This window comes from Meles meles, chromosome 5, assembly GCF_922984935.1.
Source record: "Meles meles chromosome 5, mMelMel3.1 paternal haplotype, whole genome shotgun sequence".
NCBI classification, from domain to species: Eukaryota; Metazoa; Chordata; class Mammalia; order Carnivora; family Mustelidae; genus Meles; species Meles meles.
The window spans coordinates 155,057,958-155,118,071 of NC_060070.1; the positions used below are offsets into that span (position 1 = coordinate 155,057,958).

At 53.4% G+C, this 60,114-nt stretch overlaps 2 protein-coding genes across 3 annotated transcripts; one reads left to right on the forward strand and one right to left on the reverse strand.

Moving 5' to 3' along the window:
* The first annotated feature begins 9,136 nt into the window (after positions 1-9,136).
* On the forward strand, positions 9,137-34,665 carry GABBR1 (gamma-aminobutyric acid type B receptor subunit 1). 2 transcript variants are annotated; one of them, XM_046004394.1, is made up of 23 exons: positions 9,137-9,401; positions 9,805-9,895; positions 10,527-10,730; positions 11,504-11,689; positions 13,042-13,062; positions 14,392-14,552; positions 17,557-17,691; positions 17,956-18,126; positions 19,265-19,366; positions 19,800-19,865; positions 20,275-20,466; positions 25,726-25,968; positions 26,544-26,607; positions 27,827-27,904; positions 29,287-29,437; positions 29,817-29,949; positions 30,983-31,099; positions 31,189-31,296; positions 31,632-31,725; positions 32,257-32,384; positions 32,889-33,017; positions 33,171-33,314; positions 33,600-34,665. In XM_046004394.1, exons 2-23 carry the CDS (start codon positions 9,805-9,807, stop codon positions 33,771-33,773), a joined length of 2,892 nt encoding a protein of 963 aa, XP_045860350.1. In that variant the 5' UTR covers positions 9,137-9,401; the 3' UTR covers positions 33,774-34,665. The 2 variants fall into 2 exon arrangements, with proteins under 2 accessions (XP_045860350.1, XP_045860351.1); XM_046004395.1 differs by lacking the exon at positions 11,504-11,689.
* A 6,726-nt stretch (positions 34,666-41,391) lies between these two features.
* On the reverse strand, positions 41,392-42,517 carry LOC123942519 (olfactory receptor 2H1-like). Its single transcript, XM_046006495.1, is given in 3 exon segments — positions 41,392-41,679; positions 41,681-41,773; positions 41,775-42,517. Coding segments are annotated over 3 exon segments (915 nt in total). The 3' UTR covers positions 41,392-41,600.
* Positions 42,518-60,114: the final 17,597 nt, after the last annotated feature.

Here is a 60,114-nt window from a genome sequence, read left to right on the forward strand (position 1 = left end):
GCTGACTCAGACATCAGTGGTTCTGAACTCTCGATCCAGGGCTCGTGTGCTGACGAGGCCCTTCAGGGTCCAGGCTGGCCTGGTGGGGGTGGGGGTGGGGATGGCTGTCCTGAATGGGCAGGGAGTGGCTTTGCTGCTTTTCAGGGCCAGACACAAAGGTAGATCACTGGAGCCAGTGTCCCCCTCCCTCCCCTCGCTGTTCCCTTCTCTCCCTGTTACTAGCTGGACTCACAGATCCAGGAAAAGTGTCAGTCCTGTGCGCCATCCTCCCCCCTGCTCCCCGGAGACAGGTCTCTGCCTCTAGGCCAGGGTGTAGGTGGGGACAGTGAACAAGCCTGGGGACCACTCGGGGATCCTTCGAGTGCAAATTAGGAAGCTGAAGTCCACATTTTAAAACCTGAACCAAGCCAGGGCCACCTCTGACTCTTCATTTCAGTTCAGGTCCTGGTCTCAGGGTCCTAACTTCAGTCCAGTGTTGGGCTCTGCCCTGAGTGGGGATTTGTCCCGAGAGTCTCTCTTTCTCTCTTTCTCCCTCTGCTCCTCCCCACTCCTTCTCTCTCAAATAAAGGAGTACATCTTTAAAAAAATAAAAATAAAAACTTGAGCCAAATCAAATTGAACTAAACTGAGTCCTTTTGTTGAACCTTCTTTTGAACATAGTAATAACTTTATTTTCAAAGAAATGTAGAGTGTTTAGTTTCTAAACCTGGGGCGCCTGGGTGGCTCAGTGGGTTAAGCCTCTGCCTTCAGCTCAGGTCTTGGTCTCAGGGTCCTGGGATCGAGGCCCACATCCGGCTCTCTGCTCCGCAGGGGAGCCTGCTTCCCCCTCTCCCTCTGCCTGCCTCTCTGCCTACTTGTGATCTCTCTCTCTGTCAAATAAATAAATACAATCTTTTAAAAAAAATCTAAACCTGAAAAATGTTTGTTTTTGTGTATTTATTTTCCTTTTTCCCCATTTAAAAGTGTAAATTCAGTTAATTAACATACAATGTATTATTGGTTTGAATGAACCTTTTGACAGCCATTTTGACCCACCCGGGACTAGGTTCCCATTTGCGGTTGAGTCTCAACCTTTTTAGGTATTTGGTAATACCTTTTTAAAATGGTCTGTAATTTTTTTTTTAAGTTACGAAACAAACCAGCAGTACCTGCTTCTTAGGGGAAATGCTCCATTTGCACAGGCCGGAGTCTTGCCTGGTCACTGGCGCCGTCTACTGGCTACACTGACTTACTGCTCCGACTATGGACGGTGGCCGGCGCAGGGTCCCCAGAGCTGCCTGAAGATCAGCGGGAGGGGCGGCAGGTGAGAGCGCAGGGGCCAGTCCTGAAGTGTGCCCACGGCTTACACTTACTGGCCTGTTGACCCCCCGATGAAGTCTTGTTCGAGGACCCTCTGCTGTGTAACATCCTGAATCGAGTGCCAGTAGGGTGAGGAAATACTGTTTTGGCCTCATGTGGTTTTTAAGGTCCTCAAAACAGTTTTCCATGATTGTCCCTGTCCCTTACAGTAACGTGTGATCAATAAGTGGATCCAATAGTTGTATTGGGAGGAGGATACTGAGGCCAGTGGAGCTGAGAGGAGCCCAAAGTGGGCCAGACCCAGCCGCCGGGCTGCAGGTGCAGACCGAGCCCCTGCTGGACATGCGAGCTGGGCGGGGACAGAGGGGTGCAGGCTTGCTTTAGTCCTGGTCTTTCATCCGGAACCATGACCTCGTGGTTCCCTAGCCTTCCTCTACCATTTCTATACCTTTTGTTGTGGTTTCTATACCTTTTTATTTCTTGCCCCAGCTTGAACTCTGGAGATGTGATTTTTAGCAACAAAGCTAAATTTATGCACAATTCATTTCTGTTATTAATTGAACATATTTTAAAGATTTTATTTATTCGAGAGACAGAGAGAGAGCGAGCGAGCACATGCGTGAGCACAAGCAGGGGGGAGAGGCAGAGGGAGAAGCAGACTCCACATGTGGGAAACGACATATGTATAAGGTTATTCAAACAGATTAAAAAAAATTATTTATTCATTTGCCAGAGAGAGAAAGCACAAGCAGGGAGAGCAGGAGAGGGAGAAGCAGACTCCCCGCTGAGCCGGGAGCCTGAGGCGGGACTCAGTTCCAGACCCCAAGATCATGATCTGAGCTGAAGGCACACACTCAACCGACTGAGCCGCCCAGGTGCCCCTGAAGTGATTCAATGCAGTAGTGTTTATAACTGCAGATTACAAACGTCTTAGGGTCTATTGAACGTGGACTGATTAGGTGAACTATGAGACCCCCATGCCATGGAGGACTATATTTGTCTTCCCTGCCCCCCACGTGGGGCTTGAATTCATGACCCCCAGATCAAGGGTCACTGGTTCCTCCAGCTGAGACAGCGAGGGGCCCCCAGGCCGTCTCTTCTGGGTCCACTGTGAAGCATCTGAGCTGAGCTGTGCCCAGGGTGAAGTTAGGGGCCTGCTGGCAGCTGCCTATTTCTGAGAGCCTCTGTGAGCCAGCGACTCTTACATGCTGACTGGTCAGTCAGTCCCTATGACACCAGCAGGAGGGACACACTATCGTCCCTGTTCTAAGAATGAGGAAGGCGAGGGGTACAGAGGGGCCCAGCGGTGTTGTGCGAATCTCGGAGAGGCGGCTCCTGGGGGACGTGCTGGTCAGTTTGGACCTGGGTGCAGGAGCCGTGCCCAGACAGAGAGGGTCTGAGAGTCTGGGCGTAGCACTTGGGGAGGAGGCTCACAGCCTCCCTGAGCTTCTGCTTCCCACACTGGGGCGTTCTGAGTGGCACCTGGCAGCGGATGTGGGGAAGGGCGCATCCTGGGCTGGGAAATTGGGAAAGCCCTGGGATTCTCTCTGCAAGTCGACCGCACATTCGGTGAGTGCCTGCTACCTTCGTCCGTGGACACACAGACCCTTCCTGTCTTGGAGGACTGGATCATCGTTCGTCTTCCATCTACTTCTCTCCCAGAATAAAATTTTAAGAACTAGCAGTTGTCAGTGTTTCAGGCTTACCGAGCACTCTAGCTTGTCTGAGTCTCATACCCACATCCCAAAGCCAGTGAGCCGCAGGGCATCTCAGGAAGGCCTCGGGGTGGCGCACACACAGCGGACCAGCAAGAGGTCCTCAGGCTTGGAAAGTATTGAGACGACGCGCCCTGTGTAGTGAAAACTGGTTATTGAGTCAGAAGATGTGCTTGTTGCTTGGTCTCTCACGATGCTTCCGACCAGATGGCAGGCACTGTGCCGTGACTGTGGGGAGGACACGAGAACCCCGCTCAGGGGCCCAGCTCCCACGGAGCCTAAGGCCAGGTCAGGAGGGCAGGCATCACACACATGGTTCTAGAATTGATGAGCAATGACCTCTGAGGTGAGCGCCTTGGATGGCGAAGGCTGCACTGGGAGAGCCCCTGGCCAGGCGTGTTGGGGTGTGTCGGGGAGAAGACGGCAGGCCGGTGTGGGCTGCCGGAGCTGACGGTGTGGGCAAGGCGCGGCGACGCGGTCAGCCGGGATGGCTGGAGCACCACGAGCAGGAGGGAGGACCAGAGGTCTGGGCTGCAGCCCCAGGCTGCAGGCTCGGGTGGTGTGACCTTGGGGATGTCCTTTCACCTCTCTGAGCGGCAGCGTCCTCTTCCGAAAACGCGTCCTAGTCACAGCAGAGCGCCGGGAGAGGCCGGTGTGAGTGGCTTGTAAGTCACGCGCTGGGAAGGTGTCTCGGGGCGAAGGAGGGGTCGCAGATACCGAAAGCATCCAGAGGTGTGGATGAGTCATGCTGACTTTCCGAGATTCAGAGGGACAGGGGAGGAGGAGTTAAAACCTGCAGGTGTTGCTTTGCTCTAGATCGCTCCATCTAGACCTGCTCGCGCCTGGCCCAGGCTTTCCTTTCTCCTCAGATTAGGATTGCCATTTGGGATTTGGGTCCCTGGACAGGGCAGGACCCACCCCACGCACGGCAATGGGGTCACAGTGCTCCATACAGGGCCATCATGAGGGATCCTGGCTGGTGTTTTTATGGCTTTTCCATGAGGAGAATCTCTAGTCTGTGGCCTCAGATTTGTTCACTTGACTCCTAAAACTTCCTTCGTAAATCTTTGCTCATGTTTGTACACTCAGTTCCACACACCCTATTCTATAATTCCAAAACCCACAGTGCTCTGAAAATCAAAAATGTCGTTTCTGACTCATTTGGTGGCAAGACCAGATGTGAAGGTTTTCATGGTCTTTGCTAACTGCACCTAACGTCAATAATCATGTGTTTCAGGGCACCTGGGCGACAATCAGTCGAGTGACTGACTCTTGGTTTTGGCTCCCGTCTCGAGCTCAGGGTCCTGAGGTTGAGCCCTGCATGGGGCTCCAGACTCAGGAAGAATCTGCTTGAGGTCCTCTCCCTCCCTCTGCCCCTTCCACTCATGCCCTCTCTCAAATGAATGAATAAACCTTAAAAAAAATCCTGTATTTTATTGCAGAAATGTGATTGTGTCCTTACAGATGTCAGACCTGTACACACACATCAAAGAATGGAGTTCTCAGCATTCCGTGGTTTCTACTAGAAAAATGGGGTGACGCGTCTTTTTTCTCTGAGTATTTGGCTAACGCACTGGTGTGCTCTGAATAAGTGAAAAATCATGATCAGTTCTTTCTCTTTTTTTAAAGAAAGATTGTATTTATTTGACAGAGAGAGAGAGCGCTCATGCACAAAAGCCAGGGGTGGGGCAGAGGGAGAGGGAGAAGCAGGCTTCCCGCTGAGCAGGGAGCCCGATGCAGGACTCGATCCCAGGACCCTGGGGTCATGACCTGAGCCGAAGGTCAGCGCCTTACTGACTGAGCCTCCAGGTGCCCTCATTGTCACTCCTCGAACTGGACACAGGGAGAGAGAAATCTGTTGCAGCCAAATGGACAAGCACAGACCTTACACGAACGTGCTCTCCAAATGCACACATGCCTGACGGCCCGCAGGGTTTGTGGGCCGGCGTCGCTCTTCATACCTGCTCGAGGCTTCGTTATGTGCATTTAACGAAACATAAGACGGGTTGGTTTTGAAATCTTAAGAATCTGATCCTCTTGTAGTTCCAGGAATAGAAATATTTACCACATTTGTCTGTGAGAACGGACTCCTTTCTCAATCTGTTGCCCTGGCCTCCCCTGCCCTTCAGGAGGGACGGACAAGCTCTTTTCCTTTCCGCTGTGTAGGTCAGCCTAGCATTTCGGGACACTGTGTTTGCTTCCTCACCACAGAGGGCCTCCCTTACAGAGATGTTAGTCACAGAAGCGTCGACTCTGACATCCAGCGATGGAGCCGGTGCTGCCCCTGACCCCGAGCATCTGGTGGGAGGGGAGGCGGCGCAAGGGCCGGAACTGCCCCGTGGCTCCTGCATCTCCTGAGGTTTCTGATGGCACCCTGGGTTTCCCTGTGCGTGCCAGGGGAGGCACACTAGGGGTGACAGTCACTCTGCTGGCTCCTCTTCCTGGCACAAAGCCCCAAGGCGGGTCCAGTCGAGAGAGCACAACAGGACTAGAGCTGGGCATGGGGAGCAGTTGCTAGCATCTGCCGAAGAACAGTTTCCGTCACCCCCAGACCCCCTCCTGGCAGTTCGGCAGCAAGGGTTCCAGCCCTCAGGAGAAGGCCAAGTTGAGGCGTGGCTTGTAATTAACTCCATGTCTGAAATTTAAGCTTTTGTCCCGTAGAGTTTTCTCCACCGCACGAGCTGTGTAGGACAGAAGACAGTCCTTGAAGATGCGACTCTCGCCTGAATACGACACCCCACCACAGACCGCTCCCCACTAATTTGGATGGGAAGCACTGGCATGGTCCTTGAACTCTGACAAGAATGCCTCAGGGTTGGGTCAGGGAAGGGCCTTGAGACTCAATCTCAGAACACAGGGGAAGAATTTGGAAACGGAGTAAGAGGCTTCAGTTCAAATATTGCCTCTGTCCGTTTCATAGCTGGGTGACCTCTGATTTGTACTTAGTTTCCCCAGATTACAGCTCACCCGTCTCCAAACTAAGGACCTCATATCTGCTCTGCTTGGCTGGGTAAGAATGATGTGCGCTGTCCTCTGAAAGGACCCAGCACCCAGCACCCTGCAGAGCAACCTTAATTCAGCTACCTTGGTTAATGTCACCAGGGCGTGTGCGGTGTTAAAGTTCTGGGCTCTACTCTCTATGTGTTCGGCGGAAGACAGAAGGGGAAGAAGAAGGTTGAGAGATAAAGGAACAGGAAGATGGGTCCTGTTCTCAGGTAATCTGAGCAGGAATGCTGCCATCTCTGAAACGTATCCAAAACTGTAAAAGGAGGTCGTGTCACCAAAGGCGCAAGGACTCGGGGATGGGATTGAGCATAACTTCCCAGAGGAGAGCATTTGCTGCTTGGTGTGGAAGGCGCAGGAGTGGACCGGCCCTGGGAGTGCGGGGTTGGGGCGCCGATGAGGGAAGGCTTCAGCGAGTGTCCTGAGGGACGCGGGCCTGGGTCTAGGAAGGGACACTGCAGGAGGAAACAGTGTCAAAGGAGGAAATGGCTGCTATTATGGGAAAAAGTGAGCAGTTTCAAACTGCTTAGGACAGTTAAAAAGAAAACGTAAATGATTAGAAAGGTAACACTTGTAAAACATCTGAGCAACAACTGACTACCACCACCACCAGGAAGGAGGTTGGTAATTCACGGCCCACGGGCGATTACTATTATTCTGATGCGTTTCCTTCCAGCTTTTAAACACCCATATACCACAGTCGTTCGCATTTGTATTCTGCTTTTACCCCTCAACCCTCAAACTGTCGTATTCCCCTGGTCACGTCATTAGCTCCTCTCTTAGGCGCGTTTCCATATCTCTTCCTTTGAGTGGGTACGTTCCAATGTGTGTACCAATACTCTGTGATTTGGACAGGCCGGTGGTTTCCTTTCTGCTCTAGCCCTGCAGCGTGGCCAGAAATACCACAGAATAATATTCAGTTTCACAGAACCACAGATTCCTCTGCCGGGGGCATTCCATCCTCCCACCCCTCATTCCGCACGGCAAAGCGGCCAGGACTTGGGGGAGGCCAGAGACAGTGGCCAGAATGAAGATGAGACGGGACCTCGAGAACTCATTTGCAGGCTCCTGAGAGGGCGTCTGTGCGGAGCCTCTATACAGAAAGGCCGTGCTGGGTCTGGGAAGGGCGTCCTCTGGGCCAGCAGCCAGGACCACACAGTAGCCCAGAGAGATGGTGTTCTCCAGGCCAGACAGCTGAACTAGCCCCAGACTGGGCACAGGCAGGAAACGGCTTCTTTTCAGAGCAGTCTGGGAAATCTCTCACCCTGGTGCTGAGAACTTTATTTTCCTTGGCACACACAGTTTTTGATCCTGCCCTGCAGAGAGAGGACAGCCGGCCACTCAGAGGAGGGTGGCTGTTGCTTTGAGTGGTTAGAAATCCTGCCCTAGTCTCTTCTCTTCTGCTCATTTTCTAGCTCAGTGGGTCTCAACCACTCCCTCGGGAATGTTTTTAAAAAGCTGTGGGCTCTGGGGCACCTGGGTGGCTCAGTGGATTAAGCCACTGCCTTCGGCTCAGGTCATGATCTCAGGGTCCTCGGATCGAGCCCCGCATCGGGCTCTCTGCTCCACGGGGAGCCTGCTTCCTCCTCTCTGTCAAATAAATAAAATAATAAAATCTTAAAAAAAAAAAAAAAGCTGTGGGCTCTTCTTGCGTCATTACAGAGATGCGGGGCCACTGTTGCCACTGAGGAGAAGAAATTCTTCCCAGCATAGCCTGCACAGTGAATCGTCCCCCATCCAGAATCTCAAGTGTCCCCTAGGGCTTTCATGTAGGTGAAAACCTGTGTTTAATTATCTGAGCCTAGAAATTAATACTGTTTGAAAGATGGTATTATACACAATGAACTTTCTAGGAATGCAATTACAGTTCTGTGTAAATTTAGGGAAGAATGACTTCGCTACCGAGACTTGTTCAACATTTTGTGACATCACTTAACGGAGAGCAGCACGCTGCAGGTGCTCCGCACCGGCGCCTGCACCCGGTGGGGCTGCACACCTGTGAGTCTGCCTCCTTCGTGCTTACGATCTCCAGCGTAGTCGGGGCTCAACACCCACACCGTGGAACGCGGCTCACTTTCTTGTAGTACAAATTATTGCTTTCCATTGCCCCCTTATGGCACAGGTAGGGAGTCATGTTGACCTTTAATAGTTTCGTGTGTAGGTAGGTTGTATCATCTATGAATTTCAATTCAGTGCACAAAGGATTCACGGGAAGGCTGAAGGCAGAGACCCTCCGTTCCCATCAGCCTCACGCTATTGCCTTTCCTTCCCTCTTTTGCAACCAGCCCGAAGTGAGCTCCCCCGCCGCCCCACCCCCGCCCCCAAGGGGCCCCCTGTCTCCTCTAGCAGGCCAGACTCACTCCCATGAACACACACACACACACACACACACACACACACACACTCGCGCACAGCCTCACCACCGCACGAAGGCCAGGAGCCCGAGGGAACTGTCCAGAGGCCTGCACGTCCCCGCAGGCTCCCGGCTCCCCACTACCCAGAGATCCTGACAGGCCCGGCCGGAGTAAAGAGAGACACGGTTGGCTCCGGCCCGCGGCGGGCTCCTTTGTCTCCCTTTCCCCTTCTACTACTTCCATTTCTCTGCTGACGCTCCCCTCCCCGGCTTTCGCCTCCGGTCCTCCCCGCGAGTTGCCCGCCCAGGGCACCTAGGCCGAGCGGCTGGGCCGTGGGAGGCGCTCGAGCGGCCTCCACCCGCCTCCTCCGCCCTTCGCGGTCTGACCTCAGCTTCTCCTCTCCCGCCCACCTGCCTCGCTCCCTCGTGGCCCCGGCCCCCGCCTCCCTGCTCTCGCCCGGGTCCGGAGCGGCCTCCTCCCGGTGCAGCCGTCCTTCTCCACCTGCGGCCCCGATTCCCAGCCCCGCGCCCGCTCCTCCGCCTTCGGCTCGCGGCCCCTCGCCCTCACCCGGCCCCGGTGCGCGCCCCAGCCCCCCCCCCGCCACCGGCCGCCGCCAACCCCCACCTCCGCCGCCGTGGGCGGTCCAGGGCGGGGCCGGGATCCGGGGCGGCTCCCGGGGTTCGGCTTGTGGGAGGCGCCCTCGCCTCGGTCTCCCCCTCCCTCCCCCCGCCCTGTCTTCTCCGCACCCTCCTTCCTCCCTCCGCCCGGAGCCTCCCCCGGTCCCCGGCGCCGCCTCCTTCGCTCCCGGCTCCCGCTGGCCCGCGGCCGCCGCCGCCCCAGGAAGGAGAGACCGGGGTGGGGTTTGGGGGAGCGCGAGGGGAGCGAGACCCTGGCCGGGCAGGAACCCGGATTCGCGGGAGGAGGGCTGGGAGGAGGGGAAGGCTGAGGAGAAAGGAGGGGGAGCGGGAGGAGCGGCCGGGCCTGGGGCCTGGAGGCCGGGAGAGCCGGGAAGCCGGGCCGGCGCGCCGAGGTAAGAGCCGGGCGGGGAGCCGGGCTCGGAGAGGGGCGCGCGGGGGAGGGCCGCGCCGGGGCGCGCGGGGCAGCGGCCGGGGAGCGCGGGGACGCGGGGCTCGGGGAGCCGCGGGGGCCGGGGGAGAGGAGGTGGTTAGAGGTGGAGTCCCGGGAGGGTGGGGGGCCGAGGGAGGCAGGAGGAGGGTGGGGACAGGCGCTCTCTCCTCCCCCCCCGCGCCGGGCTCCGCCCCCGCCTCCTCCGTGGGGCGCGCGTCTGGTCCGCAGGCGGAGCCGGGTCGGAGCCGGGTCGGAGCCCGCGAGGCCGGGCGAGCGAGGCCGGGCGGCAGCACCCCCGCCCCCCGCCCCGGGTTGGGCCGCACCGGCGGAGCTCGGTCCGGTCCTCACGGCCGCCTGTCACTCAGATGCTGCTGCTGCTGCTGCCGCTGCTGCCGCCGCTCTTCCTCCGGCCCCCGGGCGCGAGCGGGGCGCAGACCCCCAACGCCACCTCAGAAGGTGCGCCCTCACCGGCGACCTCGGGCACCCCCACCACTCCGCTGTCCTTGCACCCGCCTTTCTGGTCCTTATTACTCTCCCGTCGGCCCTACATGGATAGCATCCCGGCCTGGCCATCCTGTCCGCCCGGCCCCACATCAACACCCCTGACCCCCTTTCCCTCACTCCGCCTCTGACCCAGCACCCCATCCTCTCTGCCCCGCGTCACTGCATCGGCCGCCTTTCGGTGACCCTGCATTGTTTTCTCGACCCCACCCCTCCTTCCTGCCCGCACTGCTGCCTGGGTAGAGGAGAAGCCCCCCTTTACTCTCCTCCTAATTTACTCGGAAATCCTCCTATAGCCTGTTTGACCAGGCTCACTGGCATACTGCACCCTTTCACGAATTCCCAGTTTTCCCACTACCCCCAGACAACGCGCTTCCCTCCTCACTTGGGAGCTCTCTCATTGGCCTTAACCCTTGCCCAGGGCTCTCTGTCCTTTAGCCCGGGGCTCTGCACCCATCCCCCCGCATCCCACCTGGGGCTCTGGTCCGCCACCTGCCCGCTGACCACGCCCTAGGCTCCTGTGCTTCCCGCAGCTGACTCTGCCCGCCCTCCCACCCCTCTCTGACTTCTGGGACTCACCCCTCAGGTTGCCAGATCATACACCCGCCTTGGGAAGGGGGCATCAGGTACAGGGGCCTGACTCGGGACCAGGTGAAGGCTATCAACTTCCTGCCTGTGGACTATGAGATTGAGTATGTGTGCCGGGGCGAGCGCGAGGTTGTGGGGCCCAAGGTCCGGAAGTGCCTGGCCAACGGCTCCTGGACAGACATGGACACGCCCAGCAGATGCGGTGAGTAGCCTGGGAAAGCCCCTCTTCTCTTCAAGACCCTCCCTCTTCCTGCCTCAAACTTAGCATTATTGCTTACAAGTCAGCACTTTAAATCCACTGCAACAAAATCCAGATTTGTTTATGGAGCGGACTCTGTGAGGAGGATTTTACTATGCGCACTTGGAGGGAGTCAAGTTAGCAGCGCATACCTTTCATTTCATCTCATCCTCCCTGCGTTAGGCCACGAACCCTCTGATAAAATGCTCATCTTGTGAGTTCTCTTCTTTGAGGATGATTAGTGGCAGATTGTGCAAAAACACTCAGAATGATTTCGTGGCATTTTTGAACACTTCTGTCTCCAACGCAGATATCATATACCCACAAAGCGGAACCCAGTTTGACATTAGTGCAAGTCAGCTATAACAAGGAAGGTCAATCTGATCGTGCATCTGAGTTACATCCATCCGCCAGGGACGCGCCCTCTGCCAGGGGCCCGCCCACTGCCAGGGCCCGCCCACTGCCGCTGACTTTGAGGAGACCCCTTCTGTGTGCTTGTAGCTCCATCTCGGGTTCCTACCTCGGAAAGGCTTTTTCCTTTTTCCTGTTGGTAATGTGTGGATGCTTACAGGCTTCAGGCGGGAATGGAAGCTAGAGAGGCAAGTCCTTTGCACCCCTGATTTCCTGCAGAGGAGGACGCTTGAGGCCCCAAGTCCTAATCGGAGGCCCCTACTCTTTAAGGGGAAGGAGCCTTCCCCAACGTGCCTCTCTTTCTCATTTTTCGTATCTCTCCACAGTCCGAATCTGCTCCAAGTCCTATTTGGCCCTGGAGAACGGGAAGGTTTTCCTCACGGGTGGGGACCTCCCCGCTCTGGACGGAGCCCGGGTGGATTTCCGATGTGACCCTGACTTCCATCTTGTGGGCAGCTCCAGGAGCATCTGTAGTCAGGGCCAGTGGAGCACTCCCAAGCCGCAGTGCCAGGGTGAGGGACTGGCCGCCTGCTTGCCGCCGAGGGCGGAGGGCGCTCGCGGAGGACGGGAGCAGGGTGGGAAGGGAGGGCGGGAAAGGATGGGGAGCTGTGCAAGACGGGAGGCGCTGGGGGACTGGAGGTGAAAACCCGACGCTTCTTCCCTCCCAACTGTCTCCAGCCTCTTCTGCGGCCCCCCGTGCCCACTTTACCTACACTGGGGCTTCCTTCCTCTGCCTCCCTCTTCTGATATCTCCTCCCTGCTCCCAGATCTTCACACGTTCTCTTTTCCTTTTTGAGTCTCACCCTCTATTACCTTTCTTAAGGCTTGAATACTCCAGTTTCTCCTAGCCTCAGTCCCTTTCTCTAAACTTAGAACTTTCTATGCATAACTCTCCTCTACAACTGATTCCTCTCCATTTGTTATATAACTGGATTATTGTAAAGACTCAGAAATAAATCATATGTCATACTTAGAAAAAATGTTAAGATTGGAAAGAATATCTGGGGTGGAAAATTATCAGGGTAAAATTAAAAAGACTTAAAATTGGGGACAGAACTGTCAGAGCACTAAGGATCACCCAGGGATGGGGGAGGGGAAAGGGACAGCCCTTTTCTGGAATTCTCAGACAATCCCCATCATTCCCAAGGGACTCAGTCTTGTGTCCAACACCTTTTTTTGGGGCATTTTGTTCTGCTGAATCCCCCCTTTCCTGGGCACCCAGATTCTCCCTTTGTAGTCTTCTCTGAGGGATATGGGCGTACCTCATGCTTCCCCCAGTCTTGTAGACTCTTTCAAGGTTCTGGACCTGGCTTTCCTCCCTTAATGTAATTATTCTGCGTGGAGTTTACCATTCCATTCTGGAAACTGAGAGCCCAGCCAGGGGTGGGTTTACCATGAAGCTACTGCAATTTAAGTGTCAGGCATCCTCATTCACACAGGTTTTTTCTTGTGCTGTAATATAATGTGTTCACATGGTCATAGCTTTCGTTAAAAATGCAAAAGTAAGATTTTAAAGGCAATGGTTTAAAATCAATTGTATTTGTATTTTTTTCTCTTAAAGAGAGACCCCTGCATTTAATAATATTTAGGCTCCACAAAACCAGGATCTGCCCGTGTCTTAGCTGTTGGCACTCCTGTCTCAAATTCTGTTGGCCTATGAAAAATAAAAGAAGAAAACCGGCAGGTCCTGACCCGCAGCCCCACCTTGCTCTTATCCTCAGGCACCCTCCCCTCAGAAACGCAGGCTTCTGCTCTACCCGGTCCTCTCCGGCCTGGACAGGTGTGGGAGGGGGCTGGGGATCTGGCCGGGGAAGCCGGGCGCCAGTGGTAACTCTTCTCTGATCCCCGTCTTTCCTGCTGCCAGTGAATCGAACGCCGCACTCAGGTGAGATCGTAAACCCTCATCTCGCGCACCGCAACCCCCTTGCCCCCCACTCTTCACCCTCCATCCCCAGGGGTCCTGCCCGGAGGCCGTGGGGTCTTGTTCTTCCGCCCCGGCCCGCCCCCGGCCCAGTTCGCGGCCGGCGAACTTCCTTCCCTACCTGTTCTCGGCCTCCAGTGCAGGTTTTCTGCGAGGCCGCGGTCCCTCCCGACTCCCCGCTGGGCTGCCCTGCCCCGGGCTCCGCCTCCTCCCAGACTCCGCTGGGTCCAAAGGGCAGAGCCCGGCCGGGGGCGGAGGGCGCGGGCAGACCCCGCGCGTCCGCCGCCTGCTCCCCGCGGGCTTCCGCCGGGCGACCCGGCCGCCCCGCGCTGCCGTCTCTCCCCGGCCGGGCCTGGCCCTCCCCGCTTCGGCTCCTCCGCGCGGCCGTCCCCTCCCTCCGCCTCCACCCTGCCCCTTGTCGCGGCTCCCATCCCTTCCCGAGCTCCCGCGCCCCAGCCCCGGGTTCCCAGCCTCCGCCCCATCCTCCCCTTCACGCCACCCCCTTCCCACCCAACCACCTCTCTCCGAGGCCGCTGCCATCGCCCTGTCCCCCGCACCCTCAGCCCTGCGCCCCATCCATCCACACCCCCGACCGAGACGCGCGCGTCCCGCCGCCGTCCTTCGCGGGTCCATCCCCCGCGCTGCGGCCCAGGCCGCCCTCCCGGCACGCCCCTTCCCCTCTTGGCTCCTCCCCCGCCGACGCTTAGGTGGGACCCCCCCTTCCCCGTCCCGGCCTCTCCCGCGGGGGGTCGCGTCCTCCTCCCCTCCCCGCCCCTCCCCTCCGCCTGTCGTTCCCACGGCGGCGCGCGCCTCCCTCCCCGCCCCTCCCCCCCTCAGCTGCCGCGCGCCGCGCGTGACGTCAGGGCCCCCTCCCAGCCCGTCTCCTCCTCCTCCTCCCCGCGGTCGGTCAGTCAGTCCGCGAGGAGAGTCCGCGGTGGAGGTGGAGGTGGCGGTGGCCGTGGCGGGAGCCCGAGCCGCGGGGGCCCTAGGAAGCCGACCTTCCCCGCTTCCCTGGGGCCCTCGCCCCCTCCTCCCTACACGAGTCGGGATGGAGGCGCCGCCTCGACACCCCCTCAGCAGCCCTCCCCAGGAAAAGTGTCCCCCCTGAGCTCCTCCCCCTCCCCAAACAGACCCTCTCCCTCCCGGCCATGGGTCCGGGGGTCCCCGCTCCCCGGGTGCGGTGGCCGCTGCCGCTGCTGGTGGTGATGGCGACGGGGGTGACTCCGGTGTGGGCCTCCCACTCCCCTCATCTCCCGCGGCCTCACCCGCGGGTCCCCCCGCACCCCTCCTCAGAACGGCGCGCAGTGTACATCGGGGCGCTGTTCCCCATGAGCGGGGGCTGGCCCGGGGGCCAGGCCTGCCAGCCCGCGGTGGAGATGGCGCTGGAGGACGTGAACAGCCGCAGGGACATCCTGCCGGACTATGAGCTCAAGCTCATCCACCACGACAGCAAGGTAGCCCCGGACGTGGGAGTGGGCGGGCGGCGGGCGGCGGGGGTCTGGGGGGCAGGAGCCCGCCGCGCGCGCCTGGGTGCGAGGGACTCCGGATTGCGAAGCAGACCCCTCCCACGTGTGACTAGCGGGAGCTGGGCTGGGGGTGCGCAAGCCTGGGGACGGTCACAGGGGCTGCATGTTCAAGATGAGGGTCTAGGGGCTTAGGGTGAATCCGGCTGTGAGGCAGACCCTTCTGTGCCCCAGGACACAGGGAAGTGGGAGGAGGTTTGGGAGACTGGTGGTGGATTTAGGGTACAAGCTGATCTTGGTCCTGGGGAGTCAACTACCTCTGGGATGGGTTCCGGGGAGGGAGGAGGTGTCGGGGTGAGCTGGAGCAGGGCTTCCGATTTACCATGGTAACAAGGTAATCTCGGCAGCAGGTTGGGACCGAATAAGGAAAAATTCGAGGGACTAGAGCGCTCTGGTTTATTTATACAACAAACAGTGGGGTAGCTGTGAGCCCTGTCCTGCTGGGGATTCCCGGACTGTGGGATATGTGGCATTTCATGTTCCGGAAAGCGAATGGTCCGGGGCTGGGCAGAGGCCCCTGGAAAATGAGCGGATTAGAGGTCCACACAGGAATGCTCACAGTCGCATGGGAGAAGGGGGTGTCTGGGCAGAGGCAGGAGAGGGAACAGGAAAGAATGGCAGTGGGGAGGGGCGATGAGGGGGCGTGGGACAGAGCTCAATTCTTGGGCATCCTGTGGAACTTGGGTCTTAAGTTTATCTTCCTTACAGCATTGTGGCCTCCAAGATGTGAGGAGGAAAGTGAGGGAGGCGGGGAAGAGAGAAAAGGGAACGAAAGAACGCCTGGGTGGGTTGGCACCGGGTGGCCCCACAAGACTCCTTAACCACCCCATCCCCTGTGAGTGACTGGGAGGGTGGGGAAGGCTGTGGCCCAGGGAAGGAAAGAGACTTGGGACCTCAAATTTATCTTCTCTGACATGTGGAGGACAGGAGAGTGGAGTACAGAGGTGAGGATGTGGTCATCATCTCCTGGGTGCACCCAGGATGTGTCCTCATTCTTTTGAACAGCTGCCTGCACCGAGAACTAGGTTTGTGAGGGCGGAGCAGGCAGAGTGGGGTTGAAGGTGGGGTGCCTGGAGAAAAGAGCACAAGGACTGTTAGGAGCTTGGAGAGAGGACTTCAACCCCCTCCTGACACTTTGGCAGGGATTTCCAAACTTCCGTGTACACAAGATTCACCAGAGGACTGGGTTTAAAGCAGATTCGAACTCCATGGTCAGGAACGTATCCCAAGAATCTGCATTTTTATCAGTATTCGTCCTGTCCTGGTATGCCTAAGTAGCTGCCCCTAGGATCCTTGTTGAGCAGCAGCACACGGACGTTGAGGGGAGAGGCAGGGAGAGGAGCAGAGGGTCAGGTCTGCTGGCGGTGGGAGCCTGCAGAGAGAAGCTGGGAGGGATCCGTGCCAGGGTCAGGAGAGGGGGTCCAAGGGATCCTGGGAGCCCCAGAGCCCCATGTGTGAGCTCAGACTCACGCTCTGTGAAAGGTGGCTCCCCGGAGGTGCTGGGGAGCAGATGGGGGGCCTGGGAGAAGCGAGATGGAAGAGAAGCTGGAAGCGGCAGGGAGGGAGAGCGGAAAGCAGGCAAACTGGAATGTGTGGTTTCCTGCCTGCAAATCCGGAACCTTCAGCAGAGGAGAGGCTGAGAGGAAGTCTACTGGGGAGGGGTGAGAGTCGGGGAATATGCAGGGAGGAACTGACTGAGTGTAGAAGAGACCGTAGGAAGGAAGGAGCAGGCGAGAAAAGAGCCCTGGGTCAGCCTGCGGCTTTGCCCCATGTGTGTGTATGTGCTCTTGTGTGTCCCTGTTCCCGCCACCCTTCCCAGGCTGCAGGGGTACCCAGGCTGGGATCTGGGGTAACCTGCTAGGGCAGTGAGGGATGGTGGGGCCGAAGAGTGGCCGAGTCGGAGAAGCCGAGTGGGAGGGCGAAGTCTTTAAAAACACCCCTTTGCACGGGGTGGGAGTGCAGAGGCTGCTTCCTGCTGGCCCGCTCCCCTCCTCCAGCATCCCAGGGTGTGTCAAATGTCAGGCCCCAGTGGGAGGTGAGCCGGCTCTAGGGGCCTTCCTTCTTCCTGCTCTGCCTGCCCCCATGTCACCGTCCCCAGCCCCCTGTGCCTCCCCAGCCCCCTGTGCCTCCCCAGCCCCCTGTGCCTCCGCTACCCTGGCTCCCCGCGGCCTTCCATTTCTTCTGACTTCCTCTGGGGCTCCAGCAGCTTCTGAAATGTCATCCTCCAGCAGGAGGGGAACAGACAGGGGGACACCATGGCTCTTCCTCCCTATGTCCCTGCCCAGCACTCTGCATTGTTTACTTTCCCCAGCTTCCTGCCCCCCTTCAGGCACCCCAAGAAGCATCTGGTTTGTTGAGAACCTCACGCTGTTTGTTCTCCCCCACTGCCGCCCCCTCCCAGGCGCCTCTTTTTCTAATGGACCCGTCAAATGTCAGGGCCCAGCAGGGGAGGGATAGCCAAGCAGGACTCCCTAGTGACCGTGTTCCCTGTTGTCCTCATGTTTATTTATCACTAGCCTGGAAAAGAGAGGAGCAGGGGCCAACAGAAGGTGGGGAGAGGGAGTTTGCAGAGGCTGAGGGAGGAATTTCCATAGCGTGGCTCTGAGGAGGCTGTCTGGGGACTTGGGGGGCTTCATCCACATTCCTGCAGACTCTTTCCTAAAACTCAGAGACCTTGGGAGCTCAGAAACACGGGGAAGGGGACTGGGTGGCGAAGGAAGGTAGGCCGGAGGAGGAAGGGAGGAAAGGTGGTCTTTGCAGCCATCGTGCTGGAGGTGTGTGCGGGAGAGGACACGGGGAGGGCGCAGGGGAAGACAAGGCCGGGCTTGGTACTGGACAGGGAGGAGAAGAAGGTGGTGCTGATGACGGGGGGATGGGTACTTGGGAAGTGACTGGATTGCTGTGGACCCCTGACACCTACGCCCTCCCCCTTCAGTGTGACCCAGGCCAAGCCACCAAGTACCTGTACGAGCTGCTCTACAATGACCCCATCAAGATCATCCTTATGCCCGGCTGCAGCTCCGTGTCCACGCTGGTGGCCGAGGCCGCCAGGATGTGGAACCTCATCGTGGTAGGCCGGGCTGGAGGGCTGTGAATGGGGGTTATCGCGGGGGTTGTGGGGGCCACTTCCAGGACTCCCAGGCCGTTGTGGCCTCATCCGGCGGTGGCCCGAGAGCCTCAGCCCTCGCTCCTCCTCGGCAGGACCTGAGCTGCGGGCCATGGGCCGGGGGAGCCGCTGCACACAGGGCAGAGGTGGGCGGGAGGCTTGGGGCGGCGGCAGGGTCACAGAGGAGCTCTGGGCCAGACTGTCCCGCACCTTGTCCCTGTCCTTCAGCTTTCCTATGGCTCCAGCTCACCGGCCCTGTCCAACCGGCAGCGCTTTCCCACGTTCTTTCGAACTCACCCGTCGGCCACGCTGCACAACCCCACGCGCGTGAAGCTCTTCGAGAAGTGGGGCTGGAGGAGGATCGCCACCATCCAGCAGACCACGGAGGTCTTCACCTCGGTGAGCGGGGCCAGCAGTGCCCGGGGTGGCCGGGGCTCCTCCCGGGCAGAAGAGCTTGCTTCTTTCTTCTCTTCCCCTTTCTAACATTTTTATTTACTTACTGACACAGAGAGTGCGTGCATGCATGAGCAGGGGGAGGGGCACAGGGAGAGGGAGAGGCAGGCTCCCAGCAGAGCAGGGACCCCGATGCCAGGCTGGATCCTTGAATCGCGACCCTTAACCGACTGAGCCACCCTGGCGCTCCACAGAACCCGTTTCTTTATCAAAAGCAAACACATTCTGAATGGGTGAAGTGCATGTTCTCTCTGGAGCCAGAGGAATAAAATAGGTGTTCAGGATCCTTTCCAAGTTTTTGGTTTTAGGACACCTTTCCCTTTGATGCTCTCTTTCCCAGACGGATAGACCCAAAATGACCCACTTCCATTAAAGTAGGTTCACTCCGGAGTTGAGATAAGAGAGGGAATATGAGATACGAACCGAGAAAGGTAGCAAATTCCAGACACTCGGTGTGTGTGCGTGCGTGTGTGCGCGAGAGAGACAGAGATTGAGAGAGAGAGAGAAGGAACCGCGGGAACAGAGGAGGAGGGAGAGAAAGGACAAAGGAGGGAGGCAGAGGAACAGGAGACATGGGAGCCGGGAGAGGGAATGCAGGGCCGGGCGCTGGAGAAGACAGTCCGGCCGCACTTCTCCTGTCTTTGTGCCCCATCCTCCCTTACGTTCCGTGGCCCTTTAAGCCTCCCCCAGGCCCTCTGTGATTCAGGGCATCCTTCTCCGACGCCTCTGTCTGCGCTTCTGCCCCTTGAGCTGAGACTGTACTGTGCACGCCAGACCTGTCCCATTCTCCCCACGTCTTCTCTCCTTTCCCCTGCTCTCGCCGCCTGGTGGGAGTGAGGCGAGTGGGGCAACTTCCCGGGACACAGACCCGCAGGAGGGGCTCCTGCGCACCTTCCTGGGTTGAGTCTGGATCTTGAAGCTGCAGATGCTCTCCTTGGTGTCCTCCCCGGCCCGGGGACCGCTGTGGCGGGAGGACGGTTCTGCTCCTCCTCCTGCTCTGACCGTGAGGTCCCCACGTGTACTCTCTGCCCTCGATCCCAACTCGCACCCCACATTTCTCCATTTCCTTCTCATTCCGCCCAAGACTCTGGACGACCTAGAGGAGCGAGTGAAGGAGGCTGGAATCGAGATCACTTTCCGCCAGAGCTTCTTCTCAGATCCAGCTGTGCCCGTCAAAAACCTGAAGGTGTGCGCTCGGGAGCGGCGGGCTCTGCCTGTGCAGGGACCAGGTTGGGGGGACGGAGGGGGACCGGAGAGGAGAACCAGGCAGGGGCAGGTGGGCTTCGTTTGTTTTTTGTTTTTCTGTATCCTGCTATAATTAGCATACAACATTGTGTAAGCTTGCGGTGTGCGGAGCGCTGGGTGAGTTTTCCTGTATACGTGTGCACAGTGTGCAGCCGTGCGTCCTGGAAGGAGTCACGCTGTGCCTCGTGTGCGGCCACACATCGCACACGGTGGACGGACGGTGTGTGTAAGCCGGCTGCTGGCGGGAGGCACAGCCGTGCCCAGCATCCTGTGAGCAGACCCTGCACTGAGCTCTCCGGGGCAGGGAATCCAAGGTGTGGAAGTGCTTGGGGGTTTCCGGGCGGCTCTCGGGAGCTGTTTCTCTCTCTCTGTAGCGCCAGGATGCCCGAATCATCGTGGGACTTTTCTACGAGACCGAAGCCCGGAAAGTGTTTTGTGAGGTAGAGTTGGCCTCCGGAGTGGGAGGGGCCTGGGGGGGGTGCTCTGCCCCGGGCTGTCTGGTGGGGTCTCCCTGCTCAGGTCAGTGGCCGGCGGTCGGAGGCTATGGCCAGTGTGGCGTCCCTGTCTCTCGGCTCCAACTCCGTCTCTTGGCTTCTCACACCCAGCACGTTCTCCGGATCTCGTTTCCTCCCCCTTAGTGTTCCCGCAGGATGCCCTGGACCCCACCTTTCTTGGCTGGCTGGGGAGGAACTTAGAAGGAGTCCCTGAGCCTCTCCTACTCCTGCCCGGACGTGTTGAGTCCTCTCTGCAGTTCTCTGCTCTCCTCTGGTCCCAAGAGCTGGATTGCGCCCAGGGAATTCGGCCAGAAAAAGCCCCAGAGCCCCAGCCCTGCTCGTTCTCTGCACCCAGGTGTACAAGGAGCGGCTCTTCGGGAAGAAGTACGTCTGGTTCCTCATCGGGTGGTACGCCGACAACTGGTTCAAGATCTATGACCCGTCCATCAACTGCACAGTGGACGAGATGACCGAGGCCGTGGAAGGCCACATCACCACCGAGATCGTCATGCTGAACCCTGCCAACACCCGCAGCATCTCCAACATGGTGAGCGCGGGGGCAGGCAGCCAGCCCCGGGCTAGGGAGACCGTGGGGGGTTGGGGCACCCCGTGGGGGGCGGGAGCGGGAGTGGACCTCGCGGGCCCAGGAGGGCACGCGGGCTCATCTGTGCTGAGCTTCCTGCGGCTCCCGCCTCTGCTCTGACTTCCTTGAGCAGGAACGACAGGGAGAGGGATGGGAGTGGTATGTGTGCGAGGCCCCAGGAGAGGAAGGGCTGTTACCACGGCAACGAGGAGCACTGGGTGAGAAGTCGACACGAGGGCTGTTCCTGAGCAGGAACGTGGTCTGTTTTCTCAGGAACTTCAGCATCCTTTGCAGTTGCTTAATACTCACTCCTGACTGATACTCAATGAGCTTGGCTCCTGATGCTTTCTTAATGATCCTCTTTTAGAATTTTAGATGTACAAGAGACTTTTGAAATCCTCTCGTTCCAGGGAGCTGATTGGTGACAGGCCTGGGGCTAGAAGGCAGGTCGTCTGATCTGGGAAGGCGAGGGGTACGAGTGAGGGGGGCCGGGGATCCCCGTTCTTGCCCAGGGCTCTATCTGGGGGAAGATGGGGATCTTGGGCGAGCTGATGAGGCAACCTCTGTGTCTGCTTATTTTCGCCAGGGGTACCCCAGGCCTGGAAGACCTGTGTGTTTTGGGAAGCACACTAGGGGCGAGTTCATGGTTGTAAAGCCCCAAATACCCCATTGAAAACAGAGGTGTAGTCATAACTGCTTTTGCGCAGTAACCCAGGAATCAGGGACCTGGTTTCCGCGACCTCCCAGCCACGCCAGCTGGAGGTTTCTCGTGTCCATTTTACGGACCAGGAAACTGATGCAGAGAGGTTGATGGACTTGGCCCAGGCCCCGAAAATGCTGAGTGGGGAAGCCAGAGGTGACCCCGTTTGAGCCTAACTCCAAACCGCTCTGCCGTGTCGCCGCCGTGGGAAGCCGGGAAGCCGGACAGAAGAGCCTGTGCCTTTGCTGGGACACTGTCTGGCAGACGGCAGCTTCTGAACCAGGGAAGAAGACGACTCAGGCCGTCTGTCCTCGCGGCGGACTGTGTCCGCGGACTCTGATTGTGGACACTGTCCTGGGGAGTTCCAAGGGACTTCATGTTTCAGGTATCATGGTTGAAACATAGCCTGGAGGATTCTGGAGGATCACTTCCCTGTAGGGCACCTGAGAAGCGAGTCATCCTGGAGACCCGCAGAAGTGGAGGAGCTGGCCCCAAAGCCGAGACGCTGATTGGCACCTCGAGCCTGGGACCTGTCCGTCCTGGCTTCTGCCCCACAGCAGGGAGCCAAAGGAGCCCCTGGCAGGGAGCATGGACCGGGGGAGGGGTGTGGAGGGACATCTGGGCTCTGGAGCTGACTGTGCCAGAGGGTCGTCTTTCTGGCTCTGGGTCTCTAGAGAAACGTGGTGCCTTTGGGGCCCTAGAGCTTCTAGGGACCGCAGGTCTGCATGGCCGCTGGGAGTGCCCAGTGGGAGAGTGAGGATTTTCCAGGGGGCAGAGCCGCTGTGACGACCGAGCAGGGAAGAGATGGTGGGTGCATCAGGCCCAGGAGAGGGAGATGAGACGCAGGGGCTGACCTGAGCCCCAGAGTGATGCAGACTGGGTCTAGAAGAGAAGCAGAGCTGCTGTCCCTTCATTTGGGCCCTCATTCTCCGACGCTACTGGCCCGGAGGGTTAGTGAGGACAGATCACCGGGCTCTTCCTTCCCAAGTCCTGATGAGGTGGGTCTGGGCCTTTCCAGCAGCTTCCCTAGGGCTGTTGATGCTGCTGATCTGAGACCACATTTTGAGGACTGTTGGCCGGAGCAATGTCCAGAGACAGTTTGGTTGTCACAACCGGCGTCTAGCGGGTAAATGGGCATGCTTCCCGGCAGCCTGTAATGCGGAGGTCCCTGCCCCACAGCAAGGTGTTCTCCTGATCCGAATGTCAGTCGTGCAGGGATGGAGAAACCCTGGCTTAGAAAGGAGCCCGGCGTGGGAGATTGGGTTGGAGTGGTTTTGGGGACCTATGACAGCTCTGGGCTAGAGGGGCAGCTGGGAGGTGGCCTTACCTGGAGATGACATTCTATTCCAGTTCTCACAGATTGGGGCAGATGTCCCATCCGATCTTGGTACAATCTGAAATCAGAAGCTGCCTCAGGACGCACACTCGAGATCGTGGTCAGGCGCCTCTGGCACAGACCCGACAGAAAATTAGGGTCGTAACGTTGCCCTTCATTACTTTACTGATTTCTGTGGATTGTGGAATTTTTGCTGTTTACTTTTCCTTGAGCTGCTTAGTAATGTTTCGACCTGAAAATTTGCAGCAGTATCTTTGCTGGCCTGAGGGGGAACGGCTTTTGGGGTAAGCATGTTGGTCAAGTGGCCCGGAGCTGGGGAAGAGTCGAAGGTCTGGGTGGGGAGAGCCCCATGCAGGCTGCGTGAATCCCTTTCCGTCAGAGGTTCTTGTGGCCCAGTGCGTACGCTGAACTGGAGATGGGACAGGCTTGTGAAGGACCACTCAGGGAGGCAGCCCGCGGCCGGCGGCCGAGCAGGCGCTCTTGGGGACAGAGGCATGTCAGCGTGCCGAGGCGACGCGAGGGTCCTGGGGAGAGTATGGGCTTTGAGGCCGGGTTGCCTGGGCTTGAATCCCAGCCCTGCCACGCAGTGTCACTTGCGGCAAGTTAAACTTTATGTGCCTGTATCTGTGTGTACCTCAGAAAAATGGGAAAATGCCTGGAACACTGTAAGGAAATATAAATGTTAAGTCTTATTATTATTATTATTATTTTTAAAGATTTTATTTATTTATTTGACAGAGACACAGGGAGAGAGAGACCACAAGCAGCGGGAGTGGGAGAGGGAGAAGCAGGCTCCCCACTGAGCAGGGAGCCCGATGCGGGGCTCCATCCCAGGACCCCAGGATCATGACCTGAGCCAAAGGCAGACACCTAACAACTAAGCCATCCAGGTGCCCCTATTATTTTTATTATAATTAAGACTGTTCTGTGTAGGCACTGATGGTCTTAATGAAACATTTCAAGAGGGGCGCCTGGGTGGCTCAGTCGGTTAAGCATCTGCCTTCCGCTCAGGTTGTGACCCCAGGGATCGGGCTCCCTGCTCTATGAGAAGGCTGCTTCTTCCTCTCCTCTCCCCCTGCTTGTGTTTCCTCTCACTGTGTCTCTCTCTGTCAAAGAAATAAGTAAAATCTTTATTTATTTTAATTTTAATTTTTTAAAGATTTTATTTATTTATTTGACAGACAGAGATCACAAGTAGGCAGAGAGGCAGGCAGAGAGAGAGGAGGAAGCAGGCTCCCTGCTGAGCAGAGAGCCTGATGTGGGGCTCGATCCCAGGACCCTGAGATCATGACCTGAGCCGAAAGCAGAGGCTTAACCCACTGAGCCACCCAGGTGCCCCAATAAATAAAATCTTAAAAAAAAAACAAAAACATTTCAGTGGAAGAATTAAGAGGACTTGCTGATTCCAAGCCTTCAATCTCATGTACCGGGAAGTGTTGGGGAGTGAGAGAAAGTGGAGCCTCGTCTTAGATATTTTAAATTTTGGATTATTGATCTTAAGGCTCCAGATGCCCCAGAGACAGTTGGAGATACAGGACATGAGATGCCGAGCTGGACTGTAGATCTGAGCGACCATGGCGAACGCGAGGCTGAGGGACGGGGGACATGAGATGCCGAGCTGGACTGTAGATCTGAGCAACCGTGGCGAACGCGAGGCTGAGGGACGGGGACTCGCAAAGACAAACTGCGACTTGACTTTACAGCCAGCATTTTCTGTATGTCGTGGTTTCCCGCGGCAACTCTTCGAGGTAGGCAGTGTCATCCCCATTCCAAAGCCGAATGACCACCCAGCAAAGTTTGATGACCTGTTCGAGGTCCCTTAGCAGGTGGGTAGATTCATTAGACCTGGGATCCATCCATGCATTTGTTTATCTGCCCAGTGGACATTTTAAAAACTTTTTTAGAGTGATCAGAGTTCGCAGCAGAATCGAGTGGAGGGCACTCCGGGACCGCACACTTGGTCGGCGTCGGCCAACGGCAGCACTGCCCCGCAGAGCGCTCCCACCGGAGTGCGTGGTCTGGGCGGTGCATTCCGTGCGGGGGACGGTGTGCGGTCACACGGACCACCTCACAGTGCCACACAGAGTAGCTCCCTGCCGTGATGCGGTGGACGTGATGCAGCGGACATGGTCTGTCCCGCAGGGCACGGTGCCGGGAGCAGAGGTGTGCAGGGGGACGGACACAGTCCTGGCCTCCTGCTTGTGGAGCAGCGGATGTGGTCGGTCCCGGCCAGTTTTCCGAGGCTGTTTCTGCACTGTCTGTGCCTTGCGCTCCCCTCTCCCGTGTCCTCCGAAAGTTCAGTAGAGAGAAAAGTGGGCAGGGCACGGGGAAGAGATTTTTTCTTATTCGTTATCTACTCCTTCCTTCCTTCGAGGGCCAGGCTGTTGGTACATCCCAGATCCTGCCCTCTCTGTTACTGCTGCCTTGCCAAGAGGGGCCACTGAGCCTTTCCTTGTGTGGCTTCTGGGAGGTCAGAAAGGCCAGGTGTGTTTTTCTCCATTGCACAGCAGACATTTCCAAACCCTTGAGCAATTTACCTGCAGTTTTTAGCCAAACGAGGTCATTGCCAGGTATAGAAATTCAGGTCTCTTGACCCATTTCGTGGGAGAGTTATGGGAGCTGTCCTTGCCTCCAGCTTTCTTGGAGAACAAAGATAGAGGCTGGGAGGGTGAGCAGGGCCTGAACACCAGCTTTCAAACACGGGAAGGGTGTCTCTGGGGCCCGTTTCCCGCAAACCCTCCAGGGCCTGGGAGCTGAAAGCAGGGGAGGGCGCTCAGGGAGGTAGCGTGCTGCTTGGGTCCAGTGAGGAAGGCTCTGCAGGGGCCCGTCTAGGCTGCTTGGGAGTCGCAGGGGCTGTGAGGTGCCGGTCCGGCCCGTGGAGAACGTCTGAGCCCGGGAGGACGTCGCGTGCAGGCCCCCGTCTGCTTTCCTCTGCCGTCTGTTGTACCATGTCCACTCCTTGCAGCTTTGGCTCCAGTTCTGGGCCAGCGGCTGTGCGCCCAGGCTCCTGGGCCCAGCTCAGCCCCGCTCTAGTCCAGCCCCTCCAAGTCCAGCTTTCAGAGGTCCCTGTGCTCCCTCCCATGGCCAAACACCAACCCTCTGTTGGGTTACAGGGCTGCAGCCGGGCTGGAAGTGTGCCCCGCGCCCCCGCCCGCACCAACCCTCTGCCCCATCCTTCCCTCCGCAGACGTCCCAGGAGTTTGTGGAGAAACTGACCAAGAGGCTCAAGAGACACCCCGAGGAGACCGGTGGCTTCCAGGAGGCGCCACTGGCCTACGACGCCATCTGGGCCTTGGCACTGGCCCTGAACAAGACGTCCGGCGGGGGCGGCCGCTCCGGCGTCCGCCTGGAAGACTTCAACTATAACAACCAGACCATTACCGACCAGATCTACCGGGCGATGAACTCCTCGTCCTTCGAGGGCGTCTCTGTGAGTGACAGCAGTCTCCCCCATGCTCCCCGGCGCTCCCCCGAGAGGGCGCGCCCTCCTTCTCCGCGCTCGGCGAATCTGCGGGGATCGCTCTCAGACCCCCAAGCCAGAAAAACCCGCACGAGGCAAGAGGGAAGATGCCGTGTTCCATTTCTTTCAGCCTCTCCCTCATTTATTTTCAGTCCAGATATTTATGAGTCAGATGAGAGTCACAGGATTTTAAAAGAGGAGACAGTCTGAGCGGTCATCTGTCCCTCTCCAAGTGGGGAGAGTAGTGTCCAGAGGGACTGGGTGCCATGCCCGGGTCACACAGCCAGAGGCCGGGGCTCCTGGGGCTCTGTCCGGGGACGCTTCCCACTCCAGTCCCACGGGGGAAGCTTCTTTTCCAAAGAAGAATGTTTCTAAAATCTAGGGTATGGGCATCTGGGGTATGTCCTATATGCAGGCAAATGCCATAAATAGAATTCATTCAGAGGCTCAATGACATCAAACATAAGGATCCAGAGAGGCCCTGACGCTCTCTCCTGGCTCCCGCTTTTATCACCCTTGCCGCCTCCGCATGTTCCCGCACACAGGGTCACGTGGTGTTTGATGCCAGCGGCTCCCGGATGGCCTGGACGCTCATCGAGCAGCTGCAGGGTGAGTGCAGGGGTGCGGGGGCCCGTGGGGTCCGGCGGTGCAGGGTGAGCGCAGGGGTGCGGGGGACCCCGTTGGGTCCGGCGGTGCAGGGTGAGCGCAGGGGTGCGGGGCCCGTGGGGTCCGGCGGTGCAGGGTGAGCGCAGGGGTGCGGGGGACCCCGTTGGGTCGGGTGGTGCAGGGTGAGCGCAGGGGTGCGGGCTGAGGTCTGGTGTCACTGCCCGAGGAAGGCGATCAGGAGGGTGGCTTGTGCGTGTCCATCTGCCCTTCTCTTTGAACCGTTTCGTCAAGCATTTACCTAATAAGAGTCAAAAGCTCAGTGGGGGCGGGGGGGATGCCCAGAGCTGGGAAGGGGCAGACACGCTGCCCTTCTCCAAGGGCTTCCCTTGTGGTTTCAGAAATTTCCCTTTGGGGGCCTGGCTCTGAGGGGCCAACCCTTGTCAGGTGCGGCCTGCGGACTCCAGGCAAGAGGAGTCTAGAAGAGCTGCTATTTTTAGAGGAAACCTACTGCATTTCCTTGTTGTCTAAGCAAGCTTTTCTGATTCTCGGGCTCCTGTGTAGTCTGGCTTTCCTGGCTCGTATCTCCTTAAACGTCAGCACACGGGTATCTGCCGAGCCTCTGCCGGTCGGACTGTCCCCACACGGCTCGCAGCCTCCTGGAGCGTGCCCTCTCCTTCTCCCCACTCCACCGGTCCGTAGATCCTCCTTGTGGCCCAAACCCCAGGGCTGTGGGTTGGCTTCTGCGGGAAAAGTTCTGGAACAGGAATTCTTAGGAATGGCTGAACTACCCCCCACCTCGTGGCTCTAAGAGGCAGATGCAACTTTCCAAGGAATTAGAACCCCAGCCAACAGAAGAGAAATTTCTAAAATTAAAATAAAAGCCACTGGGAAAATAGATCCTGTGATTCTGTCTGTCACGAGAGGGAGAACCAGCAGAGATGTCGCGGGCTTCCGAAGCCAGCATCGAAGTGTGAGACGACTGGCAGAGAGGCGCGGCGGCGGAGCCTCTCCCCAGAGGCCTCAGCCCCCGAGATGCTCTCACACACCCAAGAGCCTTGGCAGACACCTTCACTGCCTGTCAGCCAGGTGGCTGGCTCGAGAGCCCTCCTGGCCTCCCAGGGACCCCTCAGAGGCTCAGACGCAAGCGGGGAGAGTGACTTGAGGGGAGTGAGAAGCTCGGGTCTGGGCTGGGCTCTTCAGCCTTCCATTGTCTCCCGCCCAGGGGGCAGCTACAAGAAGATTGGCTACTATGACAGCACCAAGGATGATCTTTCCTGGTCCAAAACGGACAAGTGGATCGGTAAGCGGGTCCTGTCTGTATTCTCCTTTGGTGCCTCTGAGCAAGCAAGACCAAGTGTTGTGCACGTGAACGAGGCTGGAGAGGCAGGTGCCATCTGCTCGAAATGTGCCAAGGAGATGGGCCAGGGTCCGGGTTAAGACATGGGTGGGGTATGTGTTTGAAGAGGGAGCGATGCACTTGCAAAAGTAATGCACTGCTCAGGTAATAGGGTCAGAGATGCCAGCGCATAGGGGGTGGCCGTGGAAACCCCGTTTGGGTCTCCCCGTTGTTCTGGTACCTTGATCTATCTGAACCTGGAGCTTGGAGTCGCCTCTTCATCTTTCTCAGGAAACTGGTTGCTTAAATTATAGGAGAGGTTGCAAAACCTCCTGGATTGTCTTCCCCTCAAATGTGCTTTTTAAAGAGGCAAAGTAAAAGCAAGCGTTGCTCTTGCGCTTGGTGGGCCAAACAGCCGGCAATGGGAAGGACGCTCCAGGTGGATGGGAGGAAGGACCTGCCGATGAACAGGGTGGGGCACGTTAGGGACGGAGCCAGCTGCCAGCTGCCCTCCCCGACTGGAAGCTGGTAGTTGCCGGTGCTGCTGGAGTTCTGACATGTTTTTTTTTTATAATTTGAATTTAGGACAGTATTCTCTACTGCTATAAATGCTGCATGGCCTAAATTACACTTCTCTTTTTAAAGCTAAGCAAATTGAAATTAGTTTTTTTTTTTTTTTGCTGTGAACTCGTTGACAAATCTGAGTTTCCTCTTAATAATCGCTGGAAGACACTGTTGGGAACATCACCCTGCCAGGGTTGAAGCTCCCGGGTCGGGTTGTCTTCCTGGGGTCTGGAGGCCAGGCGGGTGCTTCGGACTCTTAGCTTTATGATTCCACAGCTGTTGTTTGCAGCTTTTGATTTGAGTTCGGAGATCACGGTATCACCTCTCGGTCATTCCCTTCTTTCGCTCCCATTTCCTTTGCTGTCAAAAATTTGACACCAATCACAGAACAGACACTACCGAAACACCATGGCTTTCGTGACACATCTTGGCCTCCAGCTCCATTCCCTCCTCTCACTTCTGACTGCTTCCTGCGGCCCCGCCACCCCGGGCTGCAGGCAGCCTTGCTCCGCAGCACCCCCACTCAGCATTCAGGGCAGCGAGGGCCCCACGTCCTTGGGGCTAGAGACAGGTGTCCCTTGCCCCTTTCTCTGCCTCATCTTCATTTCCTTGTCCCCTCCCCCTACTTCCTAGTGTCATGCAGGAGGGACCCCTCAGCTGACAAGACCCCTCCCCAATGTGTCATGCAGGAGGGTCCCCCTGCTGACCAGACTCCCCCCACTGGGCCACGCAGGAGGGGCCCCCGGCTGACCAGACCCCCCCTTACCCCTAATGCCGCGCAGGAGGGGCCCCCCCGGCTGACCAGACCCTTGTCATCAAGACATTTCGCTTCATGTCCCAGAAACTCTTCATCTCGGTCTCTGTACTGTCCAGCCTGGGCATTGTCCTGGCTGTGGTGTGTCTGTCGTTTAATATCTACAACTCTCACGTCCGGTAAGTTTCCTTTCGGACGCCGTCCTCCTCCTCTCTGCCCCTCGGAGACCATGAGCATGCCCCTGGCAGGGACTGAGATGACACGTGTCGCTGCCCAGGTCGTGGGGGGGCGGGGCGTCCACTCTGGCCTACGCCTTCCCAGGGACCGTGACCACCAAAGGGGGGGACTGCATGCAAGTCCCATCCTAGCGCCGGAGCAGCTCACCGACAACTGCCAAGTTCTTGGGGGACGCCACGGGGGCTCTGCTCCGGTTGTGTGGGTGTGGTGCTGGGAGCCCTCCACCCCCGCTGGGCCAGGCCCCGGGGCTCTGGATACCAGGGCCTTCCCTAAGAAGAGCTTAAGTGTCCTCGCCCTCCTCCTCTCCCGCCTCTGCCCCAGGTACATCCAGAACTCCCAGCCCAACTTGAACAATCTGACTGCGGTGGGCTGTTCCCTGGCGCTGGCGGCTGTCTTCCCCCTCGGGCTGGACGGTTACCATATTGGGAGAGGCCAATTTCCCTTCGTCTGCCAGGTGAGCAGGAGGCGGGCAGACTCACGTGGACCCTGGCTCTCCCCGCTTGGGAGCCGCTCCGGGAGGTGCCGGGCACAGCCCTTCCTGCACTGTCCCTGCTCCCCTGGTCTCCGTGGGCTGTGTCCCTTCTTCCTGCCCTCTGGACCTTTCTGCTGCGTGGCTCTAGCCAGTTCCAAGGTTGCCATGGCCTGCCTCACGGAGGGGGGCGGCTCGGGTGCAGGAAGGGTCTGCACAAAGAACCCTTCAACACGTGGCATCTCGGCTGCGGGCTGAGGACGGAGCCCAGGAACTGTGCGCTCCTGGGGGAAGGGCAGAGGCAGGGACTGGACCGGACAGCAGGGGCGGGGGCAGGGATGCGGCGCACGCTGGGTACTGGGGTGCGGGAGGTCCCGGGGCTTTGGGAAGGGCTGGCTTCCGTGGCCACAGCTGCACCGTGTGCAGCTCTGTTATGCTGGTGGGACACAGCCCCTGTCCCTGCCCGTCCGTACTCATCTGCCCGGCCCTGTCCTGACGGTGCAGCTGGGCACGTGGCGTTGGCACACCCAAGCACGCTTCCCCAGAGGCCGTTGGCCCCCGGGAAAATGAGAGGGCAGCAGGAAGGGGCACATTGATCTCCGGGTGTGTGAGTGGCCTGTGCAGTGGAGGGGGGCCGCTCGGGACTGGCCCCGGAGTATCAAGGAGGCACGGGCCTTCCTTAGCTAGAGGCAAGGGGGGGGGTCACTCAGGTGGCCTGCGGGGGTCGGGCAGCCAGTCAGTGAGGTGAGCCGTTGGCGTGGCTGGAGCCAGGGGGGAGGGAAGGGCGAGGAGCCGGCCGGCGGGGGCTGTGTGGTGGAGGGTGTGTGGCCGCACCGCAGCCCGGCCAGGCCGACTCACCAGGAGGGAGCAGCAAGAAGGCCCCGCTGGCGGAGGAGGAGGTGGGTGGGAGGCAGCTGCTGGAGGCGGAGAGGCCCATTCGCTGGCCTCCGTGCACCCCCGAGGCTCCGGACTGCGCCCCTTTGCTCACGGTTGTGCCCTGCTCCCTCTCCTGTCCTAGGCGCGCCTCTGGCTCCTGGGTCTGGGCTTTAGTCTGGGCTATGGCTCCATGTTCACTAAGATCTGGTGGGTCCACACAGTCTTCACGAAGAAGGAGGAGAAGAAGGAGTGGAGGAAGGTGAGCTGCTGCTTCACCTCGGCCCGTAGGCCCTTGGCTCTCGGGGTTCAGAGGGTTCCCCGACCTGCCTATGCTCTGTGTCCACCCAGACCCTGGAACCCTGGAAGCTGTATGCCACCGTGGGTCTGCTGGTGGGCATGGACGTCCTCACTCTTGCCGTCTGGCAGATCGTGGACCCCTTGCACCGGACCATCGAGGTACCCATTGAGAGGAGGCCCTGGGGGTTGGGGCCTGTGCGCGCCTGGGGACCCGGGAGGAGAGCTGCCTCCCTGTGCCCTGAGGAGGCCCAGCGCAGGTGGGAAGGCAGCTGGTGGGGATCCCGGAAGGATATGTAGACGTCCCCGGCATCATGGAGAGCTGGGAACACGCCCTTCCGAGGTGCTCGTGAAAGCACTCCCGGGCCTGGAGTGGGGCCTGGCATCTGTGCTGAGGGCCGCCGGGGAGAGAGGAGGCCGAGCTGGGCATCAGGACTGAGCAGAGGCGGGGCAGGGAGGGTAACTGGTGTCTCCCCGGGGCCCTGTTTCTCCCTTAGACTTTCGCCAAGGAGGAGCCGAAGGAAGACATTGACGTGTCCATCCTGCCACAGCTGGAGCACTGCAGCTCCAGGAAGATGAACACGTGGCTTGGTCCGCGGGCGGGGCAGGGCCAGGCGCATGGAAGGGCCCCGGGAGGAGGGTGGCTTTGCCCTGATCCTTTCTGGGAAGGGGGGAGCCGGTCTTCTTCTGTGAGGAGCCGGGGGTGTAAAGCAGGCTTGGGGCAGAGCGGGGGCAGAGTGGTCCGGGGGGACCGCCTGACCCCATCCATCTGGCCAGCTCCCTAGAGTGAGAGCAGGACGGGGAGGCGCGGGGAGGGCCTGCACACTGGTGCAGGATCGAAAGGGCAAGGCCGCCCTCAGCCTGGAGGGTAAGGGGCTGGGACATGGTGTGGCAGACACCGGCTCTCAGCAGTCTTCCTCCTCCATCCCATGAGGAAGCGGGGACGTTGGGACAAGTTGGGGGGACAGAGACGGGTGTGTTAGGTCAGAGGAGCCGATGGGAAAGGAGCCCCCTCACTTGTGGAGCTCGAAGCAGGACCGGTAGTGGGTGGGGGGCATGGGGGCCAGGGGTGAGTGGACGCTGGGAGGCCTTGTTGCCAAGTGACCGTCCCCTCGGCTGCAGGCATTTTCTACGGCTACAAGGGGCTGCTGCTGCTGCTGGGCATCTTTCTTGCTTACGAGACCAAGAGCGTGTCTACGGAGAAGATCAACGACCACCGGGCTGTGGGCATGGCCATCTACAACGTGGCGGTGAGCCCTGGACACCGGGTGCTAACCCCAGGGCCACGGGGGAGGAACCGGGACTGGGACCAGTGGGCGGGGGGGCTGAAGAGATTTTTAATGCCTCGGGTCTGTAAAGCACCTCCCAGTGGGGCAAGGCCTGTACAGACACTGTCTTCGTGAGCACCTGAAGCAGACGTTACTGTCCCCCCGCACCGGTGAGGAGGCAGAGCAGGGAGGCGAGATGGCTTGTCTCTGGTTCCCTGGCTGGAATCCGAGTCAGCTTCTGGCCAGAGTTCCGGACGCTCGTGCTCAGGGACTCTGAGTGGGCCTGTGTGAGGATCCCAGCACATCCCGCCTTGAGCGGGGGGTTGACCTGCAGAGGGACGTGGTTTGGGATTCTTTCCGCTCTGGAGTTGAGAGTGGCCTGGGGTCCGGCGCCTTTAGCGATGGGAAGTGCACCCAGAACCTGTCCTCATGGGCTCTCTCCGGGGGGAGGAAAGCCCAGAGGTCCCAAACAGGGTCCACCCACAGGTCCTGTGCCTCATCACTGCCCCGGTCACCATGATCCTGTCCAGCCAGCAGGACGCAGCCTTCGCCTTCGCGTCCCTTGCCATAGTGTTCTCCTCCTACATCACCCTGGTCGTGCTCTTTGTGCCGAAGGTGAGGCGGTCCCCGCTTCTGTCCCCGCAGTCCAGTCCCGCTCCCCGGGAGCCTCCTCCTGCTCCTGCCCTTGGTAGGGAGCCCGCTTGCCTCACCACCTGCTGGTCACGTACAGTCCGCTCCCCCGTCTCATGTGTGGTCCTTGGCCCCCAGATGCGCCGGCTGATCACCCGGGGTGAATGGCAGTCGGAGGCGCAGGACACCATGAAGACAGGCTCATCCACCAACAACAACGAGGAGGAGAAGTCCCGGCTGTTGGAGAAGGAGAACCGCGAGCTGGAGAAGATCATTGCTGAGGTGTGGGGGCACCAGGGGCGCTGGGGGGGAGGGGCATGGTACAGATCTGTGGGCGCGGACCTCTCTCCCCTCTCCCGCCGCCCGCTCCTCATTCCCCTGGTCCCTCCTCACCCGATGCCCCCTTTGCTCTTGGGCTCTCCTCCACCCTTCCCGGTGCCTGGTGTTCGCCTCGGCTGTCTGTCCTGGCGGCCCTCTCCCGTCCTCCGCTCACACCCCACGTTCTTCTCCGCGAGGCCCCGCCTCACTTCCCCTTCTTCCAACCTCTCCCAATCTCTCTTCCTGCAGAAAGAGGAGCGAGTCTCCGAGCTGCGCCATCAGCTCCGCTCTAGGCAGCAGCTGCGCCCCCGGCGCCACCCCTCTACGCCCCCAGACCCCTCGGGGGGCCTGCCCAGGGGGCCCCATGAGCCCCCTGACAGGCTCAGTTGTGACGGGAGCCGGGTCCATTTGCTGTACAAGTGAGGGCCCCAGGGGTTGGGGATGGGCTGGGAGGAAGGCCTCCTCCGTGAGTCTGGGATCGGCTGGGTCCCCAGGACTGTCGACCCGGCGCGTTTGCTCTCGCGCGCTTGCAGTTTCTGACGGCCGCGCTGGTGGGTGTGCCTGGCTGCAGCTTCCTGGCCCCGCGCACCTTCCTCTCCCGCCACTGCCCTCTGCGGCCTGGTCTCCTTTTGCCCGTCCTCCCTTCACCGCTCTGCCAGCTGCGTCCCCCTGGAGCTTCCCGCCTCTGCTCTGTGTGTGCTCACACTTCCCGACATACGTGCGTGCATGCGTGCTCACATGTGCCTCTCCCTCTGGCGCCCACGTGTGTGCCCTGTCCTCGCCCCCCTCCTGCGCGCAGCGCCCCTGCGCCCTTCGTGTGCCGAGCGGAGGCCTTCCCCACCAGCGCACATCTGTTTCCCGGTGTGTTCCCCTGTATGTGCTCATGGAACCTGGGTTTCCTGCCTTTGCACCTTCAGACCCTCGTATCCTCCCAGCGGAGCTCGAGGCGCACACCCTACACGTCCTTATGCACTCTCCGCAGCTCACACCCTCTCATGCTTTCTGCTTGAACCCCCACCCCGCCTTTGTGCTCATGTACACACTATATCCACGATCCCCATCCTCCTTCCCAGGGCTGCTCCCTTTGGTTTTGTGTTTTTCTGGGGGGACTTGAGGGAGAAGAAATGGGGGCAGGCTTGGGGAGCTGCTTCCAGTAGACAGTTGGTGAGAACCCCAACCACAGGAAGGCTCCCCCAACCCCGATGGCTGGCAGGGACAGATGGAGCCACTGGGCAGGAGGGGGCATCCCTTTCACGCCAAGGCGTCTCTTGGGGAGGGATCTCCCCCAGTCTCAATAAACCAGTGAACAGTGTGACTCAGTGGCTTGTCCCTTTCTGGGAGCAGAACGGGCTTCAGTCCAAGGAGGGAGGCTCGGGGATCTCCATGTTAGGGAAAAGGCCCTGGGGTACAGGAGTGCAAAAACGCGTTGGGTTGGTCCACTGAGGGCCTCGCAGGGCCACGCAGGACAGGTTAGGCTGAGACAAGTGAGTACGGCATTAGAGCTTCCAAGTGTGGGGTCCGCCGGCCCGGGTCAGTCACCACCGCGTGGGAATAAGTTCTTGATCTCTGATCTCCGTGGCCTCGTTTGTGAAGATAACAGCGGACGTCCCGCTCATTGCAGCCATGCCAGGTGCAGGGACTGGTGCTCAGACTGTCCTGGACTCAGGAGTGTGCTCGGCCGTGCGAGCCCCTGTCACTCCTCCTGAATGAGCCCTCTGACAGCGGGGGGCACTTCCCGGGGGCACTGAGCACGTGGATGCTCAGACGTGAGGACCCTCCCTCCTAAGAACCAAGAACAACAGGCAAATGGCTGCTGCTGGGGACAGTGGAGGAGATGGCCCCTGGGATAGCCCCCGAGTGCTCCCAGCCTGCAGAGTCTCTGGGGGAGCTGAGCAGCTGGGAAGGAAATTACTGCCCAAGGAAAGAAAGTACTGAGTGGTCAGTGAGGGAAGGAAGCTTGCCGAGGCTCTTACAGATCTCGTGTCCTCGCAGAGAAGGGTGTTTGGCACCTGGACTTTCCTCTTTCTCTTTGGCACTGTTTTTTTTTTTTTTTTTTTTTTCTTAAGCCATCCTTCCATTTTTGCAAAGAGCTGAAGGGTCGGGCGGGCTCTGCCATTTCAGCAGCCTGTCAAGGGCCGGTTTCTGAAGTTCCGTGGACCTCGTGCAGAGGAAGTGCCAGACCTGAGCGCGGAAACCAGTGGGCCGGGACTCTCTGGCTCGGGCCCACCCACGGACGCAGTATGAGTTCCCCGCCTCCCACGTGTCCTGTCCTCAAGAGGCCTGTGGCGTAGGTAAGCCTGCCTGGGACAGTGAACCATGGCTTCAGAACTGCCCCGCAGCGGATCCAAGAAGACCAGAATTGTAGCCTCCAGCTTTCTTTGCACTTTGGCGGGGTGTACATCACTGGGGACCAGAAGTCCTGCTGTGACCTGGGAGCCGGACTCCTCTGCAAGCAGGAGTCCGGGAGCAGCTGAAGGGGGCTGGCGGAGGCCCTGGGGGCAGGCAGTGGTGAGCGCAGCAGCCGGCCGCCCTCCCTCCCTGCCTCTGTTCTGTGGGACTCAGCCGACGGCAGGCTTCAGCTGGTTTGCTGACCGCGGAGCCCGCCAGAATGTGCATGTGGGGCTGCCCGGGGCCTGTCTGCCCACTCGGTCACTAACTGCATTTCGGAGCACTCTGTGCCGCTTTGGTCTTGTCCTCTCAATAAGTGAGATTTGACTGGGGACGCTGCGGGGGCAGCTGCTTCTCTGGGTTTCATGGGACGCCAGTTCTCCAGGTGGGAAGGCAGAGGAAGCGTGCAAGCAGGTCAAGTTCAGAAACAAGGTAGGTGGGAGAGTGACCTGGGTGCTGGGCTCAGCAGTCATCAGCTCCCAGGCCCCGGGCAGCCCTGTCAGGCAGGTGCTGCGCGCTCAGGCACAGGGACCGGGAGCCCCTTATCCAGGCTTTGACATATTTCACTCAGCATGATCTCCTCCAGTCCCACCCATGTCGATAAAAAAGTTGGGTGTTCATCCTTTCTGATGACTGAGGAATATTCCATTGTGTATAGGGACCTGTTGCTTTCCTGTACACTAAGAATGTAACTGTAGAAAGAGAAATTAGAGAATCAGTTCCGTTTGCAATAGCTAAGATACCTGGGAATAAACCTAACCAAAGAGGTAAAGGATCTGTACTCTAGGAGCTACAGAACACTCGTGAGACACATGGAGGGGGAAGACACAAGAGATGGAAAAGCAGCTCATGCTCATGGATCGGAAGAATACACACTGTGAAAACGTCCGTGCTTCCCAGAGCAATGTGCACTTTCAAAGCCATCCCAACCAAATACCAACAGCATTTTCCATAGAGCTGGAACAAGCAACCTAACTTGTAAGGAACTGGAAAGACCTCGAATTGCTAAAGAAATGTCGAAAAAGGAACCGAAGATGGGGGCATCATGTTGGACTGATTTCAAGCTTTACTACAAAGCTGTGATCACCAAGACAGTGTGGTAGTGGTATAAAAACACACACACAGACCAGTGGAACAGAGTAGAGCCCAGATATGGACCCTCAATGCTATGGTCAAACACATCTTGAACACTGCATCTCTCTCTCTCTCTTTCTCTCACATACACACACACACACACACACACACACACACACACACACACACACACACGGACACGGGGCCCGCAGTGATGAAGGACCCTAGGGGCCAGTTACCAGTGGGGCTTAACCACTTTAGGCCAAACAGAGGGAAAGGGTGGTTGATGGCGGCTAAGGAAGGAAGTCAGGGAAGGAGCACTGAACGGGGGTTGTGTAGTTAGGTTTGTTACCCAGATTTTAAGTTGATGACTTCCCCATTGACAGAAGGTGTGAAGATTCCTCTGGGAGTACAGGGAGGAAGGCACGTTTAGAAATTGATTTTTGCTTTGCAAAAGGGAGACTTTGCCTGTTATTAAATCCTCAACAGGCTTTAGCTCAAATAATCCACATGCCAAAGAGGCCTCTTTTGGAGGTGACCTCTGGTACCCCGCAGGGGTGCATGATTAACTCTGCATAGGAGAATAGGAGCCTGGCTCCACCAGCGGCCGATGGTGCAGTGCGAACGGGACTCTGTGCACCCGTGTCTGCTCATGATTCAGGGAGGCCGTCAGAAGGAGCTGCTGTCCCTACTTGAGTGGGCAGCTAAAACCGAGTTCTTGAAGGCCATCCTTTAAAGGCTTCCAACTCAAGTGCCATACAAGGTGGGCAGGTATGTGCCTGTCCTCATGGGACCTAAATCTTACAGGCTTTAAGCATTGGGGAGGGATCCCTTTTTCCAGTTTCATCCAGTTCACAATCCCTACCTTCCTCCTCAATCATTCGGTTCCCTGGGATGACCCTTCTCCCACAGTGTCCCAGCCTCATGATGGGGTTTTGGAATATAGGTGGGGTTCGTTGGGGTGAGGTCTGGAGCCAAGAAAAAATTCTTGAGACCTCTTCAGTGCAGAATGGTGGGTCTACGTATCTGTTTTTGTGCCGGTAGCAAGCACCGGGACAGGACCCGTGGGCAGAAAGAGCTGCTGCCCCGGGGTTTCTGGTGATTATAGACTATGGGGTTGGGGCGGTAGATACCAGGAGGCCTTGCCATTGTCAAGTTAAGGTTGTTTCCCCCTCTAGCAAGGCATTAACAAGAAGACAGTTGGAAGCTTCCTGGAGAAACATTGCATTCTGCCTGCTTCAAGAATCTGTCATGGGCTGCAGGTTCCAAGGATATTTAATTGTATCCATATTTCCTTCTGGAAGCTAAGCCATTGATAGAAATGTTTTGTTCTTATAGATCACTAAGACATTTGTAAACTGAGGGAGACTCGTTTTGCAGGACTGTGATCTACAAGCTAACGGCGTGCTCTTCCTTTAGGGCCGTCGGAGTGCCTGAGGACCCTGTCACGGGGGGGGGGCGGGGAGCGCCCGCTTTGTCCTCAGCGCGCCTGCTGCTCCCATGTCACTCATGCACGAGACCGTTTAGCTCTGTACACGGGAGGCATTGGCAAATATTTCGTATTAATTTTGTTCCCTCTGCAGGGGTTCAGACCTCTAGGAAGAACCCTCTGCTTCCCACACACCCAGGTACTCACGCACTTTGTTCTTTTGTTCTGGGCTTCTTGTGAGGGGAGAGCTCACCCCAGCTGGGCTGGGAGGCCAGCAGTGTGAGCCGTCTGCCCCGCCTCTCCTGGGGAGGAGCAGACCCGACAGGAAGCAGGGAGGGGAGCTCCCGGGTGGGTACCCCTCTACTATTCCGGCAGGATGGAGGGAGCCTTCTCAGCCCCACACCTAGGGCCACTCAGGCAGTGAAAAGCAACCACACTTCGAATCCCCGGCTTACTGCAATGGACTGCTAGTTCCTAACAGCATTCTCCACTCAGCCCTTTAATCCTTAAAAAGAAAAAGTGTAACTCTCCTGTGTTTCCTGAGCTTGTGTTTTGCTCAATCTCATTTGTCCTAGATTACAATTCTTTTTTTTTTTTTAAAAGATGTTATTTAATTATTTGACAGACAGAGATCACAAGTAGGCAGAGAGGCAGGCAGAGAGAGGAGGAAGCAGGCTCCCTGCTGAGCAGAGAGCCCGATGTGGGGCTCGATCCCAGGACCCTGGGATCATGACCTGAGCCGAAGGCAGAGGCTTTAACCCACTGAGCCACCCAGGCGCCCCTGCATTTTTTTTTTTTTTTTTTTTTTGATCCCTGAGTAAACCCGTCCTGTGCTGGTGAGAGAACGGGTGGGTTTGACTCATAAGGCTAACAGCCTCACACTCAGTTACGTAAGCTGGAAATCTGTCTCTGCCGTCTCTGTCTTCCCTGCACACTTCGAGGGTTGAGTAGATAACGTCACACAGAGAATTAATTCAGACTGAAATGCTAGTTCTAAAGCCTGTGTTAAGCCCTTTATTCCACATGTCAGGTTTCATTAAAACAGTTCCTTTCAGACTGCCTCATGTCAGGCTCTGTTGTGTCCCCTACAGGCTTCTGTGTGCCCAGAGCGGAAGAGAAGTTGCAGGTGAGAAAAGGAGGAGGGTCATGAGAAAAAGAGATGACATGATCTGAAAAGTGAGGTCAGGGTCAGTATACTTGCAGGGATGAGATTAGGATATTAATACCAGCTGGGGGGTCTACATTAAGATCAGGACGTGGTCTGATGGGAGGACGAGGGGACAGCGAGATTACTGCCCGTGGCTCGCTGGGAGGCTCAGGATGACCCGGAGTTGAGTCTGCTGCTGTGTGCTGATGCCGGGAGAAAATGTTCCGCCAAAGCCATTTTGTGTTGGGATTAGAATAAAAGTAGGATTTTCCCATTTTCTTATTTCATCAGCATGCACCAAAGAGAATTTGGTGTTGTCATTGCCGTGGAAAAGCTGAGAGCATGTGTGTGCGATTAGGATCTCCAGAAAGCCATATGCATTCTTTGGAGAGATTCATTCATTCATTCATTCATTTATTCACAGAATTAATTGGGTGCCAATTTTCCACAACATTTTGGCCCTTGTCTTCTGGGAGTCTGAAGTCTTCTGGGGCATCTAAGCCAGGAACGCATACCATGAGCCATAACAAAACTTCTTCCAACCACTTACAGCTTCTTGATCACATGGGATGCTTTGAGACCTTCAATAAATTCTTATTCCCAGGAAGGAAACTTCCTTTGGATGCAAAATTGGTTTCTATATGTTTCTAGATTGGGATGAGTTCCTCAAAGTTTACTGAGAAGCTGAGACTTCTTACCTGGGCAGTAGCAGCATTGTTTCTGCCAAAAGACAGGGTTAAGGATGTAGAGACTTGAGTCGGCCTCCTGGGGACAGATCGCTGACCTGAAGCTGCTGCTTAGCTCTGTGTCTTATGAAAATGACTCTGTGCATCTGAGAAAGCTACGATCTACCTCATAGTGTGACAGGGATTAATGCATCGATAGGCATAAATCACGTAAATGGTACCTGGAGTGCCCTAATCAGTGCACACTCAGTGACGGCAATGTCACCATTTCCATCAGTCTGAGCAGAGTGCGGGGCTGATGATAACCTCCAGGAGAAGCCCTTGGGTCCACCTGGTGGACACGTTCCTGCTCAGTCCCCACAGTGGGGGTGCTCCTGGCTCTGAGATTGGCCTAGGGCTCCTGGGTGCCCAGAGGAAAACACCCGCACCTAGGTGACCCATGCACGTGGGGGGAAGGAATGTCCATACCAAGGTGACTCATGGGTGCTGGGGAAGGAATGGAGAAATCTAGGTGACCCAGGGATGCTGGAGGAAGGAATGCCTGCACTGAGATGACCCGTGGACACTGGGGGAAGGAATGGAGGGACCGAGGTGACCCGTGGTGACCGAGGTGACCTGTGGATGCTGAGGGAAGGAATGGAGAAGCCAAGGTGACCTGTGGATACTGAGGGAAGGAATGGAGGGACCGAGGTGACCCGTGGAGACCAAGGGAAGGAATGTCCACACTGAGGGGACCTGTGGACACCAGGGGAGTGAATGTCCACACCGAGGTGACCCATGGATGCTGGGGGAAGGAATGTCCACACCAAGGTGTCCTGTGGACACCAGGGAAAGCAATACTGGTGCCGAGGTGACCTCTAGGGTCGGGGGGGGGGGTAAAATGCAGGTGCTGATGTGACCCATGGTGTGTGTGTGTGCGCGTGCGTGTGTGTGTGTGTGTGTGAAATGCAGGCACTCAAGTTACTCTCCCCTCTCTATCCCGAGGCTACTCTGTTCCCAGGCTGAAGGTGCGGGGACATCTGAGTACCCTAAGAGAGGTTGCATGGCTTGGATCTTAGATCTAAAGTCTGTTCCTGGTCTGGTTTCAGAGCTTGCCTGGCCTCAGCTTCCCCTCCTGCTGTCGTTTGGGAGGATGAAATGAATGAACAATGCAAAACACACAGAAGGAAGTGTGGGAAAAACTGAAGGGAGAAGCAAAATCGTGTGGCAGGGATCAGAAATGGGTGTGAAACCATTAGGACAGATGGTGTAGGCATATTATGGTGAAGGCAAAGACCATTAAAACAAAATAGATCAAAGAGGAGATAATCTGAAATCTCTCCTGTTTCACATATCAGTGTCTTCCCCACCTCCCCACGTCCAGTCTCTGCCTTACAGGTAGGGCACATGCAAGCACACATGTGTGCACACACGTGGCCATCATCCACTGGCGTGGCACCGTGGCGGGGGCACAGATGTGGGGAACACAGGCTTCCTGCCAACGGCATGATGACCTCCTCTGGATTGGAAAGCACATGGGCCAGCACTCAGCTCCGCCTTGTGTCCCTGTCCTTCTCCAGCAACCTCCTGAAGGCTCTCTTGACTTCCTTGTTCCTCAGGTGAGAGGGTAAGTGCTGGAGTGCCCACGGCATAGAAGAGACCAAAGAACTTGCCCCTTTTGTGAGCACAGGAACTTTGGGGCTGGAGGTAGTTGGCAATGAAAGAGGGTGACTGCTGTGAGATGGGAGGAGAAGGTCCCAAACATCTTTCTCCACTCTTTTGCGGAGTTAATCCTCAGCACTGCTCGGGCGATGGCGTGGTAAGAGACAAGGATGAGGCTGAGGGGCACGACCAGGATGAGGATGCCAGCCACAGCTATCTGGATCTCAGTGTAGGTGGTGTTCCCACAGGACAATGTGATTAGAGCTGGGACCTCACACACGAAGTCATCCATCTGCCGATGGGGACGGAGGGGCAGGCGGACAGGGGTTGGTGTCTGGACTACTGACTCCAGCAGCCCGATGACCCTGGCCACGGATGCCAGCTGCTGGCACTGGCAGGGCTGGATGATGGTGGTGCAGTGGGGGCGCTGGCGGGTGGCCACACAGCAGTCGGAGGCCATCACTGCCAGGAGCGTGCACTCAGTGGTCCCCAGGAACAGAAAGATGAAGAGCTGAACAGAGCAGCCAAGGAAGCTGATGGGTTTTGGGCCCCAGAGTTTGACCAGCATCTGGAGGATGGAACTCATGGCAAAGCGGAGGTCCAAGAAGGGCAGGTCAGAGAGGAAAAAGTACATTGGGGAGTGGAACTTGGGGTCCTGCATGGACAGCAGAATGATGAGGGTGTTGCCCACCTGAGTCAGAAGGTAGGAAGTGAGGACAACTACGAAGAGGATTCTTTCAAGTCCTGGGCGTTCAGAGAAACCCAGAAGGAAGACGCCGCCAGGGGAGCTCTGGGTGGCCATGACCTCTTCCTGCCCCCGTCTGGGGGTATGTTCGGAGCTATCGTCTGAGACTCCAGCTGTCTGGTCATGTCACAGCAGGTGCACCTTTCTCTTCCCCTCTTCCTACCAGTGTCCTTTCCTGGCACACCACCCTGAGCAGCTCCTCTCCCCACCGTCCCTCCTGGTCAGTGTGGTCTGGCAGGCGTGGGGGCAGCAGGACGTGCTGACAGATGGACAGAGCTGTCTGCTGGGACCTTGGGCTGCTGGCTGAGCATACAGGAGGCTGGTGGAAAGCATGCAGGCGTGAGCTGTTGAAGCACATCAGCACCGCATGTACGGAGCGCCTCTGTGTCCTGTTCTAAGTGTTTCATTGTCCTTATGTTTGTTGGAAGAGCCAGCAAAGTCACGCATTTTCAAGTGGATTTTCAGATTATAAGTTATCTATGTAGAGTTCATCATTTCTCTGTCAGGGGAATGTTGTGGAGTTCTTTATACCACATCTATTCTGTGCATCTTTTTTGCAGGGGAGCCTTAGAGACAGAGTGTTATATCTGCAAGAGAGGTTTTCCCTTTGTGTGTAACGACCCCATTCACAGAGCAGTTTGGTTGCTCAAGTCGCTGAGCCAGCCATCTGGCTGGGGAGACTGGCCCACATGTTCAGTCACTGCCCTGAGACGCTTACAGGTGGGAGGCAGGCATGACCCCAAGCATATTAAAACCATTGAGCAGTTCACAGAGACATTATCAAAGACCCTGAGCCTTCAAGGTTGGGATACCAGCATTCTGAGTGAGGGAATAGGGTATATAAGGTGGCGAAGGACCAGTTAGATTGGCTAGATCAGGTAAAGCATCCTGGAGGAGGTGACTGTATTTTTTCTATAAAAAAAGAGGAACACTGGGCATAGAAGGCCAAGTCAGAGCTGGGGCAGGAGGCTGAGGCCTTCGGCAGCTCCCCCGCCTGAGCCGACCTCCAGCCTCCGGGAGGGTTGGGGTAGGGCCGGCTGCCAGAAGAGCCAGGCAGACTGCAGGGTGGCCTGAGCACCTCCTGAAGTGGGCTCCCATCCCGCTGCATCGCCTTCTCCTACATATTTCTGCTCCAGTATCTTCCCTGGTTTGTTCTCTTTCTCCCATGCTTTTCTCCCTTATAGGACACATTTCAAATTTTTGTCGTATTTTTATACATTCAAAAAAGCATAAGTAAAGCACATCTCGACAGTTTAATGAGTAAGAAAATCAACCCCTGGTATGACCATGAAGAACCGAGCACTTTTCGAGCATCTTTGGTGCTCCCGCGTGCGCACACCCCAGATGGGACCAGCACGCTGCATTTCCCATTGTTCCTTTTAAATCTGTCTGGAGATAGAGTTTACATAGACCCGATTTAAAGTGTACAATTTAGTGGCTTTAGTATATTCGCTGCTGTGCGACCAATACTCTCAGCCTCCAGAACACCTCATCACCCCCAAACAAAACCTCACGCCAAGGAGCAGTCTCCCCGCCTTTGCTTTCTTTGTGATACACAGTTACTACCACCGAAACAGCAGCCCGCTCTTATCGTTATTCCACAGCTCTCACCCTAATCACTTTGTTTGCACTTCTGAATTTCTCATTCTCCTGGTGCTCTCCTACCTCCTTCCTGAGTCTCTGTAGACGGCCTCGCCTTAGTGGCCCCTCGCCTTTTCTCCCTGTCTCTGTCTTCTCCACTCTCTCACTTACCATTTTGCTCCTGGCTCTTCCCCCCGACACAGTCATTCAGTGGTTTCTGCATTTGATCCTGCCCTGGACTCCACCAGCGCCAGTCAGCATTGTGCTGGGAGCCAGGGCACCGGTGGGGGGATGGGGCCCACTCAAAGGAGTTTGTGATAATCCAGAGCCATTAGTAACCAGGAGGTGTGGAATGCTCCCTACATGCCTCACAGCTGCCCAATCACCTGGATCTCTCCGCAGCCCTGCAAACAAGATGCTCTTACTCCATCTGCATCAGGAAGTAAAGAGTTTTGGAGGTTAAGACATGGCTGAGGTCACCCAGCCAGTGGGTGCCAGGGCCAGGAGTGTAGACCATGGTTACTTCCACTCTGGTGCTCCACTGTTGGGGGCTGGTAGGAGCTGATGTCTCCTAGGAAAAGAAAAAATTCTCTACTCACCCTCAGTCAGATTAAAATCCCCTCTGCCAATGTGATGGGTCACATTAACAAAAGAAGAGATAAGAAACTTATGATCCTCTCAATTAATGCAGAAAAGGCATTTGACCAAATACAGCATCCTTTCCTGATTAAACTCTTCAAAATTTTGGGATAGAGGGCACATCACTCAATAACATAAAAGCCATCTATGAGAAGCCCACAGCAAGTATCGTTCTCAACAGGGAAAAGCTGAGAGCTTTTCAGAGGAGGAGCAAGATAGCGGAGGAGGAGGAGACCTAAATTTCATCTGGCCGGAGGAATCCAGCTGGATAGTTATCCAACCACTCTGAACAACGACAAACTCAAGAAGAGATTGAAGAGAGAAGAGCAGTGACTCTAGGAACAGAAAAGCGACCCCTTTCTGGTAGGTGGGATGTGTGAAATGAAGCCGAGGCGACATACAGGAAGACCTCGGGGTGGGGGAGGGGCCGGCTCCCAGAAAGCGGTACAGCAGCAGAGCACAAAACGGGAACTTGTAGAATCTGCTCCACTGAGGGACATGGCCCCAGAGACTAAGCAGGGGTGGAGCCCTCACGGGGACAGTGTGGTCTCAGGACCCATGGGGTCACAGAAAGACCAGGGATGTCTGAGTGTGGCAGAGCCCCCAGGTATGGGAGTGGCGAAGCTGCTGCAGAGACGGAGTGGGGGAGGCTCTCAGCTTGGGCTTACCTTAAACCGTGATACAAGGCACATTCTCCCTCTGCTCTGGAGCAGGGACCCCCACAAGTGGCAGATCTGGGGAGACCACGCTGGGGAGGGCGTGGCAGAAATCTGCTGGGTTTGGAGACTCCAAACAGGGCCCTGCACCAGAGACAGAAACGCTCGGCTCCAGGCTGGGTGAGCTCGGAGTGTGGCTGGAAACCAGGGAGATGGGAGGGATTCAGCGCTTTTCTCAAAGGGCACACTGAGGAGTGGGTCCTGAGCTCTTGGCTCCTCCGGGTGGGAGACTGGGCAGCCCCCATTTTCATTCCCATCCTCCAGAGCTCTACAGAAAGTGCTCAGGGAACAAAAGCTCCCAAGACCAAACCACACAGATTGCTTAGCCTGGTCCCTGGCAAAGGTGGTGCAATTCCGCCTCAGGCAAAGACGTTTGAGAATCACGGCAACAGGCCCCTCCCCGAGAAGATCAGCAAAAACATCCAGCCAAGACCAAGTACACAGATCAGTGAAAACGGTGGAATTCCAGAGATACAGGAATGCAAAACATAGAATTCATGGATTTTCCCCCATGATCCTTTAGTCTTTCAAAGTTAAATTTTTAAAAATTTTATTTTTTTCTTTTTCTATTTTTTGAATTTTTCCTCTTTCCTATTTTAACTAATTTATCTTATCAATACCTTTTTATTTTTTTATTTTTAAAACATTTTATTTATTTACTTGAGAGAGTGAGAGAGAGAGCATGAGAGGGGAGAGGGTCAAAGGGAGAAGAAGACTTCCTCCTGAGTAGAGAGCCTGATATGGGACTTGATCCCAGGACTCCAAGATCATGACCCTAGCTGTACGCAGTTGCTTAAACAACTGAGCCACCCAGGGATCCCTTATTAATACCTTTTATAATGTTCATTTTTATAGTCATAGTCTATCCCTTCATTGTATTTAACCTTATTTTTTGTATTCATATAAGTTTTTCTTTCTTTAAATTTTTGGGGTACAGTTTCTTCAACAGACCAAAATATACCTTAAATCTAGTGTATGGTTTTGGTCTAGTCTCTAGCCTGGTCACATTCCCTACTTTTTTTTTTTTCAACCAACTTTTTTTTTCCACTTTTAAAAAATTTCTTTTCAGCATAACAGTATTCATTGTTTTTGCACCACACCCAGTGCTCCATGCAATATGTGCCCTCACTAATACCCACCACCTGGTTCCCCAACCTCCCACCCTCTGCCCCTTCAAAACCCTCAGGTTGTTTTTCAGAGTCCATAGTCTCTCATGGTTCATCTCCCCTTCCAATTTCCCTCAACTCCCTTCTCCTCTCCATCTCCCCATGTCCTCCATGTTATTTGTTATGCTCCACAAATAAGCGAAACCATATGATACTTGACTCTCTCTGCTTGACTTATTTCACTCAGCATAATCTCTTCCAGTCCCGTCTATGTTGCTACAAAAGTTGGGTATTCATCCTTTCTGATGGAGGCATAATGCTCCATAGTGTATATGGACTACATCTTCATTATCCATTCGTCCATTGAAGGGCATCTTGGTTCTTTCCACAGTTTGGTGACCGTGGCCATTGCTGTTATGAACACTGAGGTACAGATGGCCCTTCCTTTCACTACATCGTATCTTTGGGGTAAATACCCAGCAGTGCAATTGCAGGGTCATAGGGAAGCTCTATTCTTAATTTCTTGAGGAATCTCCACACTGTTCTCCAAAGTGGCTGCACCAACTTGCATTTCCACCAACAGTGTAAGAGGGTTCCCCTTTCTCCACATCCTCTCCAACACACGTTGTTTCCTGTCTTGCTAATTTTGGCCATTCTAACTGGTGCAAGGTGGTATCTCAATGTGGTTTTAATTTGAATCTCCTGATGGCTAGTGATGATGAGCATTTTTTCATATGTCTGATAGCCATTTTTAAAGAAAGATTTATTTATTTGACAGACAGAGATCACAAGTAGGGAGAGAGGCAGGCAGAGAGAGAGAGAGAGGGAAGTAGGCTCCCCGCTAAGCAGAGAGCCCGATGCGGGGCTCGATCCCAGGACCCTGGCATCATGACCTGAGCTGAAGGCAGAGGCTTTAACCCGCTGAGCCACCCAGGCACCCCTGATAGCCATTTTCAACCAACTTCTTTTCTTATAAATTCCTTTTGTAAAAAAAATTTTTAAAGATTTTATTTATTTATTTCACAGACAGAGATCACAAGTAGGCAGAGAGGCAGGCAGAGAGAGAGGAAGAAGAAGGCTCCCTGCTGAGCAGAGAGCCCAATGTGGGGCTCAATCCCAGGACCCTGGGATCATAACCTGAGCTGAAGGCAGAGGCTTTAACCCACTGAGCCACCCAGGTGCCCCTGTAAAATCTTTTAAAAATTTCATCTTTAGGGATGCCTGGGTGGCTCAGTTGGTTAAGCAGCTGCCTTAGGCTCAGGTCATGATCCCAGCGTCCTGGGATCGAGTCCCACATCAGGCTCCTTGCTCCGCAGGGAGCCTGCTGCTCTCTCTGCCATTGTCTGCCTGTGCTCTCTCTCTCTCTCTGACAAATAAATAAATAAATAAATAAATAAAATTAAAAAAAAAGAAAATTTTCATCTTTACAGTCATGTTCTATCCCTTCATCATGTTTACCCTTATTTTTTTATGCATTTAAGATTTTTTTATGCATTTTAAGATTTTCTTTCTTTGAAATTTTGGGAGGCAATTTCTTCTAACAGACCAAAATACACCCAAAATCAAGTGTGTGGCTCTGTTCTATTCACAAGACTAAACATTTTTTTCCTTCCCCTTTCTTCTGACCCCAGTTTTGAGTCTCTTCTGATTTGGTTAGTGTATATTTTTCTGGGGTCATTGTTACCATTTTAGCATTTTGTTATCTCATTCATCTATTCTTCTCTGGACAAAATGACAAGGTGAAAAAACTCACCTCACACACACAAAAAGAACTAGAGGGATGCCTGGGTGGCTCAGTTGGTTAAGCATCTGCATTTAGCTCAGGTCATTGTCCCAGGGCTGTCGGATCAAGTTCCACATTGGGCTCCTCCACATCAAGTCCCACAAGAGCAGGGAGCCTGCTTATAATCTTGAGCTCTCTCTGGAAAATAAATTAATAAAATCTTAAAAACAACAAACAAACAAACAAACAAACAAACAAGATAGAGTACTGACTGCTAGGGACCTAATCAATATGGACATTAGTAAGATGTCAGAACTAGACTTCAGAATGATGATTATAAAAATGCTAGCTGGGCTTGAAAAAAGCATAGAATATAGTAGAGAATCCCTTTCTGAAGAAATAAAATCCCTTTCTGGAGAAATAAAAGAACTAAAATCTAACCAAATTGAAATTTAAAAAGCTATTAAGGGGGTGCAATAAAAAATGGAGGCTCTTACTGCTAGGATAAATGAGGCAGAAGAGAGAATTAATGATATAAAAGACCAAATGAAGGAAAAATAAAGAAGCTGAGAAAAAGCGAGATAAACAACTACTGAATCACGAGGCGAGAATTCAAGAGAAAAGTGATGCCATAAGATGAAACAATATTAGAATAATTGGGATCCCAGAAGAAGAAAGAGAGAGAGGGGCAGAAGGTATATTGGAGCAAATTATAGCAAATAACTGCCCCAATTTGGGGAATGAAACAAGCATCAAAATCCAGGAGGCACAGAGAACCCCCCTCAAAATCAATAAAAATGTCAACATCCCATCATCTAATAGTAAAAGCTACAAGTCTCAGTGGCAAAAAGAAAATCCTGAAAGTAGCTCAGGACAAGAGGTCTGTAACATAAAATGGTACAAATATTAGATTGGAATCAGACCTATCCACAGAGACCTGGCAGGCCAGAAAGGACTGGCATGATATATTCAGAGCATTAAGTGTGAAAAATATGCAACCAAGAATATATCCAGCTAGGATGCCATTGACTATAGGAAGAAAAATAAAAAGCTTCCAGTCCAAACAAAAATGAAAAGAATTTGCAAACACCAAACAGGAAATATTGAAAGTGGTCCTCTTAGCAAAGAGAGGGCCTAAAAGTAACAGAACAGAAAGGAACCGAGACAATATACAGTAACAGTCACCTTACAGGCAATATGGCGGTACTAAATTAATACTAAATTAATACGTTTCAGTAGTTACCATGAATGTAAATGGGCTAAATGCTCCAATCAAAAGACACAGGGTATCAGAATGGATAAAAAAACAAGACCAAGGGGGGACCAGGGTGGCTCAGTTGGTTAAGCGACTGTCTTTAGCTCATGATTCCAGGGTCCTGATCCCAGGGTCCTGATCCCAGGGTCCTGGGATTGGGCCCCTCATTGGGCTCCCTGCTCAGTGGGTAGCCTGCTTCTCCCTCTCCCTCTGCTGCTCTGCCTGCTTGTGTCTCTTGCTCTCTCTGTCAAATAAATATATAAAATTAAATAAAAAAATAAGACCCATCAATATGCTATCTGCAAGAAACTCATTTCAGACCCAAAGACACCTTCAAATTTAAAGTGAGGGGGTGGAAAATCATTTACCATACTAATGAACATCAAAAGAATGCTGGGGTGGCAATCCTTATATCAGATAAATTAGATTTTAAGCCAAAGACTGTAATAAGAGATGAGGAAGGACAGTATATCATACTTAAAGGGTCTACCCAACAAGAAGACTCTAATAATTTTATTTTATTTTTTTAAGAGTTTATTTATTTATTAGAGATCACAAGCAGAGAGGCAGGTGGGGGTGGGGGGAGCAGGCTCCCCACCAAGGAAAGAGCCCGATGCAGGGCTCAGTCCTAGGACCCTGAGACCATGACCTGAGCTGAAGGCAGAGGCTTAACCCACTGAGCCACCCAGGTGCCCCAAGAGGTAAATTTCTTAGGCATTATTAGGTACCAAATTGTTTATTTCAGACAAAATGCTATAGAAATTAGAGAAATGAGTTGATGAGAAAGTACCTTGAGATTAAAAATAACATTGAGTGCTTTATATAGTTCCCTTCTATTTGTTTTTTTTTTTTAAGTCTAAAGATGCAGTATTAGAGAAGCATATGCCATTTTAATAAGAATTTTTTTTTCCGATTTTATTTATTTTTTTCAGCGTAACAGTATTCATTGTTTTTGCACAACACCCAGTGCTCCATGCAAAACGTGCCCTCCCTATTACCCACCACCTGTTCCCCCAACCTCCCACCCTGACCCTTCAAAACCCTCAGGTTGTTTTTCAGAGTCCATAGTCTCTTATGATTCGCCTCCCCTCCCCAATGTCCATAGCCCCCTCCCCCTCTCCCAATCCCACCTCCCCCCAGCAACCCCCAGTTTGTTTTGTGGGATTAAGAGTCTTGTTGTTGGTGTACAGAAATGCAACTGATTTCTGTGCATTGATTTTATATCCTGACACTTTACTGAATTCCTGTACAAGTTCTAGCAGTTTTGGAGTGGAGTCTTTTGGGTTTTCCACATATAGTGTCATATCATCTGCGAAGAGTGATAGTTTGACTTCTTCTTTACCAATTTGGATGCCTTTAATTCCTTTTTCTTGTCTGATTGCTGAGGCTAGGACTTCTAGTACTATGTTGAATAGCAGTGGTGATAATGGACATCCCTGCTGTGTTCCTGACCTTAGCGTAAAAGCTTTCAGTTTTTCTCCATTGAGAATGATATTTGCGGTGGGTTTTTCATAGATGGCTTTGATAATATTGAGGTATGTGCCCTCTATCCCTACACTTTGAAGAGTTTTGATCAGGAAGGGATGCTGTACTTTGTCAAATGCTTTTTCAGCATCTATTGAGAGTATCATATGGTTCTTGTTCTTTCTTTCATTAATGTGTTCTATCACATTGATTGATATGTGGATGTTGAACCAACCCTGCAGCCCTGGAATAAATCCCACTTGATCGTGGTGAATAATCCTTTTAATGTACTGTTGAATCCTATTGGCTAGTCTTTTGGCGAGAATTTTTGCATCTGTGTTCATCAAGGATATTGGTCTGTAGTTCTCTTTTTTGGTGGGATCCTTGTCTGGTTTTGGGATCAAGGTGATGCTGGCCTCGTAAAATGAGTTTGGAAGTTTTCCTTCCATTTCTATTTTTTGGAACAGTTTCAGGAGAATAGGAATTAGTTCTTCTTTAAATGTTTGGTAGAATTCCCCTGGGAAGCCGTCTGGCCCTGGGCTTTTGTTTGTTTGGAGATATTGGATGACTGTTTCAATCTCCTTACTGGTTATGGGCCTGTTCAGGTTTTCTAGTTCTTCCTGGTTCAGTTGTGGTAGTTTATATGTCTCTAGGAATGCATCCATTTCTTCCAGATTGTCAAATTTGTTGGCGTAGAGTTGTTCATAGTATGTTCTTATAATTGTCTGTATTCCTTTGGTGGTAGTTGTGATCTCTCCTCTTTCATTCATGATTTTATTTATTTGGGTCCTTTCTCTTTTCTTTTTGATGAGTCTGGCCAGGGGGTTATCAATCTTATTGATTCTTTCAAAGAACCAGCTCCTAGTTTCATTGATTTGTTCTTTTTTTTTTTTTTTGGTTTCTATTTCATTGATTTCTGCTCTGATCTTTATGCTTTCTCTTCTCCTTCTGGGTTTAGGGTTTCTTTCTTGTTCTTTCTCCAGCTCCTTTAGGTATAGGGTTACGTTGTGTACTTGAGACCTTTCTTGTTTCTTGAGAAAGGCTTGTACCGCTATATATTTTCCTCTCAGGACTGCCTTTGCTGTGTCCCACAGATTTTGAACTGTTGTTTTTCATTATCATTTGTTTCCATGAATTTTTTCAATTCTTCTTTAATTTCCTGGTTGACCCATTCATTCTTTAGAAGGATGCTGTTTAGTCTCCATGTATTTGGGTTCTTTCCAGCTTTCCTCTTATGATTGAGTTCTAGCTTCAGAGCATTGTGGTCTGAAAATATGCAGGGAATGATCCCAATCTTTTGATACCGGTTGAGACCTGATTTGTGACCCAGAATGTGATCTATTCTGGAGAATGTTCCATGTGCACTAGAGAAGAATATGTATTCTGTTGCTTTGGGATGAAATGTTCTGAATATATCTGTGATGTCCATCTGGTCCAGTGTGTCATTTAAGGTCTTTATTTCCTTGTTGATCTTTTGCTTGGATGATCTGTCCATTTCAGTGAGGGGAGTGTTAAAGTCCCCTACTATTATTGTATTTTTATTGATGTGTTTCTTTGATTTTGTTATTAATTGGTTGATAGAGTTGGCTGCTCCCACGTTAGGGGCATAGATATTGAAAATTGTTAGATCTTCTTGTTGGACAGACCCTTTGAGTAGGATATAGTGTCCTTCCTCATCTCTTATTATAGTATTTGGCTTAAAATCTAATTGATCTGATATAAGTATTGCCACCCCAGCTTTCTTCTGATGCCCATTAGCATGGTAAATTTTTTTCCACCCCCTCACTTTAAATCTGGAGGTGTCTTCGCGTCTAAAATGAGTTTCTTGTAGGCAACATACTGATGGGTTTTGTTTTTTTATCCATTCTGATACCCTGTGTCTTTTGATTGGGGCATTTAGCCCATTAACATTCAGGGTAACTATTGAGAGATATGAATTTAGTGCCATTATTAGCCTGTAAGGTGACTGTTACTGTATATTGTCTCTGTACCTTTCTGATCTACTACTTTTAGGCTCTCTCTTTGCTTAGAGGACCCCTTTCAATATTTCCTGTAGAGCTGGTTTGGTGTTTGCAAATTCTTTCAGTTTTTGTTTGTCCTGGAAGCTTTTTATCTCTCCTTCTATTTTCAATGATAGCCTAGCTGGATAGAGTATTCTTGGCTGCATGTTTTTCTCGTTTAGTGCTCTGAATATATCATGCCAGCTCTTCGTGGCCTGCCAGGTCTCTGTGGATAAGTCTGCTGCCAATCTAATATTTTTACCATTGTATGTTACAGACTTCTTTTCTCGGGCTGCTTTCAGGATTTTCTCTTTGTCACTAAGACTTGTAAATTTTACTATTAGGTGATGGGGTGTGGACCTATTCTTGTTGACATTGAGGAGGGTTCTCTGTATCTCCTGGATTTTGATGCTTGTTCCCTTTGCCATATTAGGGAAATTCTCTCCAATGATTCTCTCCAATAGACCTTCTGCTCCCCTCTCTCTTTCTTCTTCTTCTGGAATCCCAATTATTCTAATGTTGTTTCGTCTTATGGTGTCACTTATCCCTCGAATTCTCCCCTCATGGTCCAGTAGCTGTTTGTCCCTCTTTTGTTCGGCTTCTTTATTCTCTGTCATTTGGTCTTCTGTATCACTAATTCTTTCTTCTGCCTCATTTATCCCAGCAGTGAGAGCCTCCATTTTTGTTTGCACCTCATTAATAGCTTTTTTGATTTCAACTTGGTTAGATTTTAGTTCTTTAATTTCTCCAGAAAGGGCTTTAGTATCTCCAGAGAGGGTTTCTCTAATATCTTCCATGCCTTTTTCGAGCCTGGCTAGAATGTTCAGAATCGTCATTCTGAACTCTTGATCTGACATATTACCAATGTCTGTGTTGATTAGATCCCTACCCTTCGGTACTGTCTCTTGTTCTTTTGTTTGTGGTGATTTTTTCCGCCTTGTCATTTTGTCCAGATAAGAGGATATGAAGGAGCAAATAAATTACTAAAAGGGTGGCAAAGACCCCAGAAAAATGTCCTGTAACCAAATGAGAAGAGACCCCAAATTGTGGGGGGGAGAAAGGGGATAAAAAGAGGTTCAGAAAAAAAAAAGAAAAAAATTTAAAAAATAAAACAAATAAAGAAAAAATATAAAAAAGAAAGAAAAAAATATATATATTTAGATAAACTAGTCAAAAAACGTTAAAAAAGAAAAGGGTAAAAGTTTTAAAAAATTTAGCAGAAGAAGAAAAAAGAAAAAAAAATTGAAAAAAGAGAAAAAAAAATTGAAGTAGCCGCAAGACTAAAGAATCATTGGGAGAAAGCCATGAGTTCCGTGCTTTGCTTTCTCCTCCTCTGGAATTGCACTTCTGTCTTAGGAATTGAACCTGCTTTCCTTGATAGATGAACTTCGTCCTGGCTGGATATTTTGTTGATCTTCTGGGGGAGGGGCCTGTTGTAGTGACTCTCAAGTGTCTTTGCCCGAGGCGGGATTGCACCGCCCTTACCGGCGGCCGGACTAAGTAATCGGCTCGGGTTCGCTTTTGGGAGCTTCTGTTCCCTGAACGCTTTCCGTAGAGTTCCGGAGGGCGGGAATGAAAATGGTGGCCTCCTAGTCTCCAGCCCAGAGGAGCCGAGAGCCTGGGGCCCCACTTCTCAGTGCGCCCCCAGAGACAGCACCCAATCACTCCCGTATCCCTAGCCTCCAGCCACGCTCCGAGCTCACCCAGCCTGCGACCAGTTCAAGGTAACCCCGAGCTGAGAGTTCAGTCCTCGGCTCTGTCTCTGCAGCCGGCTTCTCCGTTCTAATACCTGCGAGCTCTGCGACACTCCGACACCCCTGATCCTTCTGTGACCCTGCGGGACCTGGGGCCACGCTGACCCCGTGCGGGCTTCACCCTGGTTTAGCCTCTGGAGCAATGTCCTTCAGTGGAACAGACTTTTAAAAGTCCTGATTTTGTGCTCCGTTCCTCCGCCACTTGCCGGGAGCCGGCCCCTCCCCCCGTGGTCTATCTTCCCGTCGTTTTAGATTCACTTCTCTGCCAGTCCTACCTTTCAGAAAGTGGTTGATTTTCTGTTTCTAGAGTTGCTGTTCTTCTTCTCTTCGATCTCCTGTTGGATTTGTAGGTGTTTGCAATGTTTAGATAAGCTATCGAGCTGATCTCCTGTTACCTGATGTAGTCTCAGACTGCTACTTCTCCGCCATCTTGACTCCTCCCCATTTTAATAAGAATTTTGTGAATATGGAGAACAGAACAAAAAGTGTTATGGTTTAGGAAATGACTTGGGTAAAGAAAGAAACTCAGTTTGAGTAGATAGTGGATGAGAGTATTATTTAAGAAATTAGCCTTATTGGATGAGTTCTTTTTGGGAAGGAGTAGCAGAGAGATCGCTTTGTAGGGTGTGGTTTAGTTCTAGAAAGACAAGAAGCAAGGATAAGTTGGAGGAGTTACTGCCTATTTACGAGCAAGAAAGTCCCTTATAAGTAACATAATTCTCAATGTGACTTACAAGTAACAATTCTGGCAGCTGTGCCAAGTGTGGTTGGAAAAAAAAGTCTAAGCTCAGGGTCCTCGGTGGTTCAGTAGGTCAAGTAAATTACCCTTTGGCTCAGGTCATGATCCTGGAGTCCCAGATCAAGTCCTGGATTAAGCTCCCTGCTCAGCAGGGAGTTTTCTTCTCCCTCTGACCCTCTCTGTTCTCATGTTCTCTCTCTCAAATAAACAAAAATCTTTTTTTTAATTTATTTTTTCAGTGTAACAGTATTCATTGTTTTTGCACAACACCCAGTGCTCCATGCAAAACGTGCCCTCCCTATTACCCACCACCTGTTCCCCCAACCTCCCATCCCTGACCCTTCAAAACCCTCAGGTTGTTTTTCAGAGTCCATAGTCTCTTATGGTTCGCCTCCACTTCCAAATTTTTTTTATAAACATATAATGTATTTTAATCCCCAGGGGTACAGGTCTGTGAATCGCCAGGTTTACACACTTCACAGCACTCACGATAGCACATGATGTCCATGTGCTATCCCCAATGTCCATAACCTCCTCCCCCTCTCCCAACCCCACCTGCCCCCAGCAACCCCCAGTTTGTTTTGTGAGATTAAGAGTCATTTATGGTTTGTCTCCCTCCCAATCCCATCTTGTTTCATTTATTCTTCTCCTATCCCCCTAACCCCCATGTTGCTTCTCCATGTCCTCATATCAGGGAGATCATATGATAGTTGTCTTTCTCCGATTGACTTATTTCACTAAGCATGATACCCTCTAGTTCCATCCATGTCATCGCAAATGGCAAGATTTCATTTCTTTTGATGGCTGCATAGTATTCCATTGTGTATATATACCACCTCTTCTTGATCCATTCATCTGTTGATGGACATCTAGGTTCTTTCCATAGTTTGGCTATTGTAGACATTGCTGCTATAAACATTCGGGTACACGTGCCCCTTTGGATCACTGCGTTTGTATCTTTAGGGTAAATACCCAGTAGTGCAATTGCTGGGTCATAGGGTAGTTCTATTTTCAACATTTTGAGGAACCTCCATGCTGATTTCCAGAGTGGTTGCACCAGTTTGCATTCCCACCAACAGTGGAGGAGGGCTCCCCTTTCTCTGCATCCTCGCCAGCATCTAAGACTCTAATAATTTTAAATGTCTATGCCCCTAATATGGGGACAGACAATTATATAAACCAATTAATAACAAAATCAAAGAAACACATCAACAATAATACAATAATAGTAGGAGACTTTAACCCTCCCCTCACTGAAATGGACAGATCATCTAGTTAAAAGATCAGCAAGGAGGGGTCCTGGGTGACTCAGTGAGTTAGGGCTCTGCCTTCAGCTCAGATCATGGTCTTGGGGTCCTGGGATCAAGCCCTGCATCAGGCTCTCTGCTCATCAAAGAGCCTGCTTCTCTGCCTGCCTCTCTGCCTAGTTGTGATCTCACTTTCAAATAAATAAATAAAATCTTAAAAAAAAAGATCAACAAGGAAATAAAGGCTTTAAATGACACACTGGATCGGATGGACATTACAGATATATTCTGAGCATTCCATCCCAAAGCAACAAAATACACATTGTACTCTAGTGTACATGGAACATTCTCCAGAATAGATCACATCTTGGGTTACAAATCAGGACTCAACTGGTACCAAATATTAGGATCATTCCATGTGTATTTTCAGACCACAGTGCTTTGAAACTAGAACTCAACCTCAAGAGGAAAATTGGAAAGAACTCAAATTCATGGAGACTAGAGAACATCCTACCAAAGAATGAATGGGTCAACCAGGAAATTAAAGAATTTTAAAAATCATGGAAACAAATGAAAATGAAAATACAACTGTTCAAAACCTTTGGGATGCAACAAAGACTGTCCTGAGAGGAAAGTATATAGCAATACAAGCCTCTCTCATGAAACAAGAAAGGTCTCAAGTACACAACCTAACCCTAAACCTAAAGGAGCTGGAGAAAGAACAGCAAAGAAAGCTGAAGCCCAGGAGGAGAAGAAAAATAATAAACATCAGAGCAGAAATCAATGAAATAGAAACCAAAAGAACAATAGAAAAAAATCAATGAAACTAGGAGCTTGTTCTTTGATAGAATAAGATTGATAACCCCCTGGCCAGACTTATCAAAAAGAAAAGAGAAGGGACCCAAATTAATAAAATCATGAATGAAAGAGGAGAGATCACAACCAACACCAAAGAAATACAACTATAAAAACATATGAGCAACATATGCCAGCAAATTTGACCATCTGGAAGAAATGGATGCATTCCTAGAGACATATAAACTACCAAAAGTAAATCAGGAAGAAATAGAAAACCTGAACAGACCCATAACCAGTAAGGAGATGGAAGCAGTCATCAAAAATCTCCCAAGGAACAAGAGCACAGGGCCAGACAGCTTCCCAGGGGGAATTCTACCAAACGTTTAAAGAAGAATCAATACCTGTTCTCCTGAAACTGTTCCAAAAAAGGAAAACTTCCAAACTCATTTTATAAGGCCAGTATTACCTTGATCCCCAAACCAGACAAACACTGCATCAAAAAGGAGAATTACAGAACAATATCCTAGATGAACATGGATGCAAAAATTCTCACCAAAATACTAGCCAATAGGATCCCACAGTACATTAAAAGGATTATTCACCAGGACCAAGTGGGATTTATTCCCGGGCTGCAAAGTTGGTTCAACATCTACAAATCAATCAATGTGATTCAGTACATTAATAAAAGAAAGAACGAGAACCATATGATACTCTCCATAGATGCTGACAAAGCATTTGACAAAATACAGCATCCCTTCCTGATCAAAACTATTCACAGTGTACAGTAGGGGGTACATACCTCAATATCATCAAAGCCATCTATGGCAAAACCACAGCGAATATCATCTTCAATGGGGAAAAACTGAGAGCTTTTCCCTAAGGTCAGGAATATGACAGGGCTGTCCACTATCATCACGGCTGTTCAACATAGTACTAGAAGTCCTAGCCTCAGCAATCAGACAACAAAAAGAAATAAAAGGCATCTGAATCAGCAAAGAAGAAGTCAAGAAGTCTCACCCTTCCCAGATGACATGATACTCTATGTAGAAAACCCAAAAGACTCCACCCCTAAATTACTAGAACTCATACAGCAATTCACCAATGTGGCAGGATACAAAATCAATGCACAGAAATCAGTTGCATTTCTGTACACCACCAACAAGACAGAACAAAGAGAAATTAATGAATCCATCCCATTTACAATAGTACAAAAATCCATAAGATAACTAGAAATAAACCTAACCAAAGAGGTAAAGGTACTATACTCTAGAAAGTACAGAACACTTATGAAAGAAATTGAGGAAGACACAAAGAGATTGAAAAACATTCTGTGCTTATGGATTGGAAGAATAGACATTGTGAAAATGTCTATGCAACCCAGAGCAATCTATACATTCAATGTCATTTCTCTCAAAATGCCATTGACATTTTTCACAGAGCTGGAACAAAAATCCTAAAACTTGTATGGAAAAAGACTATGAATTGCCAGGGAATGTTAAAAAAGAAAACCAAAGCTAGCAGCATAGCAATGCCTGTCTTCAAACTCTGTTACAAAGCTGTGGTCACCAAACAGCATGGTATTGGCACAAAACGGACACATAGATCAATGGAACAGGATAGAGAGCCCAGAAATGGATTATCAACTCTATGGTCAACTAATCTTTTTTTTTTTTAAGATTTTATTTATTTATTTGACAGACAGAGATCACAAGTAGGCAGAGAGGCAGGCAGAGAGAGAGAGAGGAGGAAGCAGGCTCCCTGCTAAGCAGAGAGCCCAATGTGGGGCTTGATCCCAGGACCCTGGAATCATGACCTGAGCTGAATGCAGAGGCTTTAACCCAGTGAGCCACCCAGGCACCCCTGGTCAACTAATCTTTGACAAAGCAGGAAAGAATATCCAATGGAAAAAAGACAGTCTCTTCAATAAATGGTGCTGAGAAAATTTGACAGCCACATGACGAGAATGAAACTGGACCATTCTCGGGCTCCATAAACAAAGATAAACTAAAAATGGATGAGAGACCTCCATGTGAGACAGGCATCCATAAAAATCCTAGAGGAGAACATAGGCTGCAACCTCTTCCGTCTTGACCACAGCAACTTCTTGCAAGACACATCTCTAAAGGCAAGGGAAACAAAAAGATAAAAAGCCTCTGCATAGGGGCACCTGGGTGGCTCAGTGGGTTAAAGTCTCTGCCTTCAGCTCAGGTCATGATCCCAGGGTCCTGGGATTGAGCCCTGCATTGGGCTCTCTGCTCAGCAGGGAGCTTGCTTCCCCCTCCTCTCTCTCTGCCTGCCTCTGTGTGTCAAATAAAAAAATAAAAAAATAAATAAATAAATAAATAATAAAACCTTAAAAAAAGATTCTGCACAGCAAAGGAAACAATCAGCAAAACAAATGGGAGAACATATTTGCAAATGACATTTTGAATAGAGGGCTGGTATCCAAGATCTATAAAGAACTTCTCAAACTCAACACCCAAAAAACAGATAATCCACTCAAGAAAGGGGCAGAAGACATGAACAGACACTTCTCCAAAGAAGACATACAAATGGCCAACAGACACATGACAAAATTGTCCACATCACTAGCCATCTGGGAAAGACAAATCAAACCTCATTGAGATATCAC

Coding starts and splice junctions, on each gene's coding strand:
- GABBR1 (XM_046004394.1), top strand. CDS start 9,805: ATGCTGCTGCTGCTGCTGCCGCTGCTGCCGCCGCTCTTCCTCCGGCCC. Junction 17,692..17,955: donor GGATGTGGAACCTCATCGTG/GTAGGCCGGGCT, acceptor CCTGTCCTTCAG/CTTTCCTATGGCTCCAGCTC. Junction 33,018..33,170: donor TCGTGCTCTTTGTGCCGAAG/GTGAGGCGGTCC, acceptor CTTGGCCCCCAG/ATGCGCCGGCTGATCACCCG.